This window comes from Hemitrygon akajei, chromosome 8 (assembly GCF_048418815.1).
Source record: "Hemitrygon akajei chromosome 8, sHemAka1.3, whole genome shotgun sequence".
Lineage (NCBI taxonomy): Eukaryota > Metazoa > Chordata > Chondrichthyes > Myliobatiformes > Dasyatidae > Hemitrygon > Hemitrygon akajei.
In genome coordinates this window covers 82,588,679-82,660,304 of record NC_133131.1, presented here as the reverse complement: position 1 = coordinate 82,660,304, position 71,626 = coordinate 82,588,679, and positions in this window count along the sequence as shown.

Sequence of the window (71,626 nt, the reverse complement as noted above, 5' to 3'; positions counted from 1 at the left end):
TCCAGCACCGAGCGTGAGGGTCCTGAATTCCAGGGTGTAATCCAGCACCGAGCGTGAGGGTCATGAATTCCAGCGTGTAACCCAGCACCGAGCGTGAGGGTCCTGAATTTCAGGGTGTAATCCAGCACCGAGAGTTAGTGCACTGAATTCCAAGGTCCAATCCTGTACCGAGCGTGAGGGTCATGAATTCCAGGGTGTAATCCAGCACCGAGCGTGAAGGTCATGAATAACATGGTGTAATCCAGCACAGAGCGAGAAGGTCATGAATTCCAGGGTGTAATCCAGCACCGAGCGTGAGGGAACTGAATTCCAAGGTCCAATCCTGCACCGAGCGTGAGGGTTATGAATTCCAGTGTGTAATCCAGCACCGAGCATGAGGGTCATGAATTCCAGGAAGTAATCCAGCACCGAGCCTGAGGGTCATGAATTCCAGGGTGTAATCCAGCACCGAGCTTGAGGGTCCTGAATTCCAGGGTGTAATCCAGCACTGAGCGTGAGGGTCATGAATTCCAGGGTGCAATCCAGCACTGAGCGTGAGGGTCATGAATTCGAGGGTGTAATCCAGCACCGAGCGTGAGTGTCCTGAATTCCAGGGTGTAATCCATCACCGAGCGTGAGGGTCATGAATTCCAGCGTGTAACCCAGTACCGAGCGTGAGGGTCCTGAATTCCAGGGTGTAATCCAGCACAGAGCGAGAGGGTCGTGAATTCCAGGGTGTAATCCAGCACTGAGCGTGAGGGTACTGAATTCCAGGGTGTAATCCAGCACCGAGCGTGAAGGTCATGAATTCCATGGTGTAGTCCAGCACAGAGCGAGAGGGTCATGAATTCCAGGGTGTAATCCAGCACCGAGCGTGAGGGTACTGAATTCCAAGGTCCAATCCTGCACCGAGCGTGAGGGTTATGAATTCCAGGGTGTAATCCAGCACCGAGCATGAGGGTCATGAATTCCAGGAAGTATTCCAGCACCGAGCGTGAGGGTCATGAATTCCAAGGTGTAATTCAGCACCGAGCTTGAGGGTTCTGAATTCCAGGGTGTAATCCAGCACTCAGCGTGAGGGTCATGAATTCCAGGGTGCAATCCAGCACCGAGCGTGAGGGTCCTGAATTCCAGGGTGTAATCCAGCACCAAGAGATAGGGTCATGAATTCCAGCGTGTAACCCGGCACTGAGCGTGAGGGTCCGGAATTTCAGGGTGTAATCCAGCACCGAGCGTGAAGGTCATGAATTCCAGGGTGTAATCCAGCACCGAGCCTGAGGGTACTGAATTCCAAGGTCCAATCCTGCACCGAGCGTGAGGGTCATGAATTCCAGGGTGTAATCCAGCACCGAGCATGAGGGTCATGAATTCCAGGAAGTAATCCAGCACCGAGCGTGAGGGTCATGAATTCCAGGGTGTAATCCAGCACCGAGCTTGAGGGTCCTGAATTCCAGGGGGTAATCCGGCACTCAGCGTGAGGGTCATGAATTCCAGGCTATAATCCAGCACCGAGCGTGAGGGTCCTGAATTCCAGGCTGTAATCCAGCACCTATCGTGAGGGTCCTGAATTCCAGGCTGTAATCCAGCACCGAGCGTGAGGGTCCTGAATTCCATGGTGTAATCCAGCACAGAGTGTGAAGGTCATGAATAACATGGTGTAATCCAGCACAGAGCGAGAGGGTCATGAATTCCAGGGTGTAATCCAGCACCGAGCGTGAGGGAACTGAATTCCAAGGTCCAATCCTGCACCGAGCGTGAGGGTTATGAATTCCAGTGTGTAATCCAGCACCGAGCATGAGGGTCATGAATTCCAGGAAGTAATCCAGCACCGAGCCTGAGGGTCATGAATTCCAGGGTGTAATCCAGCACCGAGCTTGAGGGTCCTGAATTCCAGGGTGTAATCCAGCACTGAGCGTGAGGGTCATGAATTCCAGGGTGCAATCCAGCACTGAGCGTGAGGGTCCTGAATTCCAGGGTGTAATCCAGCACCGAGCGTGAAGGTCATGAATTCCAGGGTGTAATCCAGCACCACCCGTGAGGGTCCTGAATTCCAGGGTGAAATCCAGCACAGAGCGTGAGGGTCATGAATTCCAGGGTGTAATCCAGCACCGAGCGTGAGTGTCCTGAATTCCAGGGTGTAATCCATCACCGAGCGTGAGGGTCATGAATTCCAGCGTGTAACCCAGTACCGAGCGTGAGGGTCCTGAATTCCAGGGTGTAATCCAGCACAGAGCGAGAGGGTCGTGAATTCCAGGGTTTAATCCAGCACCGAGCGTGAGGGTACTGAATTCCAGGGTGTAATCCAGCACCGAGCGTGAAGGTCATGAATTCCATGGTGTAGTCCAGCACAGAGCGAGAGGGTCATGAATTCCAGGGTGTAATCCAGCACCGAGCGTGAGGGTACTGAATTCCAAGGTCCAATCCTGCACCGAGCGTGAGGGTTATGAATTCCAGGGTGTAATCCAGCACCGAGCATGAGGGTCATGAATTCCAGGAAGTATTCCAGCACCGAGCGTGAGGGTCATGAATTCCAGGGTGTAAATCAGCACCGAGCTTGAGGGTTCTGAATTCCAGGGTGTAATCCAGCACTCAGCGTGAGGGTCATGAATTCCAGGGTGCAATCCAGCACCGAGCGTGAGGGTCCTGAATTCCAGGGTGTAATCCAGCACCAAGAGATAGGGTCATGAATTCCAGCGTGTAACCCGGCACTGAGCGTGAGGGTCCTGAATTTCAGGGTGTAATCCAGCACCGAGCGTGAAGGTCATGAATTCCAGGGTGTAATCCAGCACCGAGCCTGAGGGTACTGAATTCCAAGGTCCAATCCTGCACCGAGCGTGAGGGTCATGAATTCCAGGGTGTAATCCAGCACCGAGCATGAGGGTCATGAATTCCAGGAAGTAATCCAGCACCGAGCCTGAGGGTCATGAATTCCAGGGTGTAATCCAGCACCGAGCTTGAGGGTCCTGAATTCCAGGGTGTAATCCAGCACTGAGCGTGAGGGTCATGAATTCCAGGGTGCAATCCAGCACTGAGCGTGAGGGTCCTGAATTCCAGGGTGTAATCCAGCACCGAGCTTGAGGGTCCTGAATTCCAGGGGGTAATCCGGCACACAGCGTGAGGGTCATGAATTCCAGGCTATAATCCAGCACCGAGCGTGAGGGTCCTGAATTCCAGGCTGTAATCCAGCACCTATCGTGAGGGTCCTGAATTCCAGGCTGTAATCCAGCACCGAGCGTGAGGGTCCTGAATTCCATGGTGTAATCCAGCACAGAGTGTGAAGGTCCTGAATTCCAGGGTGTAATCCAGCACCGAGTGTGAGGGTCCTGAATTTGAGGGTGTAATCCAGCAAAGAGCGTGAGGGGCCTGAATTCCAGGGTGTAATCCAGCACAGAGCGTGATGGTCCTGAATTCCACGGTGTTATCCAGCACAGAGCGTGATGGTCCTGAATTCCAGGGTGTAATCCAGCACCGAGCGTGAGGGTCCTGAATTCCAGGGTGTAATCCAGCACAGAGCGTGAGGGTACCGAACTCCAGTGTGTTCTCCAGCACCGAGCGTGAGGGTCCTGAATTCCAGGGTGTAAAACAGAACCGAGCGTGAGGGTCCTGAATTCCTGGGGGTAATCCAGCACCACGTGTGAGGGTCCTGTATTCCAGTGTGTAATCCAGCACAGAGCGTGAGGGTCATGAATTCCAGGGTGTAATCCAGCACCGAGCGTGAGGGTCATGAATTCCAGGGTGTAATCCAGCACCGAGCGTGAGTGTCCTGAATTCCAGGGTGTAATCCAGCACCGAGCATGACGGTCATGAATTCCAGCGTGTAACCCAGCACCGAGCGTGAGGGTCCTGAATTTCAGGGTGTAATCCAGCACCGAGTGTTAGTACACTGAATTCCAAGGACCAATCCTGCACCGAGCGTCAGGGTCATGAATTCCAGGGTGTAATCCAGCACCGTGCGTGAAGGTCATGAATTCCATGGTGTAATCCAGCACAGAGCGAGAGGGTCATGAATTCCAGGGTGTAATCCAGCACCGAGCGTGAGGGTACTGATTTCCATGGTCCAATCCGGCACCGAGCGTGAGGGTTATGAATTCCAGGGTGTAATCCAGCACCGAGCATGAGGGTCATGAATTCCAGGAAGTAATCCAGCACCGAGCGTGAGGGTCATGAATTCCAGGGTGCAATCCAGCACTGAGCGTGAGGGTCCTGAATTCCAGGGTGTAATCCAGCACCGAGCGTGAAGGTCATGAATTCCAGGGTGTAATCCAGCACCACCCGTGAGGGTCCTGAATTCCAGGGTGTAATCCAGCACCGAGCGTGAGGGTCATGAATTCCAGCGTGTAATCCAGCACCGAGCGTGAAGGTCATGAATTCCATGGTGTAATCCAGCACACAGCGAAAGGGTCATGAATTCCAGGGTGTAATCCAGCACCGAGCGTGAGTGAACTGTATTCCAAGGTCCAATCCTGCACCGAGCGTGAGGGTTATGAATTCCAGTGTGTAATCCTGCACCGAGCATGAGGGTCATGAATTCCAGGAAGTAATCCAGCACCGAGCCTGAGGGTCATGAATTGCTGGGTGTAATCCAGCACCACGTGTGAGCGTCCTGTATTCCAGTGTGTAATCCAGCACAGAGTGTGAGGGTCATGAATTCCAGGGTGTATTCCAGCACCGAGCGTGAGGGTCATGAATTCCAGGGTGTAATCCAGCACCGAGCGTGAGGGTCCTGAATTCCAGGGTGTAATCCAGCACCGAGCGTGAGGGTCATGAATTCCAGCGTGTAACCCAGCACCGAGCGTGAAGGTCCTGAATTTCAGGGTGTAATCCAGCACCGAGAGTTAGTGCACTGAATTCCAAGGTCCAATCCTGCACCGAGCGTGAGGGTCATGAATTCCAGGGTGTAATCCAGCACCGAGCGTGAAGGTCATGAATAACATGGTGTAATCCAGCACAGAGCGAGAGGGTCATGAATTCCAGGGTGTAATCCAGCACCGAGCGTGAGGGAACTGAATTCCAAGGTCCAATCCTGCACCGAGCGTGAGGGTTATGAATTCCAGTGTGTAATCCAGCACCGAGCATGAGGGTCATGAATTCCAGGAAGTAATCCAGCACCGAGCTTGAGGGTCCTGAATTCCAGGGTGTAATCCAGCACTGAGCATGAGGGTCATGAATTCCAGGGTGCAATCCAGCACTGAGCATGAGGGTCCTGAATTCCAGGGTGTAATCCAGCACCGAGCGTGACGGTCATGAATTCCAGGGTGTAATCCAGCACCACCCGTGAGGGTCCTGAATTCCAGGGTGAAATCCAGCACAGAGCGTGAGGGTCTTGAATTCCAGGGTGTAATCCAGCACCGAGCGTGAGGGTCCTGAATTCCAGGGTGTAATCCATCACCGAGCGTGAGGGTCATGAATTCCAGCGTGTAACCCAGTACCGAGCGTGAGGGCCCTGAATTCCAGGGAGTAATCCAGCACAGAGCGAGAGGGTCGTGAATTCCAGGGTGTAATACAGCACCGAGCGTGAGGGTACTGAATTCCAGGGTGTAATCCAGCACCGAGCGTGAAGGTCATGAATTCCATGGGGTAGTCCAGCACAGAGCGAGAGGGTCATGAATTCCAGGGTGTAATCCAGCACCGAGTGTTAGTGCACTGAATTCCAAGGTCCAATCCTGCACCGAGCATGAGGGTCATGAATTCCAGGGTGTAATCCAGCACCAAACGTGAAGGTCATGAATTCAATGGTGTAATCCAGCACAGAGCGAGAGGGTCATGAATTCCAGGGTGTAATCCAGCACCGAGCGTGAGGGTCCTGAATTCCTGGGTGTAATCCAGCACCACGTGTGAGGGTCCTGTATTCCAGTGTGTAATCCAGCACAAAGCGTCAGGGTCATGAATTCCAGGGTGTACTCCAGCACCGAGCGTGAGGGTCATGAATTCCAGGGTGTAATCCAGCACCGAGCGTGAGGGTCCTGAATTCCAGGCTGTAATCCAGCACCGAGCGTGAGGGTCATGAATTCCAGCGTGTAACCCAGCACCGAGCGTGAGGGTCCTGAATTTCAGGGTGTAATCCAGCACCGAGTGTTAGTGCACTGAATTCCAAGGTCCAATCCTGCACCGAGAGTGAGGGTCATGAATTCCAGGGTGTAATCCAGCACCGAGCGTGAGGGTCCTGAATTGCTGGGTGTAATCCAGCACCACGTGTGAGGGTCCTGTATTCCAGTATGTAATCCAGCACAGAGTGTGAGGGTCATGAATTCCAGGGTGTATTCCAGCACCGAGCGTGAGGGTCATGAATTCCAGGGTGTAATCCAGCACCGAGCGTGAGGGTCCTGAATTTCAGGGTGTAATCCAGCACCGAGAGTTAGTGCACTGAATTCCAAGGTCCAATCCTGCACCGAGCGTGAGGGTCATGAATTCCAGGGTGTAATCCAGCACCGAGCGTGAAGGTCATGAATAACATGGTGTAATCCAGCACAGAGCGAGAGGGTCATGAATTCCAGGGTGTAATCCAGCACCGAGCGTGAGGGAACTGAATTCCAAGGTCCAATCCTGCACCGAGCGTGAGGGTTATGAATTCCAGTGTGTAATCCAGCACCGAGCATGAGGGTCATGAATTCCAGGAAGTAATCCAGCACCGAGCCTGAGGGTCATGAATTCCAGGGTGTAATCCAGCACCGAGCTTGAGGGTCCTGAATTCCAGGGTGTAATCCAGCACCGAGCGTGAGGGTCCTGAATTCCAGGCTGTAATCCAGCACCGAGCGTGAGGGTCATGAATTCCAGCGTGTAACCCAGCACCGAGCGTGAGGGTCCTGAATTTCAGGGTGTAATCCAGCACCGAGTGTTAGTGCACTGAATTCCAAGGTCCAATCCTGCACCGAGAGTGAGGGTCATGAATTCCAGGGTGTAATCCAGCACCGAGCGTGAGGGTCCTGAATTGCTGGGTGTAATCCAGCACCACGTGTGAGCGTCCTGTATTCCAGTGTGTAATCCAGCACAGAGTGTGAGGGTCATGAATTCCAGGGTGTATTCCAGCACCGAGCGTGAGGGTCATGAATTCCAGGGTGTAATCCAGCAGCGAGCGTGAGGGTCCTGAATTCCAGGGTGTAATCCAGCACCGAGCGTGAGGGTCATGAATTCCAGCGTGTAACCCAGCACCGAGCGTGAAGGTCCTGAATTTCAGGGTGTAATCCAGCACCGAGAGTTAGTGCACTGAATTCCAAGGTCCAATCCTGCACCGAGCGTGAGGGTCATGAATTCCAGGGTGTAATCCAGCACCGAGCGTGAAGGTCATGAATAACATTGTGTAATCCAGCACAGAGCGAGAGGGTCATGAATTCCAGGGTGTAATCCAGCACCGAGCGTGAGGGAACTGAATTCCAAGGTCCAATCCTGCACCGAGCGTGAGGGTTATGAATTCCAGTGTGTAATCCAGCACCGAGCATGAGGGTCATGAATTCCAGGAAGTAATCCAGCACCGAGCTTGAGGGTCCTGAATTCCAGGGTGTAATCCAGCACTGAGCATGAGGGTCATGAATTCCAGGGTGCAATCCAGCACTGAGCGTGAGGGTCCTGAATTCCAGGGTGTAATCCAGCACCGAGCGTGACGGTCATGAATTCCAGGGTGTAATCCAGCACCACCCGTGAGGGTCCTGAATTCCAGGGTGAAATCCAGCACAGAGCGTGAGGGTCATGAATTCCAGGGTGTAATCCAGCACCGAGCGTGAGGGTCCTGAATTCCAGGGTGTAATCCATCACCGAGCGTGAGGGTCATGAATTCCAGCGTGTAACCCAGTACCGAGCGTGAGGGCCCTGAATTCCAGGGAGTAATCCAGCACAGAGCGAGAGGGTCGTGAATTCCAGGGTGTAATCCAGCACCGAGCGTGAGGGTACTGAATTCCAGGGTGTAATCCAGCACCGAGCGTGAAGGTCATGAATTCCATGGGGTAGTCCAGCACAGAGCGAGAGGGTCATGAATTCCAGGGTGTAATCCAGCACCGAGTGTTAGTGCACTGAATTCCAAGGTCCAATCCTGCACCGAGCATGAGGGTCATGAATTCCAGGGTGTAATCCAGCACCGAGCGTGAAGTTCATGAATTCAATGGTGTAATCCAGCACCGAGCGTGAGGGTCCTGAATTCCTGGGTGTAATCCAGCACCACGTGTGAGGGTCCTGTATTCCAGTGTGTAATCCAGCACAAAGCGTCAGGGTCATGAATTCCAGGGTGTACTCCAGCACCGAGCGTGAGGGTCATGAATTCCAGGGTGTAATCCAGCACCGAGCGTGAGGGTCCTGAATTCCAGGCTGTAATCCAGCACCGAGCGTGAGGGTCATGAATTCCAGCGTGTAACCCAGCACCGAGCGTGAGGGTCCTGAATTTCAGGGTGTAATCCAGCACCGAGTGTTAGTGCACTGAATTCCAAGGTCCAATCCTGCACCGAGAGTGAGGGTCATTTATTCCAGGGTGTAATCCAGCACCGAGCGTGAGGGTCCTGAATTGCTGGGTGTAATCCAGCACAGAGTGTGAGGGTCATGAATTCCAGGGTGTATTCCAGCACCGAGCGTGAGGGTCATGAATTCCAGGGTGTAATCCAGCACCGAGCGTGAGGGTCCTGAATTCCAGGGTGTAATCCAGCACCGAGCGTGAGGGTCATGAATTCCAGCGTGTAACCCAGCACCGAGCGTGAGGGTCCTGAATTTCAGGGTGTAATCCAGCACCGAGAGTTAGTGCACTGAATTCCAAGGTCCAATCCTGCACCGAGCGTGAGGGTCATGAATTCCAGGGTGTAATCCAGCACCGAGCGTGAAGGTCATGAATAACATGGTGTAATCCAGCACAGAGCGAGAAGGTCATGAATTCCAGGGTGTAATCCAGCACCGAGCGTGAGGGAACTGAATTCCAAGGTCCAATCCTGCACCGAGCGTGAGGGTTATGAATTCCAGTGTGTAATCCAGCACCGAGCATGAGGGTCATGAATTCCAGGAAGTAATCCAGCACCGAGCCTGAGGGTCATGAATTCCAGGGTGTAATCCAGCACCGAGCTTGAGGGTCCTGAATTCCAGGGTGTAATCCAGCACTGAGCGTGAGGGTCATGAATTCCAGGGTGCAATCCAGCACTGAGCGTGAGGGTCCTGAATTCCAGGGTGTAATCCAGCACCGAGCGTGAAGGTAATGAATTCGAGGGTGTAATCCAGCACCACCCGTGAGGGTCCTGAATTCCAGGGTGAAATCCAGCACAGAGCGTGAGGGTCATGAATTCGAGGGTGTAATCCAGCACCGAGCGTGAGTGTCCTGAATTCCAGGGTGTAATCCATCACCGAGCGTGAGGGTCATGAATTCCAGCGTGTAACCCAGTACCGAGCGTGAGGGTCCTGAATTCCAGGGTGTAATCCAGCACAGAGCGAGAGGGTCGTGAATTCCAGGGTGTAATCCAGCACCGAGCGTGAGGGTACTGAATTCCAGGGTGTAATCCAGCACCGAGCGTGAAGGTCATGAATTCCATGGTGTAGTCCAGCACAGAGCGAGAGGGTCATGAATTCCAGGGTGTAATCCAGCACCGAGCGTGAGGGTACTGAATTCCAAGGTCCAATCCTGCACCGAGCGTGAGGGTTATGAATTCCAGGGTGTAATCCAGCACCGAGCATGAGGGTCATGAATTCCAGGAAGTATTCCAGCACCGAGCGTGAGGGTCATGAATTCCAGGGTGTAATTCAGCACCGAGCTTGAGGGTTCTGAATTCCAGGGTGTAATCCAGCACTCAGCGTGAGGGTCATGAATTCCAGGGTGCAATCCAGCACCGAGCGTGAGGGTCCTGAATTCCAGGGTGTAATCCAGCACCAAGAGATAGGGTCATGAATTCCAGCGTGTAACCCGGCACTGAGCGTGAGGGTCCTGAATTTCAGGGTGTAATCCAGCACCGAGCGTGAAGGTCATGAATTCCAGGGTGTAATCCAGCACCGAGCCTGAGGGTACTGAATTCCAAGGTCCAATCCTGCACCGAGCGTGAGGGTCATGAATTCCCGGGTGTAATCCAGCACCGAGCATGAGGGTCATGAATTCCAGGAAGTAATCCAGCACCGAGCGTGAGGGTCATGAATTCCAGGGTGTAATCCAGCACCGAGCTTGAGGGTCCTGAATTCCAGGGGGTAATCCGGCACTCAGCGTGAGGGTCATGAATTCCAGGCTATAATCCAGCACCGAGCGTGAGGGTCCTGAATTCCAGGCTGTAATCCAGCACCTATCGTGAGGGTCCTGAATTCCAGGCTTTAATCCAGCACCGAGCGTGAGGGTCCTGAATTCCATGGTGTAATCCAGCACAGAGTGTGAAGGTCCTGAATTCCAGGGTGTAATCCAGCACCGAGTGTGAGGGTCCTGAATTTGAGGGTGTAATCCAGCAAAGAGCGTGAGGGGCCTGAATTCCAGGGTGTAATCCAGCACAGAGCGTGAGGGTCCTGAATTCCACGGTGTTATCCAGCACAGAGCGTGATGGTCCTGAATTCCAGGGTGTAATCCAGCACCGAGCGTGAGGGTCCTGAATTCCAGGGTGTAATCCAGCACAGAGCGTGAGGGTACCGAACTCCAGTGTGTTCTCCAGCACCGAGCGTGAGGGTCCTGAATTCCAGGGTGTAAAACAGAACCGAGCGTGAGGGTCCTGAATTCCTGGGGGTAATCCAGCACCACGTGTGAGGGTCCTGTATTCCAGTGTGTAATCCAGCACAGAGCGTGAGGGTCATGAATTCCAGGGTGTAATCCAGCACCGAGCGTGAGGGTCATGAATTCCAGGGTGTAATCCAGCACCGAGCGTGAGTGTCCTGAATTCCAGGGTGTAATCCAGCACCGAGCATGACGGTCATGAATTCCAGCGTGTAACCCAGCACCGAGCGTGAGGGTCCTGAATTTCAGGGTGTAATCCAGCACCGAGTGTTAGTACACTGAATTCCAAGGACCAATCCTGCACCGAGCGTCAGGGTCATGAATTCCAGGGTGTAATCCAGCACCGTGCGTGAAGGTCATGAATTCCATGGTGTAATCCAGCACAGAGCGAGAGGGTCATGAATTCCAGGGTGTAATCCAGCACCGAGCGTGAGGGTACTGATTTCCATGGTCCAATCCTGCACCGAGCGTGAGGGTTATGAATTCCAGGGTGTAATCCAGCACCGAGCATGAGGGTCATGAATTCCAGGAAGTAATCCAGCACCGAGCGTGAGGGTCATGAATTCCAGGGTGTAATCCAGCACCGAGCTTGAGGGTACTGAATTCCAGGGTGTAATCCAGCACTGAGCGTGAGGGTCATGAATTCCAGGGTGCAATCCAGCACTGAGCGTGAGGGTCCTGAATTCCAGGGTGTAATCCAGCACCGAGCGTGAAGGTCATGAATTCCAGGGTGTAATCCAGCACCACCCGTGAGGGTCCTGAATTCCAGGGTGTAATCCAGCACCGAGCGTGAGGGTCATGAATTCCAGCGTGTAATCCAGCACCGAGCGTGAAGGTCATGAATTCCATGGTGTAATCCAGCACAGAGCGAAAGGGTCATGAATTCCAGGGTGTAATCCAGCACCGAGCGTGAGTGAACTGTATTCCAAGGTATAATCCTGCACCGAGCGTGAGGGTTATGAATTCCAGTGTGTAATCCTGCACCGAGCATGAGGGTCATGAATTCCAGGAAGTAATCCAGCACCGAGCCTGAGGGTCATGAATTCCAGGGTGTAATCCAGCACCGAGCTTGAGGGTCCTGAATTCCAGGGTGTAATCCAGCACTGAGCGTGAGGGTCATGAATTCCAGGGTGTAATCCAGCACCGAGTGTTAGTGCACTGAATTCCAAGGTCCAATCCTGCACCGAGCATGAGGGTCATGAATTCCAGGGTGTAATCCATCACCGAGTGTGAGGGTCCTGAATTTCAGGGTGTAATCCAGCACCGAGTGTTAGTGCACTGAATTCCAAGGTCCAATCCTGCACCGAGAGTGAGGGTCATGAATTCCAGGGTGTAATCCAGCACCGAGCGTGAGGGTCCTGAATTGCTGGGTGTAATCCAGCACCACGTGTGAGGGTCCTGTATTCCAGTGTGTAATCCAGCACAGAGTGTGAGGGTCATGAATTCCAGGGTGTATTCCAGCACCGAGCGTGAGGGTCATGAATTCCAGGGTGTAATCCAGCACCGAGCGTGAGGTTCCTGAATTCCAGGGTGTAATCCAGCACCGAGCGTGAGGGTCATGAATTTCAGCGTGTAACCCAGCACTGAGCGTGAGGGTCCTGAATTTCAGGGTGTAATCCAGCACCGAGAGTTAGTGCACTGAATTCCAAGGTCCAATCCTGCACCGAGCGTGAGGGTCATGAATTCCAGGGTGTAATCCAGCACCGAGCGTGAAGGTCATGAATAACATGGTGTAATCCAGCACAGAGCGAGAGGGTCATGAATTCCAGGGTGTAATCCAGCACCGAGCGTGAGGGAACTGAATTCCAAGGTCCAATCCTGCACCGAGCGTGAGGGTTATGAATTCCAGTGTGTAATCCAGCACCGAGCATGAGGGTCATGAATTCCAGGAAGTAATCCAGCACCGAGCCTGAGGGTCATGAATTCCAGGGTGTAATCCAGCACCGAGCTTGCGGGTCCTGAATTCCAGGGTGTAATCCAGCACTGAGCGTGAGGGTCATGAATTCCAGGGTGCAATCCAGCACTGAGCGTGAGGGTCCTGAATTCCAGGGTGTAATCCAGCACCGAGCGTGAGGGTACTGATTTCCATGGTCCAATCCTGCACCGAGCGTGAGGGTTATGAATTCCAGGGTGTAATCCAGCACCGAGCATGAGGGTCATGAATTCCAGGAAGTAATCCAGCACCGAGCGTGAGGGTCATGAATTCCAGGGTGTAATCCAGCACCGAGCTTGAGGGTACTGAATTCCAGGGTGTAATCCAGCACTGAGCGTGAGGGTCATGAATTCCAGGGTGCAATCCAGCACTGAGCGTGAGGGTCCTGAATTCCAGGGTGTAATCCAGCACCGAGCGTGAAGGTCATGAATTCCAGGGTGTAATCCAGCACCACCCGTGAGGGTCCTGAATTCCAGGGTGTAATCCAGCACCGAGCGTGAGGGTCATGAATTCCAGCGTGTAATCCAGCACCGAGCGTGAAGGTCATGAATTCCATGGTGTAATCCAGCACAGAGCGAAAGGGTCATGAATTCCAGGGTGTAATCCAGCACCGAGCGTGAGTGAACTGTATTCCAAGGTATAATCCTGCACCGAGCGTGAGGGTTATGAATTCCAGTGTGTAATCCTGCACCGAGCATGAGGGTCATGAATTCCAGGAAGTAATCCAGCACCGAGCCTGAGGGTCATGAATTCCAGGGTGTAATCCAGCACCGAGCTTGAGGGTCCTGAATTCCAGGGTGTAATCCAGCACTGAGCGTGAGGGTCATGAATTCCAGGGTGTAATCCAGCACCGAGTGTTAGTGCACTGAATTCCAAGGTCCAATCCTGCACCGAGCATGAGGGTCATGAATTCCAGGGTGTAATCCATCACCGAGTGTGAGGGTCCTGAATTTCAGGGTGTAATCCAGCACCGAGTGTTAGTGCACTGAATTCCAAGGTCCAATCCTGCACCGAGAGTGAGGGTCATGAATTCCAGGGTGTAATCCAGCACCGAGCGTGAGGGTCCTGAATTGCTGGGTGTAATCCAGCACCACGTGTGAGGGTCCTGTATTCCAGTGTGTAATCCAGCACAGAGTGTGAGGGTCATGAATTCCAGGGTGTATTCCAGCACCGAGCGTGAGGGTCATGAATTCCAGGGTGTAATCCAGCACCGAGCGTGAGGTTCCTGAATTCCAGGGTGTAATCCAGCACCGAGCGTGAGGGTCATGAATTTCAGCGTGTAACCCAGCACTGAGCGTGAGGGTCCTGAATTTCAGGGTGTAATCCAGCACCGAGAGTTAGTGCACTGAATTCCAAGGTCCAATCCTGCACCGAGCGTGAGGGTCATGAATTCCAGGGTGTAATCCAGCACCGAGCGTGAAGGTCATGAATAACATGGTGTAATCCAGCACAGAGCGAGAGGGTCATGAATTCCAGGGTGTAATCCAGCACCGAGCGTGAGGGAACTGAATTCCAAGGTCCAATCCTGCACCGAGCGTGAGGGTTATGAATTCCAGTGTGTAATCCAGCACCGAGCATGAGGGTCATGAATTCCAGGAAGTAATCCAGCACCGAGCCTGAGGGTCATGAATTCCAGGGTGTAATCCAGCACCGAGCTTGCGGGTCCTGAATTCCAGGGTGTAATCCAGCACTGAGCGTGAGGGTCATGAATTCCAGGGTGCAATCCAGCACTGAGCGTGAGGGTCCTGAATTCCAGGGTGTAATCCAGCACCGAGCGTGAAGGTCATGAATTCCAGGGTGTAATCCAGCACCACCCGTGAGGGTCCTGAATTCCAGGGTGAAATCCAGCACAGAGCGTGAGGGTCATGAATTCCAGGGTGTAATCCAGCACCGAGCGTGAGTCTCCTGAATTCCAGGGTGTAATCCATCACCGAGCGTGAGGGTCATGAATTCCAGCGTGTAACCCAGTACCGAGCGTGAGGGTCCTGAATTCCAGGGTGTAATCCAGCACAGAGCGAGAGGGTCGTGAATTCCAGGGTTTAATCCAGCACCGAGCGTGAGGGTACTGAATTCCAGGGTGTAATCCAGCACCGAGCGTGAAGGTCATGAATTCCATGGTGTAGTCCAGCACAGAGCGAGAGGGTCATGAATTCCAGGGTGTAATCCAGCACCGAGCGTGAGGGTACTGAATTCCAAGGTCCAATCCTGCACCGAGCGTGAGGGTTATGAATTCCAGGGTGTAATCCAGCACCGAGCATGAGGGTCATGAATTCCAGGAAGTATTCCAGCACCGAGCGTGAGGGTCATGAATTCCAGGGTGTAATTCAGCACCGAGCTTGAGGGTTCTGAATTCCAGGGTGTAATCCAGCACTCAGCGTGAGGGTCATGAATTCCAGGGTGCAATCCAGCACCGAGCGTGAGGGTCCTGAATTCCAGGGTGTAATCCAGCACCAAGAGATAGGGTCATGAATTCCAGCGTGTAACCCGGCACTGAGCGTGAGGGTCCTGAATTTCAGGGTGTAATCCAGCACCGAGCGTGAAGGTCATGAATTCCAGGGTGTAATCCAGCACCGAGCCTGAGGGTACTGAATTCCAAGGTCCAATCCTGCACCGAGCATGAGGGTCATGAATTCCAGGGTGTAATCCAGCACCGAGCATGAGGGTCATGAATTCCAGGAAGTAATCCAGCACCGAGCCTGAGGGTCATGAATTCCAGGGTGTAATCCAGCACCGAGCTTGAGGGTCCTGAATTCCAGGGTGTAATCCAGCACTGAGCGTGAGGGTCATGAATTCCAGGGTGCAATCCAGCACTGAGCGTGAGGGTCCTGAATTCCAGGGTGTAATCCAGCACCGAGCTTGAGGGTCCTGAATTCCAGGGGGTAATCCGGCACACAGCGTGAGGGTCATGAATTCCAGGCTATAATCCAGCACCGAGCGTGAGGGTCCTGAATTCCAGGCTGTAATCCAGCACCTATCGTGAGGGTCCTGAATTCCAGGCTGTAATCCAGCACCGAGCGTGAGGGTCCTGAATTCCATGGTGTAATCCAGCACAGAGTGTGAAGGTCCTGAATTCCAGGGTGTAATCCAGCACCGAGTGTGAGGGTCCTGAATTTGAGGGTGTAATCCAGCAAAGAGCGTGAGGGGCCTGAATTCCAGGGTGTAATCCAGCACAGAGCGTGATGGTCCTGAATTCCACGGTGTTATCCAGCACAGAGCGTGATGGTCCTGAATTCCAGGGTGTAATCCAGCACCGAGCGTGAGGGTCCTGAATTCCAGGGTGTAATCCAGCACAGAGCGTGAGGGTACCGAACTCCAGTGTGTTCTCCAGCACCGAGCGTGAGGGTCCTGAATTCCAGGGTGTAAAACAGAACCGAGCGTGAGGGTCCTGAATTCCTGGGGGTAATCCAGCACCACGTGTGAGGGTCCTGTATTCCAGTGTGTAATCCAGCACAGAGCGTGAGGGTCATGAATTCCAGGGTGTAATCCAGCACCGAGCGTGAGGGTCATGAATTCCAGGGTGTAATCCAGCACCGAGCGTGAGTGTCCTGAATTCCAGGGTGTAATCCAGCACCGAGCATGACGGTCATGAATTCCAGCGTGTAACCCAGCACCGAGCGTGAGGGTCCTGAATTTCAGGGTGTAATCCAGCACCGAGTGTTAGTACACTGAATTCCAAGGACCAATCCTGCACCGAGCGTCAGGGTCATGAATTCCAGGGTGTAATCCAGCACCGTGCGTGAAGGTCATGAATTCCATGGTGTAATCCAGCACAGAGCGAGAGGGTCATGAATTCCAGGGTGTAATCCAGCACCGAGCGTGAGGGTACTGATTTCCATGGTCCAATCCTGCACCGAGCGTGAGGGTTATGAATTCCAGGGTGTAATCCAGCACCGAGCATGAGGGTCATGAATTCCAGGAAGTAATCCAGCACCGAGCGTGAGGGTCATGAATTCCAGGGTGCAATCCAGCACTGAGCGTGAGGGTCCTGAATTCCAGGGTGTAATCCAGCACCGAGCGTGAAGGTCATGAATTCCAGGGTGTAATCCAGCACCACCCGTGAGGGTCCTGAATTCCAGGGTGTAATCCAGCACCGAGCGTGAGGGTCATGAATTCCAGCGTGTAATCCAGCACCGAGCGTGAAGGTCATGAATTCCATGGTGTAATCCAGCACAGAGCGAAAGGGTCATGAATTCCAGGGTGTAATCCAGCACCGAGCGTGAGTGAACTGTATTCCAAGGTCCAATCCTGCACCGAGCGTGAGGGTTATGAATTCCAGTGTGTAATCCTGCACCGAGCATGAGGGTCATGAATTCCAGGAAGTAATCCAGCACCGAGCCTGAGGGTCATGAATTCCAGGGTGTAATCCAGCACCGAGCTTGAGGGTCCTGAATTCCAGGGTGTAATCCAGCACTGAGCGTGAGGGTCATGAATTCCAGGGTGTAATCCAGCACCGAGTGTTAGTGCACTGAATTCCAAGGTCCAATCCTGCACCGAGCATGAGGGTCATGAATTCCAGGGTGTAATCCAGCACCGAGCGTGAAGGTCATGAATTCAATGGTGTAATCCAGCACAGAGCGAGAGGGTCATGAATTCCAGGGTGTAATCCAGCACCGAGCGTGAGGGTCCGGAATTCCTGGGTGTAATCCAGCACCACGTGTGAGGGTCCTGTATTCCAGTGTGTAATCCAGCACAGAGCGTGAGGGTCATGAATTCCAGGGTGTACTCCAGCACCGAGCGTGAGGGTCATGAATTCCAGGTTGTTATCCAGCACCGAGCGTGAGGGTCCTGAATTCCAGGCTGTAATCCAGCACCGAGCGTGAGGGTCCTGAATTCCATGGTGTAATCCAGCACAGAGTGTGAAGGTCCTGAATTCCAGGGTGTAATCCAGCACCGAGTGTGAGGGTCCTGAATTTGAGGGTGTAATCCAGCAAAGAGCGTGAGGGGCCTGAATTCCAGGGTGTAATCCAGCACAGAGCGTGAGGGTCCTGAATTCCACGGTGTTATCCAGCACAGAGCGTGATGGTCCTGAATTCCAGGGTGTAATCCAGCACCGAGCGTGAGGGTCCTGAATTCCAGGGTGTAATCCAGCACAGAGCGTGAGGGTACCGAACTCCAGTGTGTTCTCCAGCACCGAGCGTGAGGGTCCTGAATTCCAGGGTGTAAAACAGAACCGAGCGTGAGGGTCCTGAATTCCTGGGGGTAATCCAGCACCACGTGTGAGGGTCCTGTATTCCAGTGTGTAATCCAGCACAGAGCGTGAGGGTCATGAATTCCAGGGTGTAATCCAGCACCGAGCGTGAGGGTCATGAATTCCAGGGTGTAATCCAGCACCGAGCGTGAGTGTCCTGAATTCCAGGGTGTAATCCAGCACCGAGCATGACGGTCATGAATTCCAGCGTGTAACCCAGCACCGAGCGTGAGGGTCCTGAATTTCAGGGTGTAATCCAGCACCGAGTGTTAGTACACTGAACTCCAAGGACCAATCCTGCACCGAGCGTCAGGGTCATGAATTCCAGGGTGTAATCCAGCACCGAGCGTGAAGGTCATGAATTCCATGGTGTAATCCAGCACAGAGCGAGAGGGTCATGAATTCCAGGGTGTAATCCAGCACCGAGCGTGAGGGTACTGATTTCCATGGTCCAATCCTGCACCGAGCGTGAGGGTTATGAATTCCAGGGTGTAATCCAGCACCGAGCATGAGGGTCATGAATTCCAGGAAGTAATCCAGCACCGAGCGTGAGGGTCATGAATTCCAGGGTGTAATCCAGCACCGAGCTTGAGGGTACTGAATTCCAGGGTGTAATCCAGCACTGAGCGTGAGGGTCATGAATTCCAGGGTGCAATCCAGCACTGAGCGTGAGGGTCCTGAATTCCAGGGTGTAATCCAGCACCGAGCGTGAAGGTCATGAATTCCAGGGTGTAATCCAGCACCACCCGTGAGGGTCCTGAATTCCAGGGTGTAATCCAGCACCGAGCGTGAGGGTCATGAATTCCAGCGTGTAATCCAGCACCGAGCGTGAAGGTCATGAATTCCATGGTGTAATCCAGCACAGAGCGAAAGGGTCATGAATTCCAGGGTGTAATCCAGCACCGAGCGTGAGTGAACTGTATTCCAAGGTCCAATCCTGCACCGAGCGTGAGGGTTATGAATTCCAGTGTGTAATCCTGCACCGAGCATGAGGGTCCTGAATTCCATGGTGTAATCCAGCACAGAGTGTGAAGGTCCTGAATTCCAGGGTGTAATCCAGCACCGAGTGTGAGGGTCCTGAATTTGAGGGTGTAATCCAGCAAAGAGCGTGAGGGGCCTGAATTCCAGGGTGTAATCCAGCACAGAGCGTGATGGTCCTGAATTCCACGGTGTTATCCAGCACAGAGCGTGATGGTCCTGAATTCCAGGGTGTAATCCAGCACCGAGCGTGAGGGTCCTGAATTCCAGGGTGTAATCCAGCACCGAGTGTTAGTACACTGAATTCCAAGGACCAATCCTGCACCGAGCGTCAGGGTCATGAATTCCAGGGTGTAATCCAGCACCGTGCGTGAAGGTCATGAATTCCATGGTGTAATCCAGCACAGAGCGAGAGGGTCATGAATTCCAGGGTGTAATCCAGCACCGAGCGTGAGGGTACTGATTTCCATGGTCCAATCCTGCACCGAGCGTGAGGGTTATGAATTCCAGGGTGTAATCCAGCACCGAGCATGAGGGTCATGAATTCCAGGAAGTAATCCAGCACCGAGCGTGAGGGTCATGAATTCCAGGGTGTAATCCAGCACCGAGCTTGAGGGTACTGAATTCCAGGGTGTAATCCAGCACTGAGCATGACGGTCATGAATTCCAGCGTGTAACCCAGCACCGAGCGTGAGGGTCCTGAATTTCAGGGTGTAATCCAGCACCGAGTGTTAGTACACTGAATTCCAAGGACCAATCCTGCACCGAGCGTCAGGGTCATGAATTCCAGGGTGTAATCCAGCACCGAGCGTGAAGGTCATGAATTCCATGGTGTAATCCAGCACAGAGCGAGAGGGTCATGAATTCCAGGGATGTAATCCAGCACCGAGCGTGAGGGTACTGATTTCCATGGTCCAATCCTGCACCGAGCGTGAGGGTTATGAATTCCAGGGTGTAATCCAGCACCGAGCATGAGGGTCATGAATTCCAGGAAGTAATCCAGCACCGAGCGTGAGGGTCATGAATTCCAGGGTGTAATCCAGCACCGAGCTTGAGGGTACTGAATTCCAGGGTGTAATCCAGCACTGAGCATGAGGGTCATGAATTCCAGGGTGCAATCCAGCACCGAGCGTGAGGGTCCTGAATTCCAGGGTGTAATCCAGCACCGAGCGTGAAGGTCATGAATTCCAGGGTGTAATCCAGCACCACCCGTGAGGGTCCTGAATTCCAGGGTGTAATCCAGCACCGAGCGTGAGGGTCATGAATTCCAGCGTGTAATCCAGCACCGAGCGTGAAGGTCATGAATTCCATGGTGTAATCCAGCACAGAGCGAAAGGGTAATGAATTCCAGGAAGTAATCCAGCACCGAGCCTGAGGGTCATGAATTCCAGGGTGTAATCCAGCACCGAGCTTGAGGGTCCTGAATTCCAGGGTGTAATCCAGCACTGAGCGTGAGGGTCATGAATTCCAGGGTGTAATCCAGCACCGAGTGTTAGTGCACTGAATTCCAAGGTCCAATCCTGCACCGAGCATGAGGGTCATGAATTCCAGGGTGTAATCCAGCACCGAGCGTGAAGGTCATGAATTCAATGGTGAAATCCAGCACAGAGCGAGAGGGTCATGAATTCCAGGGTGTAATCCAGCACCGAGCGTGAGGGTCCGGAATTCCTGGGTGTAATCCAGCACCACGTGTGAGGGTCCTGTATTCCAGTGTGTAATCCAGCACAGAGCGTGAGGGTCATGAATTCCAGGGTGTACTACAGCACCGAGCGTGAGGGTCATGAATTCCAGGGTGTAATCCAGCACCGAGCGTGAGGGTCCTGAATTCCAGGCTGTAATCCAGCACCGAGCGTGAGGGTCCTGAATTCCATGGTGTAATCCAGCACAGAGTGTGAAGGTCCTGAATTCCAGGGTGTAATCCAGCACCGAGTGTGAGGGTCCTGAATTTGAGGGTGTAATCCAGCAAAGAGCGTGAGGGGCCTGAATTCCAGGGTGTAATCCAGCACAGAGCGTGAGGGTCCTGAATTCCACGGTGTTATCCAGCACAGAGCGTGATGGTCCTGAATTCCAGGGTGTAATCCAGCACCGAGCGTGAGGGTCCTGAATTCCAGGGTGTAATCCAGCACAGAGCGTGAGGGTACCGAACTCCAGTGTGTTCTGCAGCACCGAGCGTGAGGGTCCTGAATTCCAGGGTGTAAAACAGAACCGAGCGTGAGGGTCCTGAATTCCTGGGGGTAATCCAGCACCACGTGTGAGGGTCCTGTATTCCAGTGTGTAATCCAGCACAGAGCGTGAGGGTCATGAATTCCAGGGTGTAATCCAGCACCGAGCGTGAGGGTCATGAATTCCAGGGTGTAATCCAGCACCGAGCGTGAGTGTCCTGAATTCCAGGGTGTAATCCAGCACCGAGCATGACGGTCATGAATTCCAGCGTGTAACCCAGCACCGAGCGTGAGGGTCCTGAATTTCAGGGTGTAATCCAGCACCGAGTGTTAGTTCACTGAATTCCAAGGACCAATCCTGCACCGAGCGTCAGGGTCATGAATTCCAGGGTGTAATCCAGCACCGAGCGTGAAGGTCATGAATTCCATGGTGTAATCCAGCATAGAGCGAGAGGGTCATGAATTCCAGGGTGTAATCCAGCACCGAGCGTGAGGGTACTGATTTCCATGGTCCAATCCTGCACCGAGCTTGAGGGTACTGAATTCCAGGGTGTAATCCAGCACTGAGCGTGAGGGTCATGAATTCCAGGGTGCAATCCAGCACTGAGCGTGAGGGTCCTGAATTCCAGGGTGTAATCCAGCACCGAGCGTGAAGGTCATGAATTCCAGGGTGTAATCCAGCACCACCCGTGAGGGTCCTGAATTCCAGGGTGTAATCCAGCACCGAGCGTGAGGGTCATGAATTCCAGCGTGTAATCCAGCACAGAGCGAAAGGGTAATGAATTCCAGGGTGTAATCCAGCACCGAGCGTGAGTGAACTGTATTCCAAGGTCCAATCCTGCACCGAGCGTGAGGGTTATGAATTCCAGTGTGTAATCCTGCACCGAGCATGAGGGTCCTGAATTCCATGGTGTAATCCAGCACAGAGTGTGAAGGTCCTGAATTCCAGGGTGTAATCCAGCACCGAGTGTGAGGGTCCTGAATTTGAGGGTGTAATCCAGCAAAGAGCGTGAGGGGCCTGAATTCCAGGGTGTAATCCAGCACAGAGCGTGATGGTCCTGAATTCCACGGTGTTATCCAGCACAGAGCGTGATGGTCCTGAATTCCAGGGTGTAATCCAGCACCGAGCGTGAGGGTCCTGAATTCCAGGGTGTAATCCAGCACAGAGCGTGAGGGTACCGAACTCCAGTGTGTCCTCCAGCACCGAGCGTGAGGGTCCTGAATTCCAGGGTGTAAAACAGAACCGAGCGTGAGGGTCCTGAATTCCTGGGGGTAATCCAGCACCACGTGTGAGGGTCTTGTATTCCAGTGTGTAATCCAGCACAGAGCGTGAGGGTCATGAATTCCAGGGTTTAATCCAGCACCGAGCGTGAGGGTCATGAATTCCAGGGTGTAATCCAGCACCGAGCGTGAGTGTCCTGAATTCCAGGGTGTAATCCAGCACCGAGCATGACGGTCATGAATTCCAGCGTGTAACCCAGCACCGAGCGTGAGGGTCCTGAATTTCAGGGTGTAATCCAGCACCGAGTGTTAGTACACTGAATTCCAAGGACCAATCCTGCACCGAGCGTCAGGGTCATGAATTCCAGGGTGTAATCCAGCACCGTGCGTGAAGGTCATGAATTCCATGGTGTAATCCAGCACAGAGCGAGAGGGTCATGAATTCCAGGGTGTAATCCAGCACTGAGCGTGAGGGTACTGATTTCCATGGTCCAATCCTGCACCGAGCGTGAGGGTTATGAATTCCAGGGTGTAATCCAGCACCGAGCATGAGGGTCATGAATTCCAGGAAGTAATCCAGCACCGAGCGTGAGGGTCATGAATTCCAGGGTGTAATCCAGCACCGAGCTTGAGGGTACTGAATTCCAGGGTGTAATCCAGCACTGAGCGTGAGGGTCATGAATTCCAGGGTGCAATCCAGCACTGAGCGTGAGGGTCCTGAATTCCAGGGTGTAATCCAGCACCGAGCGTGAAGGTCATGAATTCCAGGGTGTAATCCAGCACCACCCGTGAGGGTCCTGAATTCCAGGGTGTAATCCAGCACCGAGCGTGAAGGTCATGAATTCCAGGGTGTAATCCAGCACCACCCGTGAGGGTCCTGAATTCCAGGGTGTAATCCAGCACCGAGCGTGAGGGTCATGAATTCCAGCGTGTAATCCAGCACCGAGCGTGAAGGTCATGAATTCCATGGTGTAATCCAGCACAGAGCGAAAGGGTCATGAATTCCAGGGTGTAATCCAGCACCGAGCGTGAGTGAACTGTATTCCAAGGTCCAATCCTGCACCGAGCGTGAGGGTTATGAATTCCAGTGTGTAATCCTGCACCGAGCATGAGGGTCCTGAATTCCATGGTGTAATCCAGCACAGAGTGTGAAGGTCCTGAATTCCAGGGTGTAATCCAGCACCGAGTGTGAGGGTCCTGAATTTGAGGGTGTAATCCAGCAAAGAGCGTGAGGGGCCTGAATTCCAGGGTGTAATCCAGCACAGAGCGTGATGGTCCTGAATTCCACGGTGTTATCCAGCACAGAGCGTGATGGTCCTGAATTCCAGGGTGTAATCCAGCACCGAGCGTGAGGGTCCTGAATTCCAGGGTGTAATCCAGCACCGAGTGTTAGTACACTGAATTCCAAGGACCAATCCTGCACCGAGCGTCAGGGTCATGAATTCCAGGGTGTAATCCAGCACCGTGCGTGAAGGTCATGAATTCCATGGTGTAATCCAGCACAGAGCGAGAGGGTCATGAATTCCAGGGTGTAATCCAGCACCGAGCGTGAGGGTACTGATTTCCATGGTCCAATCCTGCACCGAGCGTGAGGGTTATGAATTCCAGGGTGTAATCCAGCACCGAGCATGAGGGTCATGAATTCCAGGAAGTAATCCAGCACCGAGCGTGAGGGTCATGAATTCCAGGGTGTAATCCAGCACCGAGCTTGAGGGTACTGAATTCCAGGGTGTAATCCAGCACTGAGCATGACGGTCATGAATTCCAGCGTGTAACCCAGCACCGAGCGTGAGGGTCCTGAATTTCAGGGTGTAATCCAGCACCGAGTGTTAGTACACTGAATTCCAAGGACCAATCCTGCACCGAGCGTCAGGGTCATGAATTCCAGGGTGTAATCCAGCACCGAGCGTGAAGGTCATGAATTCCATGGTGTAATCCAGCACAGAGCGAGAGGGTCATGAATTCCAGGGATGTAATCCAGCACCGAGCGTGAGGGTACTGATTTCCATGGTCCAATCCTGCACCGAGCGTGAGGGTTATGAATTCCAGGGTGTAATCCAGCACCGAGCATGAGGGTCATGAATTCCAGGAAGTAATCCAGCACCGAGCGTGAGGGTCATGAATTCCAGGGTGTAATCCAGCACCGAGCTTGAGGGTACTGAATTCCAGGGTGTAATCCAGCACTGAGCATGAGGGTCATGAATTCCAGGGTGCAATCCAGCACCGAGCGTGAGGGTCCTGAATTCCAGGGTGTAATCCAGCACCGAGCGTGAAGGTCATGAATTCCAGGGTGTAATCCAGCACCACCCGTGAGGGTCCTGAATTCCAGGGTGTAATCCAGCACCGAGCGTGAGGGTCATGAATTCCAGCGTGTAATCCAGCACCGAGCGTGAAGGTCATGAATTCCATGGTGTAATCCAGCACAGAGCGAAAGGGTAATGAATTCCAGGAAGTAATCCAGCACCGAGCCTGAGGGTCATGAATTCCAGGGTGTAATCCAGCACCGAGCTTGAGGGTCCTGAATTCCAGGGTGTAATCCAGCACTGAGCGTGAGGGTCATGAATTCCAGGGTGTAATCCAGCACCGAGTGTTAGTGCACTGAATTCCAAGGTCCAATCCTGCACCGAGCATGAGGGTCATGAATTCCAGGGTGTAATCCAGCACCGAGCGTGAAGGTCATGAATTCAATGGTGAAATCCAGCACAGAGCGAGAGGGTCATGAATTCCAGGGTGTAATCCAGCACCGAGCGTGAGGGTCCGGAATTCCTGGGTGTAATCCAGCACCACGTGTGAGGGTCCTGTATTCCAGTGTGTAATCCAGCACAGAGCGTGAGGGTCATGAATTCCAGGGTGTACTACAGCACCGAGCGTGAGGGTCATGAATTCCAGGGTGTAATCCAGCACCGAGCGTGAGGGTCCTGAATTCCAGGCTGTAATCCAGCACCGAGCGTGAGGGTCCTGAATTCCATGGTGTAATCCAGCACAGAGTGTGAAGGTCCTGAATTCCAGGGTGTAATCCAGCACCGAGTGTGAGGGTCCTGAATTTGAGGGTGTAATCCAGCAAAGAGCGTGAGGGGCCTGAATTCCAGGGTGTAATCCAGCACAGAGCGTGAGGGTCCTGAATTCCACGGTGTTATCCAGCACAGAGCGTGATGGTCCTGAATTCCAGGGTGTAATCCAGCACCGAGCGTGAGGGTCCTGAATTCCAGGGTGTAATCCAGCACAGAGCGTGAGGGTACCGAACTCCAGTGTGTTCTGCAGCACCGAGCGTGAGGGTCCTGAATTCCAGGGTGTAAAACAGAACCGAGCGTGAGGGTCCTGAATTCCTGGGGGTAATCCAGCACCACGTGTGAGGGTCCTGTATTCCAGTGTGTAATCCAGCACAGAGCGTGAGGGTCATGAATTCCAGGGTGTAATCCAGCACCGAGCGTGAGGGTCATGAATTCCAGGGTGTAATCCAGCACCGAGCGTGAGTGTCCTGAATTCCAGGGTGTAATCCAGCACCGAGCATGACGGTCATGAATTCCAGCGTGTAACCCAGCACCGAGCGTGAGGGTCCTGAATTTCAGGGTGTAATCCAGCACCGAGTGTTAGTTCACTGAATTCCAAGGACCAATCCTGCACCGAGCGTCAGGGTCATGAATTCCAGGGTGTAATCCAGCACCGAGCGTGAAGGTCATGAATTCCATGGTGTAATCCAGCATAGAGCGAGAGGGTCATGAATTCCAGGGTGTAATCCAGCACCGAGCGTGAGGGTACTGATTTCCATGGTCCAATCCTGCACCGAGCTTGAGGGTACTGAATTCCAGGGTGTAATCCAGCACTGAGCGTGAGGGTCATGAATTCCAGGGTGCAATCCAGCACTGAGCGTGAGGGTCCTGAATTCCAGGGTGTAATCCAGCACCGAGCGTGAAGGTCATGAATTCCAGGGTGTAATCCAGCACCACCCGTGAGGGTCCTGAATTCCAGGGTGTAATCCAGCACCGAGCGTGAGGGTCATGAATTCCAGCGTGTAATCCAGCACAGAGCGAAAGGGTAATGAATTCCAGGGTGTAATCCAGCACCGAGCGTGAGTGAACTGTATTCCAAGGTCCAATCCTGCACCGAGCGTGAGGGTTATGAATTCCAGTGTGTAATCCTGCACCGAGCATGAGGGTCCTGAATTCCATGGTGTAATCCAGCACAGAGTGTGAAGGTCCTGAATTCCAGGGTGTAATCCAGCACCGAGTGTGAGGGTCCTGAATTTGAGGGTGTAATCCAGCAAAGAGCGTGAGGGGCCTGAATTCCAGGGTGTAATCCAGCACAGAGCGTGATGGTCCTGAATTCCACGGTGTTATCCAGCACAGAGCGTGATGGTCCTGAATTCCAGGGTGTAATCCAGCACCGAGCGTGAGGGTCCTGAATTCCAGGGTGTAATCCAGCACAGAGCGTGAGGGTACCGAACTCCAGTGTGTCCTCCAGCACCGAGCGTGAGGGTCCTGAATTCCAGGGTGTAAAACAGAACCGAGCGTGAGGGTCCTGAATTCCTGGGGGTAATCCAGCACCACGTGTGAGGGTCTTGTATTCCAGTGTGTAATCCAGCACAGAGCGTGAGGGTCATGAATTCCAGGGTTTAATCCAGCACCGAGCGTGAGGGTCATGAATTCCAGGGTGTAATCCAGCACCGAGCGTGAGTGTCCTGAATTCCAGGGTGTAATCCAGCACCGAGCATGACGGTCATGAATTCCAGCGTGTAACCCAGCACCGAGCGTGAGGGTCCTGAATTTCAGGGTGTAATCCAGCACCGAGTGTTAGTACACTGAATTCCAAGGACCAATCCTGCACCGAGCGTCAGGGTCATGAATTCCAGGGTGTAATCCAGCACCGTGCGTGAAGGTCATGAATTCCATGGTGTAATCCAGCACAGAGCGAGAGGGTCATGAATTCCAGGGTGTAATCCAGCACTGAGCGTGAGGGTACTGATTTCCATGGTCCAATCCTGCACCGAGCGTGAGGGTTATGAATTCCAGGGTGTAATCCAGCACCGAGCATGAGGGTCATGAATTCCAGGAAGTAATCCAGCACCGAGCGTGAGGGTCATGAATTCCAGGGTGTAATCCAGCACCGAGCTTGAGGGTACTGAATTCCAGGGTGTAATCCAGCACTGAGCGTGAGGGTCATGAATTCCAGGGTGCAATCCAGCACTGAGCGTGAGGGTCCTGAATTCCAGGGTGTAATCCAGCACCGAGCGTGAAGGTCATGAATTCCAGGGTGTAATCCAGCACCACCCGTGAGGGTCCTGAATTCCAGGGTGTAATCCAGCACCGAGCGTGAGGGTCATGAATTCCAGCGTGTAATCCAGCACCGAGCGTGAAGGTCATGAATTCCATGGTGTAATCCAGCACAGAGCGAAAGGGTCATGAATTCCAGGGTGTAATCCAGCACCGAGCGTGAGTGAACTGTATTCCAAGGTCCAATCCTGCACCGAGCGTGAGGGTTATGAATTCCAGTGTGTAATCCTGCACCGAGCATGAGGGTCATGAATTCCAGGAAGTAATCCAGCACCGAGCCTGAGGGTCATGAATTCCAGGGTGTAATCCAGCACCGAGCTTGAGGGTCCTGAATTCCAGGGTGTAATCCAGCACTGAGCGTGAGGGTCATGAATTCCAGGGTGTAATCCAGCACCGAGTGTTAGTGCACTGAATTCCAAGGTCCAATCCTGCACCGAGCATGAGGGTCATGAATTCCAGGGTGTAATCCAGCACCGAGCGTGAAGGTCATGAATTCAATGGTGAAATCCAGCAAAGAGCGAGAGGGTCATGAATTCCAGGGTGTAATCCAGCACCGAGCGTGAGGGTCCGGAATTCCTGGGTGTAATCCAGCACCACGTGTGAGGGTCCTGTATTCCAGTGTGTAATCCAGCACAGAGCGTGAGGGTCATGAATTCCAGGGTGTACTCCAGCACCGAGCGTGAGGGTCATGAATTCCAGGGTGTAATCCAGCACCGAGCGTGAGGGTCCTGAATTCCAGGCTGTAATCCACCACCGAGCGTGAGGGTCCTGAATTCCATGGTGTAATCCAGCACAGAGTGTGAAGGTCCTGAATTCCAGGGTGTAATCCAGCACCGAGTGTGAGGGTCCTGAATTTGAGGGTGTAATCCAGCAAAGAGCGTGAGGGGCCTGAATTCCAGGGTGTAATCCAGCACAGAGCGTGAGGGTCCTGAATTCCACGGTGTTATCCAGCACAGAGCGTGATGGTCCTGAATTCCAGGGTGTAATCCAGCACCGAGCGTGAGGGTCCTGAATTCCAGGGTGTAATCCAGCACAGAGCGTGAGGGTACCGAACTCCAGTGTGTTCTGCAGCACCGAGCGTGAGGGTCATGAATTCCAGGGTGTAAAACAGAACCGAGCGTGAGGGTCCTGAATTCCTGGGGGTAATCCAGCACCACGTGTGAGGGTCCTGTATTCCAGTGTGTAATCCAGCACAGAGCGTGAGGGTCATGAATTCCAGGGTGTAATCCAGCACCGAGCGTGAGGGTCATGAATTCCAGGGTGTAATCCAGCACCGAGCGTGAGTGTCCTGAATTCCAGGGTGTAATCCAGCACCGAGCATGACGGTCATGAATTCCAGCGTGTAACCCAGCACCGAGCGTGAGGGTCCTGAATTTCAGGGTGTAATCCAGCACCGAGTGTTAGTACACTGAATTCCAAGGACCAATCCTGCACCGAGCGTCAGGGTCATGAATTCCAGGGTGTAATCCAGCACCGAGCGTGAAGGTCATGAATTCCATGGTGTAATCCAGCACAGAGCGAGAGGGTCATGAATTCCAGGGTGTAATCCAGCACCGAGCGTGAGGGTACTGATTTCCATGGTCCAATCCTGCACCGAGCGTGAGGGTTATGAATTCCAGGGTGTAATCCAGCACCGAGCATGAGGGTCATGAATTCCAGGAAGTAATCCAGCACCGAGCGTGAGGGTCATGAATTCCAGGGTGTAATCCAGCACCGAGCTTGAGGGTACTGAATTCCAGGGTGTAATCCAGCACTGAGCGTGAGGGTCATGAATTCCAGGGTGCAATCCAGCACTGAGCGTGAGGGTCCTGAATTCCAGGGTGTAATCCAGCACCGAGCGTGAAGGTCATGAATTCCAGGGTGTAATCCAGCACCACCCGTGAGGGTCCTGAATTCCAGGGTGTAATCCAGCACCGAGCGTGAGGGTCATGAATTCCAGCGTGTAATCCAGCACCGAGCGTGAAGGTCATGAATTCCATGGTGTAATCCAGCACAGAGCGAAAGGGTAATGAATTCCAGGGTGTAATCCAGCACCGAGCGTGAGTGAACTGTATTCCAAGGTCCAATCCTGCACCGAGCGTGAGGGTTATGAATTCCAGTGTGTAATCCTGCACCGAGCATGAGGGTCCTGAATTCCATGGTGTAATCCAGCACAGAGTGTGAAGGTCCTGAATTCCAGGGTGTAATCCAGCACCGAGTGTGAGGGTCCTGAATTTGAGGGTGTAATCCAGCAAAGAGCGTGAGGGGCCTGAATTCCAGGGTGTAATCCAGCACCGAGCGTGAGGGTCATGAATTCCAGGGTGTAATCCAGCACCGAGCGTGAGTGTCCTGAATTCCAGGGTGTAATCCAGCACCGAGCATGACGGTCATGAATTCCAGCGTGTAACCCAGCACCGAGCGTGAGGGTCCTGAATTTCAGGGTGTAATCCAGCACCGAGTGTTAGTACACTGAATTCCAAGGACCAATCCTGCACCGAGCGTCAGGGTCATGAATTCCAGGGTGTAATCCAGCACCGTGCGTGAAGGTCATGAATTCCATGGTGTAATCCAGCACAGAGCGAGAGGGTCATGAATTCCAGGGTGTAATCCAGCACCGAGCGTGAGGGTACTGATTTCCATGGTCCAATCCTGCACCGAGCGTGAGGGTTATGAATTCCAGGGTGTAATCCAGCACCGAGCATGAGGGTCATGAATTCCAGGAAGTAATCCAGCACCGAGCGTGAGGGTCATGAATTCCAGGGTGTAATCCAGCACCGAGCTTGAGGGTACTGAATTCCAGGGTGTAATCCAGCACTGAGCGTGAGGGTCATGAATTCCAGGGTGCAATCCAGCACTGAGCGTGAGGGTCCTGAATTCCAGGGTGTAATCCAGCACCGAGCGTGAAGGTCATGAATTCCAGGGTGTAATCCAGCACCACCCGTGAGGGTCCTGAATTCCAGGGTGTAATCCAGCACCGAGCGTGAGGGTCATGAATTCCAGCGTGTAATCCAGCACCGAGCGTGAAGGTCATGAATTCCATGGTGTAATCCAGCACAGAGCGAAAGGGTCATGAATTCCAGGGTGTAATCCAGCACCGAGCGTGAGTGAACTGTATTCCAAGGTCCAATCCTGCACCGAGCGTGAGGGTTATGAATTCCAGTGTGTAATCCTGCACCGAGCATGAGGGTCATGAATTCCAGGAAGTAATCCAGCACCGAGCCTGAGGGTCATGAATTCCAGGGTGTAATCCAGCACCGAGCTTGAGGGTCCTGAATTCCAGGGTGTAATCCAGCACTGAGCGTGAGGGTCATGAATTCCAGGGTGTAATCCAGCACCGAGTGTTAGTGCACTGAATTCCAAGGTCCAATCCTGCACCGAGCATGAGGGTCATGAATTCCAGGGTGTAATCCAGCACCGAGCGTGAAGGTCATGAATTCAATGGTGAAATCCAGCAAAGAGCGAGAGGGTCATGAATTCCAGGGTGTAATCCAGCACCGAGCGTGAGGGTCCGGAATTCCTGGGTGTAATCCAGCACCACGTGTGAGGGTCCTGTATTCCAGTGTGTAATCCAGCACAGAGCGTGAGGGTCATGAATTCCAGGGTGTACTCCAGCACCGAGCGTGAGGGTCATGAATTCCAGGGTGTAATCCAGCACCGAGCGTGAGGGTCCTGAATTCCAGGCTGTAATCCACCACCGAGCGTGAGGGTCCTGAATTCCATGGTGTAATCCAGCACAGAGTGTGAAGGTCCTGAATTCCAGGGTGTAATCCAGCACCGAGTGTGAGGGTCCTGAATTTGAGGGTGTAATCCAGCAAAGAGCGTGAGGGGCCTGAATTCCAGGGTGTAATCCAGCACAGAGCGTGAGGGTCCTGAATTCCACGGTGTTATCCAGCACAGAGCGTGATGGTCCTGAATTCCAGGGTGTAATCCAGCACCGAGCGTGAGGGTCCTGAATTCCAGGGTGTAATCCAGCACAGAGCGTGAGGGTACCGAACTCCAGTGTGTTCTGCAGCACCGAGCGTGAGGGTCATGAATTCCAGGGTGTAAAACAGAACCGAGCGTGAGGGTCCTGAATTCCTGGGGGTAATCCAGCACCACGTGTGAGGGTCCTGTATTCCAGTGTGTAATCCAGCACAGAGCGTGAGGGTCATGAATTCCAGGGTGTAATCCAGCACCGAGCGTGAGGGTCATGAATTCCAGGGTGTAATCCAGCACCGAGCGTGAGTGTCCTGAATTCCAGGGTGTAATCCAGCACCGAGCATGACGGTCATGAATTCCAGCGTGTAACCCAGCACCGAGCGTGAGGGTCCTGAATTTCAGGGTGTAATCCAGCACCGAGTGTTAGTACACTGAATTCCAAGGACCAATCCTGCACCGAGCGTCAGGGTCATGAATTCCAGGGTGTAATCCAGCACCGAGCGTGAAGGTCATGAATTCCATGGTGTAATCCAGCACAGAGCGAGAGGGTCATGAATTCCAGGGTGTAATCCAGCACCGAGCGTGAGGGTACTGATTTCCATGGTCCAATCCTGCACCGAGCGTGAGGGTTATGAATTCCAGGGTGTAATCCAGCACCGAGCATGAGGGTCATGAATTCCAGGAAGTAATCCAGCACCGAGCGTGAGGGTCATGAATTCCAGGGTGTAATCCAGCACCGAGCTTGAGGGTACTGAATTCCAGGGTGTAATCCAGCACTGAGCGTGAGGGTCATGAATTCCAGGGTGCAATCCAGCACTGAGCGTGAGGGTCCTGAATTCCAGGGTGTAATCCAGCACCGAGCGTGAAGGTCATGAATTCCAGGGTGTAATCCAGCACCACCCGTGAGGGTCCTGAATTCCAGGGTGTAATCCAGCACCGAGCGTGAGGGTCATGAATTCCAGCGTGTAATCCAGCACCGAGCGTGAAGGTCATGAATTCCATGGTGTAATCCAGCACAGAGCGAAAGGGTAATGAATTCCAGGGTGTAATCCAGCACCGAGCGTGAGTGAACTGTATTCCAAGGTCCAATCCTGCACCGAGCGTGAGGGTTATGAATTCCAGTGTGTAATCCTGCACCGAGCATGAGGGTCCTGAATTCCATGGTGTAATCCAGCACAGAGTGTGAAGGTCCTGAATTCCAGGGTGTAATCCAGCACCGAGTGTGAGGGTCCTGAATTTGAGGGTGTAATCCAGCAAAGAGCGTGAGGGGCCTGAATTCCAGGGTGTAATCCAGCACAGAGCGTGATGGTCCTGAATTCCACGGTGTTATCCAGCACAGAGCGTGATGGTCCTGAATTCCAGGGTGTAATCCAGCACCGAGCGTGAGGGTCCTGAATTCCAGGGTGTAATCCAGCACAGAGCGTGAGGGTACCGAACTCCAGTGTGTTCTCCAGCACCGAGCGTGAGGGTCCTGAATTCCAGGGTGTAAAACAGAACCGAGCGTGAGGGTCCTGAATTCCTGGGGGTAATCCAGCACCACGTGTGAGGGTCCTGTATTCCAGTGTGTAATCCAGCACAGAGCGTGAGGGTCATGAATTCCAGGGTGTAATCCCGCACCGAGCGTGAGGGTCATGAATTCCAGGGTGTAATCCAGCACCGAGCGTGAGTGTCCTGAATTCCAGGGTGTAATCCAGCACCGAGCATGACGGTCATGAATTCCAGCGTGTAACCCAGCACCGAGCGCGAGGGTCCTGAATTTCAGGGTGTAATCCAGCACCGAGTGTTAGTACACTGAATTCCAAGGACCAATCCTGCACCGAGCGTCAGGGTCATGAATTCCAGGGTGTAATCCAGCACCGTGCGTGAAGGTCATGAATTCCATGGTGTAATCCAGCACAGAGCGAGAGGGTCATGAATTCCAGGGTGTAATCCAGCACCGAGCGTGAGGGTACTGATTTCCATGGTCCAATCCTGCACCGAGCGTGAGGGTTATGAATTCCAGGGTGTAATCCAGCACCGAGCATGAGGGTCATGAATTCCAGGAAGTAATCCAGCACCGAGCGTGAGGGTCATGAATTCCAGGGTGTAATCCAGCACCGAGCTTGAGGGTACTGAATTCCAGGGTGTAATCCAGCACTGAGCGTGAGGGTCATGAATTCCAGGGTGCAATCCAGCACTGAGCGTAAGGGTCCTGAATTCCAGGGTGTAATCCAGCACCGAGCGTGAAGGTCATGAATTCCAGGGTGTAATCCAGCACCACCCGTGAGGGTCCTGAATTCCAGGGTGTAATCCAGCACCGAGCGTGAGGGTCATGAATTCCAGCGTGTAATCCAGCACCGAGCGTGAAGGTCATGAATTCCATGGTGTAATCCAGCACAGAGCGAAAGGGTCATGAATTCCAGGGTGTAATCCAGCACCGAGCGTGAGTGAACTGTATTCCAAGGTCCAATCCTGCACCGAGCGTGAGGGTTATGAATTCCAGTGTGTAATCCTGCACCGAGCATGAGGGTCATGAATTCCAGGAAGTAATCCAGCACCGAGCCTGAGGGTCATGAATTCCAGGGTGTACTCCAGCACCGAGCTTGAGGGTCCTGAATTCCAGGGTGTAATCCAGCACTGAGCGTGAGGGTCATGAATTCCAGGGTGTAATCCAGCACCGAGTGTTAGTGCACTGAATTCCAAGGTCCAATCCTGCACCGAGCATGAGGGTCATGAATTCCAGGGTGTAATCCAGCACAGAGCGAGAGGGTCATGAATTCCAGGGTGTAATCCAGCACCGAGCGTGAGGGTCCGGAATTCCTGGGTGTAATCCAGCACCACGTGTGAGGGTCCTGTATTCCAGTGTGTAATCCAGCACAGAGCGTGAGGGTCATGAATTCCAGGGTGTACTCCAGCACCGAGCGTGAGGGTCCTGAATTCCATGGTGTAATCCAGCACAGAGTGTGAAGGTCCTGAATTCCAGGGTGTAATCCAGCACCGAGTGTGAGGGTCCTGAATTTGAGGGTGTAATCCAGCAAAGAGCGTGAGGGGCCTGAATTCCAGGGTGTAATCCAGCACAGAGCGTGAGGGTCCTGAATTCCACGGTGTTATCCAGCACAGAGCGTGATGGTCCTGAATTCCAGGATGTAATCCAGCACCGAGCGTGAGGGTCCTGAATTCCAGGGTGTAATCCAGCACAGAGCGTGAGGGTACCGAACTCCAGTGTGTTCTCCAGCACCGAGCGTGAGGGTCCTGAATTCCAGGGTGTAAAACAGAACCGAGCGTGAGGGTCCTGAATTCCTGGGGGTAATCCAGCACCACGTGTGAGGGTCCTGTATTCCAGTGTGTAATCCAGCACAGAGCGTGAGGGTCATGAATTCCAGGGTGTAATCCAGCACCGAGCGTGAGGGTCATGAATTCCAGGGTGTAATCCAGCACCGAGCGTGAGTGTCCTGAATTCCAGGGTGTAATCCAGCACCGAGCATGACGGTCATGAATTCCAGCGTGTAACCCAGCACCGAGCGTGAGGGTCCTGAATTTCAGGGTGTAATCCAGCACCGAGTGTTAGTACACTGAACTCCAAGGACCAATCCTGCACCGAGCGTCAGGGTCATGAATTCCAGGGTGTAATCCAGCACCGAGCGTGAAGGTCATGAATTCCATGGTGTAATCCAGCACAGAGCGAGAGGGTCATGAATTCCAGGGTGTAATCCAGCACCGAGCGTGAGGGTACTGATTTCCATGGTCCAATCCTGCACCGAGCGTGAGGGTTATGAATTCCAGGGTGTAATCCAGCACCGAGCATGAGGGTCATGAATTCCAGGAAGTAATCCAGCACCGAGCGTGAGGGTCATGAATTCCAGGGTGTAATCCAGCACCGAGCTTGAGGGTACTGAATTCCAGGGTGTAATCCAGCACTGAGCGTGAGGGTCATGAATTCCAGGGTGCAATCCAGCACTGAGCGTGAGGGTCCTGAATTCCAGGGTGTAATCCAGCACCGAGCGTGAAGGTCATGAATTCCAGGGTGTAATCCCGCACCACCCGTGAGGGTCCTGAATTCCAGGGTGTAATCCAGCACCGAGCGTGAGGGTCATGAATTCCAGCGTGTAATCCAGCACCGAGCGTGAAGGTCATGAATTCCATGGTGTAATCCAGCACAGAGCGAAAGGGTCATGAATTCCAGGGTGTAATCCAGCACCGAGCGTGAGTGAACTGTATTCCAAGGTCCAATCCTGCACCGAGCGTGAGGGTTATGAATTCCAGTGTGTAATCCTGCACCGAGCATGAGGGTCCTGAATTCCATGGTGTAATCCAGCACAGAGTGTGAAGGTCCTGAATTCCAGGGTGTAATCCAGCACCGAGTGTGAGGGTCCTGAATTTGAGGGTGTAATCCAGCAAAGAGCGTGAGGGGCCTGAATTCCAGGGTGTAATCCAGCACAGAGCGTGATGGTCCTGAATTCCACGGTGTTATCCAGCACAGAGCGTGATGGTCCTGAATTCCAGGGTGTAATCCAGCACCGAGCGTGAGGGTCCTGAATTCCAGGGTGTAATCCAGCACAGAGCGTGAGGGTACCGAACTCCAGTGTGTTCTCCAGCACCGAGCGTGAGGGTCCTGAATTCCAGGGTGCAATCCAGCACTGAGCGTGAGGGTCCTGAATTCCAGGGTGTAATCCAGCACCGAGCGTGAAGGTCATGAATTCCAGGGTGTAATCCAGCACCACCCGTGAGGGTCCTGAATTCCAGGGTGTAATCCAGCACCGAGCGTGAGGGTCATGAATTCCAGCGTGTAATCCAGCACCGAGCGTGAAGGTCATGAATTCCATGGTGTAATCCAGCACAGAGCGAAAGGGTAATGAATTCCAGGGTGTAATCCAGCACCGAGCGTGAGTGAACTGTATTCCAAGGTCCAATCCTGCACCGAGCGTGAGGGTTATGAATTCCAGTGTGTAATCCTGCACCGAGCATGAGGGTCCTGAATTCCATGGTGTAATCCAGCACAGAGTGTGAAGGTCCTGAATTCCAGGGTGTAATCCAGCACCGAGTGTGAGGGTCCTGAATTTGAGGGTGTAATCCAGCAAAGAGCGTGAGGGGCCTGAATTCCAGGGTGTAATCCAGCACAGAGCGTGATGGTCCTGAATTCCACGGTGTTATCCAGCACAGAGCGTGATGGTCCTGAATTCCAGGGTGTAATCCAGCACCGAGCGTGAGGGTCCTGAATTCCAGGGTGTAATCCAGCACAGAGCGTGAGGGTACCGAACTCCAGTGTGTTCTCCAGCACCGAGCGTGAGGGTCCTGAATTCCAGGGTGTAAAACAGAACCGAGCGTGAGGGTCCTGAATTCCTGGGGGTAATCCAGCACCACGTGTGAGGGTCCTGTATTCCAGTGTGTAATCCAGCACAGAGCGTGAGGGTCATGAATTCCAGGGTGTAATCCCGCACCGAGCGTGAGGGTCATGAATTCCAGGGTGTAATCCAGCACCGAGCGTGAGTGTCCTGAATTCCAGGGTGTAATCCAGCACCGAGCATGACGGTCATGAATTCCAGCGTGTAACCCAGCACCGAGCGTGAGGGTCCTGAATTTCAGGGTGTAATCCAGCACCGAGTTTTAGTACACTGAATTCCAAGGACCAATCCTGCACCGAGCGTCAGGGTCATGAATTCCAGGGTGTAATCCAGCACCGTGCGTGAAGGTCATGAATTCCATGGTGTAATCCAGCACAGAGCGAGAGGGTCATGAATTCCAGGGTGTAATCCAGCACCGAGCGTGAGGGTACTGATTTCCATGGTCCAATCCTGCACCGAGCGTGAGGGTTATGAATTCCAGGGTGTAATCCAGCACCGAGCATGAGGGTCATGAATTCCAGGAAGTAATCCAGCACCGAGCGTGAGGGTCATGAATTCCAGGGTGTAATCCAGCACCGAGCTTGAGGGTACTGAATTCCAGGGTGTAATCCAGCACTGAGCGTGAGGGTCATGAATTCCAGGGTGCAATCCAGCACTGAGCGTAAGGGTCCTGAATTCCAGGGTGTAATCCAGCACCGAGCGTGAAGGTCATGAATTCCAGGGTGTAATCCAGCACCACCCGTGAGGGTCCTGAATTCCAGGGTGTAATCCAGCACCGAGCGTGAGGGTCATGAATTCCAGCGTGTAATCCAGCACCGAGCGTGAAGGTCATGAATTCCATGGTGTAATCCAGCACAGAGCGAAAGGGTCATGAATTCCAGGGTGTAATCCAGCACCGAGCGTGAGTGAACTGTATTCCAAGGTCCAATCCTGCACCGAGCGTGAGGGTTATGAATTCCAGTGTGTAATCCTGCACCGAGCATGAGGGTCATGAATTCCAGGAAGTAATCCAGCACCGAGCCTGAGGGTCATGAATTCCAGGGTGTAATCCAGCACCGAGCTTGAGGGTCCTGAATTCCAGGGTGTAATCCAGCACTGAGCGTGAGGGTCATGAATTCCAGGGTGTAATCCAGCACCGAGTGTTAGTGCACTGAATTCCAAGGTCCAATGCTGCACCGAGCATGAGGGTCATGAATTCCAGGGTGTAATCCAGCACAGAGCGAGAGGGTCATGAATTCCAGGGTGTAATCCAGCACCGAGCGTGAGGGTCCGGAATTCCTGGGTGTAATCCAGCACCACGTGTGAGGGTCCTGTATTCCAGTGTGTAATCCAGCACAGAGCGTGAGGGTCATGAATTCCAGGGTGTACTCCAGCACCGAGCGTGAGGGTCATGAATTCCAGGGTGTAATCCAGCACCGAGCGTGAGGGTCCTGAATTCCAGGCTGTAATCCAGCACCGAGCGTGAGGGTCCTGAATTCCATGGTGTAATCCAGCACAGAGTGTGAAGGTCCTGAATTCCAGGGTGTAATCCAGCACCGAGTGTGAGGGTCCTGAATTTGAGGGTGTAATCCAGCAAAGAGCGTGAGGGGCCTGAATTCCAGGGTGTAATCCAGCACAGAGCGTGAGGGTCCTGAATTCCACGGTGTTATCCAGCACAGAGCGTGATGGTCCTGAATTCCAGGGTGTAATCCAGCACCGAGCGTGAGGGTCCTGAATTCCAGGGTGTAATCCAGCACAGAGCGTGAGGGTACCGAACTCCAGTGTGTTCTCCAGCACCGAGCGTGAGGGTCCTGAATTCCAGGGTGTAAAACAGAACCGAGCGTGAGGGTCCTGAATTCCTGGGGGTAATCCAGCACCACGTGTGAGGGTCCTGTATTCCAGTGTGTAATCCAGCACAGAGCGTGAGGGTCAAGAATTCCAGGGTGTAATCCAGCACCGAGCGTGAGGGTCATGAATTCCAGGGTGTAATCCAGCACCGAGCGTGAGTGTCCTGAATTCCAGGGTGTAATCCAGCACCGAGCATGACGGTCATGAATTCCAGCGTGTAACCCAGCACCGAGCGTGAGGGTCCTGAATTTCAGGGTGTAATCCAGCACCGAGTGTTAGTACACTGAACTCCAAGGACCAATCCTGCACCGAGCGTCAGGGTCATGAATTCCAGGGTGTAATCCAGCACCGAGCGTGAAGGTCATGAATTCCATGGTGTAATCCAGCACAGAGCGAGAGGGTCATGAATTCCAGGGTGTAATCCAGCACCGAGCGTGAGGGTACTGATTTCCATGGTCCAATCCTGCACCGAGCGTGAGGGTTATGAATTCCAGGGTGTAATCCAGCACCGAGCATGAGGGTCATGAATTCCAGGAAGTAATCCAGCACCGAGCGTGAGGGTCATGAATTCCAGGGTGTAATCCAGCACCGAGCTTGAGGGTACTGAATTCCAGGGTGTAATCCAGCACTGAGCGTGAGGGTCATGAATTCCAGGGTGCAATCCAGCACTGAGCGTGAGGGTCCTGAATTCCAGGGTGTAATCCAGCACCGAGCGTGAAGGTCATGAATTCCAGGGTGTAATCCCGCACCACCCGTGAGGGTCCTGAATTCCAGGGTGTAATCCAGCACCGAGCGTGAGGGTCATGAATTCCAGCGTGTAATCCAGCACCGAGCGTGAAGGTCATGAATTCCATGGTGTAATCCAGCACAGAGCGAAAGGGTCATGAATTCCAGGGTGTAATCCAGCACCGAGCGTGAGTGAACTGTATTCCAAGGTCCAATCCTGCACCGAGCGTGAGGGTTATGAATTCCAGTGTGTAATCCTGCACCGAGCATGAGGGTCCTGAATTCCATGGTGTAATCCAGCACAGAGTGTGAAGGTCCTGAATTCCAGGGTGTAATCCAGCACCGAGTGTGAGGGTCCTGAATTTGAGGGTGTAATCCAGCAAAGAGCGTGAGGGGCCTGAATTCCAGGGTGTAATCCAGCACAGAGCGTGATGGTCCTGAATTCCACGGTGTTATCCAGCACAGAGCGTGATGGTCCTGAATTCCAGGGTGTAATCCAGCACCGAGCGTGAGGGTCCTGAATTCCAGGGTGTAATCCAGCACAGAGCGTGAGGGTACCGAACTCCAGTGTGTTCTCCAGCACCGAGCGTGAGGGTCCTGAATTCCAGGGTGTAAAACAGAACCGAGCGTGAGGGTCCTGAATTCCTGGGGGTAATCCAGCACCACGTGTGAGGGTCCTGTATTCCAGTGTGTAATCCAGCACAGAGCGTGAGGGTCATGAATTCCAGGGTGTAATCCAGCACCGAGCGTGAGGGTCATGAATTCCAGGGTGTAATCCAGCACCGAGCGTGAGTGTCCTGAATTCCAGGGTGTAATCCAGCACCGAGCATGACGGTCATGAATTCCAGCGTGTAACCCAGCACCGAGCGTGAGGGTCCTGAATTTCAGGGTGTAATCCAGCACCGAGTGTTAGTACACTGAATTCCAAGGACCAATCCTGCACCGAGCGTCAGGGTCATGAATTCCAGGGTGTAATCCAGCACCGTGCGTGAAGGTCATGAATTCCATGGTGTAATCCAGCACAGAGCGAGAGGGTCATGAATTCCAGGGTGTAATCCAGCACCGAGCGTGAGGGTACTGATTTCCATGGTCCAATCCTGCACCGAGCGTGAGGGTTATGAATTCCAGGGTGTAATCCAGCACCGAGCATGAGGGTCATGAATTCCAGGAAGTAATCCAGCACCGAGCGTGAGGGTCATGAATTCCAGGGTGTAATCCAGCACCGAGCTTGAGGGTACTGAATTCCAGGGTGTAATCCAGCACTGAGCGTGAGGGTCATGAATTCCAGGGTGCAATCCAGCACTGAGCGTGAGGGTCCTGAATTCCAGGGTGTAATCCAGCACCGAGCGTGAAGGTCATGAATTCCAGGGTGTAATCCAGCACCACCCGTGAGGGTCCTGAATTCCAGGGTGTAATCCAGCACCGAGCGTGAGGGTCATGAATTCCAGCGTGTAATCCAGCACCGAGCGTGAAGGTCATGAATTCCATGGTGTAATCCAGCACAGAGCGAAAGGGTCATGAATTCCAGGGTGTAATCCAGCACCGAGCGTGAGTGAACTGTATTCCAAGGTCCAATCCTGCACCGAGCGTGAGGGTTATGAATTCCAGTGTGTAATCCTGCACCGAGCATGAGGGTCATGAATTCCAGGAAGTAATCCAGCACCGAGCCTGAGGGTCATGAATTCCAGGGTGTAATCCAGCACCGAGCTTGAGGGTCCTGAATTCCAGGGTGTAATCCAGCACTGAGCGTGAGGGTCATGAATTCCAGGGTGTAATCCAGCACCGAGTGTTAGTGCACTGAATTCCAAGGTCCAATCCTGCACCGAGCATGAGGGTCATGAATTCCAGGGTGTAATCCAGCACCGAGCGTGAAGGTCATGAATTCAATGGTGAAATCCAGCAAAGAGCGAGAGGGTCATGAATTCCAGGGTGTAATCCAGCACCGAGCGTGAGGGTCCGGAATTCCTGGGTGTAATCCAGCACCACGTGTGAGGGTCCTGTATTCCAGTGTGTAATCCAGCACAGAGCGTGAGGGTCATGAATTCCAGGGTGTACTCCAGCACCGAGCTTGAGGGTCATGAATTCCAGGGTGTAATCCAGCACCGAGCGTGAGGGTCCTGAATTCCAGGCTGTAATCCAGCACCGAGCGTGAGGGTCCTGAATTCCATGGTGTAATCCAGCACAGAGTGTGAAGGTCCTGAATTCCAGGGTGTAATCCAGCACCGAGTGTGAGGGTCCTGAATTTGAGGGTGTAATCCAGCAAAGAGCGTGAGGGGCCTGAATTCCAGGGTGTAATCCAGCACAGAGCGTGAGGGTCCTGAATTCCACGGTGTTATCCAGCACAGAGCGTGATGGTCCTGAATTCCAGGGTGTAATCCAGCACCGAGCGTGAGGGTCCTGAATTCCAGGGTGTAATCCAGCACAGAGCGTGAGGGTACCGAACTCCAGTGTGTTCTGCAGCACCGAGCGTGAGGGTCATGAATTCCAGGGTGTAAAACAGAACCGAGCGTGAGGGTCCTGAATTCCTGGGGGTAATCCAGCACCACGTGTGAGGGTCCTGTATTCCAGTGTGTAATCCAGCACAGAGCGTGAGGGTCATGAATTCCAGGGTGTAATCCAGCACCGAGCGTGAGGGTCATGAATTCCAGGGTGTAATCCAGCACCGAGCGTGAGTGTCCTGAATTCCAGGGTGTAATCCAGCACCGAGCATGACGGTCATGAATTCCAGCGTGTAACCCAGCACCGAGCGTGAGGGTCCTGAATTTCAGGGTGTAATCCAGCACCGAGTGTTAGTACACTGAATTCCAAGGACCAATCCTGCACCGAGCGTCAGGGTCATGAATTCCAGGGTGTAATCCAGCACCGAGCGTGAAGGTCATGAATTCCATGGTGTAATCCAGCACAGAGCGAGAGGGTCATGAATTCCAGGGTGTAATCCAGCACCGAGCGTGAGGGTACTGATTTCCATGGTCCAATCCTGCACCGAGCGTGAGGGTTATGAATTCCAGGGTGTAATCCAGCACCGAGCATGAGGGTCATGAATTCCAGGAAGTAATCCAGCACCGAGCGTGAGGGTCATGAATTCCAGGGTGTAATCCAGCACCGAGCTTGAGGGTACTGAATTCCAGGGTGTAATCCAGCACTGAGCGTGAGGGTCATGAATTCCAGGGTGCAATCCAGCACTGAGCGTGAGGGTCCTGAATTCCAGGGTGTAATCCAGCACCGAGCGTGAAGGTCATGAATTCCAGGGTGTAATCCAGCACCACCCGTGAGGGTCCTGAATTCCAGGGTGTAATCCAGCACCGAGCGTGAGGGTCATGAATTCCAGCGTGTAATCCAGCACCGAGCGTGAAGGTAATGAATTCCATGGTGTAATCCAGCACAGAGCGAAAGGGTAATGAATTCCAGGGTGTAATCCAGCACCGAGCGTGAGTGAACTGTATTCCAAGGTCCAATCCTGCACCGAGCGTGAGGGTTATGAATTCCAGTGTGTAATCCTGCACCGAGCATGAGGGTCCTGAATTCCATGGTGTAATCCAGCACAGAGTGTGAAGGTCCTGAATTCCAGGGTGTAATCCAGCACCGAGTGTGAGGGTCCTGAATTTGAGGGTGTAATCCAGCAAAGAGCGTGAGGGGCCTGAATTCCAGGGTGTAATCCAGCACAGAGCGTGATGGTCCTGAATTCCACGGTGTTATCCAGCACAGAGCGTGATGGTCCTGAATTCCAGGGTGTAATCCAGCACCGAGCGTGAGGGTCCTGAATTCCAGGGTGTAATCCAGCACAGAGCGTGAGGGTACCGAACTCCAGTGTGTTCTCCAGCACCGAGCGTGAGGGTCCTGAATTCCAGGGTGTAAAACAGAACCGAGCGTGAGGGTCCTGAATTCCTGGGGGTAATCCAGCACCACGTGTGAGGGTCCTGTATTCCAGTGTGTAATCCAGCACAGAGCGTGAGGGTCATGAATTCCAGGGTGTAATCCCGCACCGAGCGTGAGGGTCATGAATTCCAGGGTGTAATCCAGCACCGAGCGTGAGTGTCCTGAATTCCAGGGTGTAATCCAGCACCGAGCATGACGGTCATGAATTCCAGCGTGTAACCCAGCACCGAGCGTGAGGGTCCTGAATTTCAGGGTGTAATCCAGCACCGAGTGTTAGTACACTGAATTCCAAGGTCCAATCCTGCACCGAGCGTCAGGGTCATGAATTCCAGGGTGTAATCCAGCACCGTGCGTGAAGGTCATGAATTCCATGGTGTAATCCAGCACAGAGCGAGAGGGTCATGAATTCCAGGGTGTAATCCAGCACCGAGCGTGAGGGTACTGATTTCCATGGTCCAATCCTGCACCGAGCGTGAGGGTTATGAATTCCAGGGTGTAATCCAGCACCGAGCATGAGGGTCATGAATTCCAGGAAGTAATCCAGCACCGAGCGTGAGGGTCATGAATTCCAGGGTGTAATCCAGCACCGAGCTTGAGGGTACTGAATTCCAGGGTGTAATCCAGCACTGAGCGTGAGGGTCATGAATTCCAGGGTGCAATCCAGCACTGAGCGTAAGGGTCCTGAATTCCAGGGTGTAATCCAGCACCGAGCGTGAAGGTCATGAATTCCAGGGTGTAATCCAGCACCACCCGTGAGGGTCCTGAATTCCAGGGTGTAATCCAGCACCGAGCGTGAGGGTCATGAATTCCAGCGTGTAATCCAGCACCGAGCGTGAAGGTCATGAATTCCATGGTGTAATCCAGCACAGAGCGAAAGGGTCATGAATTCCAGGGTGTAATCCAGCACCGAGCGTGAGTGAACTGTATTCCAAGGTCCAATCCTGCACCGAGCGTGAGGGTTATGAATTCCAGTGTGTAATCCTGCACCGAGCATGAGGGTCATGAATTCCAGGAAGTAATCCAGCACCGAGCCTGAGGGTCATGAATTCCAGGGTGTAATCCAGCACCGAGCTTGAGGGTCCTGAATTCCAGGGTGTAATCCAGCACTGAGCGTGAGGGTCATGAATTCCAGGGTGTAATCCAGCACCGAGTGTTAGTGCACTGAATTCCAAGGTCCAATCCTGCACCGAGCATGAGGGTCATGAATTCCAGGGTGTAATCCAGCACAGAGCGAGAGGGTCATGAATTCCAGGGTGTAATCCAGCACCGAGCGTGAGGGTCCGGAATTCCTGGGTGTAATCCAGCACCACGTGTGAGGGTCCTGTATTCCAGTGTGTAATCCAGCACAGAGCGTGAGGGTCATGAATTCCAGGGTGTACTCCAGCACCGAGCGTGAGGGTCATGAATTCCAGGGTGTAATCCAGCACCGAGCGTGAGGGTCCTGAATTCCAGGCTGTAATCCAGCACCGAGCGTGAGGGTCCTGAATTCCATGGTGTAATCCAGCACAGAGTGTGAAGGTCCTGAATTCCAGGGTGTAATCCAGCACCGAGTGTGAGGGTCCTGAATTTGAGGGTGTAATCCAGCAAAGAGCGTGAGGGGCCTGAATTCCAGGGTGTAATCCAGCACAGAGCGTGAGGGTCCTGAATTCCACGGTGTTATCCAGCACAGAGCGTGATGGTCCTGAATTCCAGGGTGTAATCCAGCACCGAGCGTGAGGGTCCTGAATTCCAGGGTGTAATCCAGCACAGAGCGTGAGGGTACCGAACTCCAGTGTGTTCTCCAGCACCGAGCGTGAGGGTCCTGAATTCCAGGGTGTAAAACAGAACCGAGCGTGAGGGTCCTGAATTCCTGGGGGTAATCCAGCACCACGTGTGAGGGTCCTGTATTCCAGTGTGTAATCCAGCACAGAGCGTGAGGGTCATGAATTCCAGGGTGTAATCCAGCACCGAGCGTGAGGGTCATGAATTCCAGTGTGTAATCCAGCACCGAGCGTGAGTGTCCTGAATTCCAGGGTGTAATCCAGCACCGAGCGTGAGGGTCCTGAATTTCAGGGTGTAATCCAGCACCGAGTGTTAGTACACTGAATTCCAAGGACCAATCCTGCACCGAGCGTCAGGGTCATGAATTCCAGGGTGTAATCCAGCACCGAGCGTGAAGGTCATGAATTCCATGGTGTAATCCAGCACAGAGCGAGAGGGTCATGAATTCCAGGGTGTAATCCAGCACCGAGCGTGAGGGTACTGATTTCCATGGTCCAATCCTGCACCGAGCGTGAGGGTTATGAATTCCAGGGTGTAATCCAGCACCGAGCATGAGGGTCATGAATTCCAGGAAGTAATCCAGCACCGAGCGTGAGGGTCATGAATTCCAGGGTGTAATCCAGCACCGAGCTTGAGGGTACTGAATTCCAGGGTGTAATCCAGCACTGAGCGTGAGGGTCATGAATTCCAGGGTGCAATCCAGCACTGAGCGTGAGGGTCCTGAATTCCAGGGTGTAATCCAGCACCGAGCGTGAAGGTCATGAATTCCAGGGTGTAATCCAGCACCACCCGTGAGGGTCCTGAATTCCAGGGTGTAATCCAGCACCGAGCGTGAGGGTCATGAATTCCAGCGTGTAATCCAGCACCGAGCGTGAAGGTCATGAATTCCATGGTGTAATCCAGCACAGAGCGAAAGGGTCATGAATTCCAGGGTGTAATCCAGCACCGAGCGTGAGTGAACTGTATTCCAAGGTCCAATCCTGCACCGAGCGTGAGGGTTATGAATTCCAGTGTGTAATCCTGCACCGAGCATGAGGGTCATGAATTCCAGGAAGTAATCCAGCACCGAGCCTGAGGGTCATGAATTCCAGGGTGTAATCCAGCACCGAGCTTGAGGGTCCTGAATTCCAGGGTGTAATCCAGCACTGAGCGTGAGGGTCATGAATTCCAGGGTGTAATCCAGCACCGAGTGTTAGTCCACTGAATTCCAAGGTCCAATCCTGCACCGAGCATGAGGGTCATGAATTCCAGGGTGTAATCCAGCACCGAGCGTGAAGGTAATGAATTCAATGGTGTAATCCAGCACAGAGCGAGAGGGTCATGAATTCCAGGGTGTAATCCAGCACCGAGCGTGAGGGTCCTGAATTCCTGGGTGTAATCCAGCACCACGTGTGAGGGTCCTGTATTCCAGTGTGTAATCCAGCACAGAGCGTGAGGGTCATGAATTCCAGGGTGTACTCCAGCACCGAGCGTGAGGGTCATGAATTCCAGGGTGTAATCCAGCACCGTGCGTGAGGGTCCTGAATTCCAGGCTGTAATCCAGCACCGAGCGTGAGGGTCATGAATTCCAGCGTGTAACCCAGCACCGAGCGTGAGGGTCCTGAATTTCAGGGTGTAATCCAGCACCGAGTGTTAGTGCACTGAATTCCAAGGTCCAATCCTGCACCGAGAGTGAGGGTCATGAATTCCAGGGTGTAATCCAGCACCGAGCGTGAGGGTCCTGAATTGCTGGGTGTAATCCAGCACCACATGTGAGGGTCCTGTATTCCAGTGTGTAATCCAGCACAGAGTGTGAGGGTCATGAATTCCAGGGTGTATTCCAGCACCGAGCGTGAGGGTCATGAATTCCAGGTTGTAATCCAGCACCGAGCGTGAGGGTCCTGAATTCCAGGGTGTAATCCAGCACCGAGCGTGAGGGTCATGAATTCCAGCGTGTAACCCAGCACCGAGAGTGAGGGTCCTGAATTTCAGGGTGTAATCCAGCACCGAGAGTTAGTGCACTGAATTCCAAGGTCCAATCCTGCACCGAGCGTGAGGGTCATGAATTCCAGGGTGTAATCCAGCACCGAGCGTGAAGGTCATGAATAACATGGTGTAATCCAGCACAGAGCGAGAGGGTCATGAATTACAGGGTGTAATCCAGCACCGAGCGTGAGGGAACTGAATTCCAAGGTCCAATCCTGCACCGAGCGTGAGGGTTATGAATTCCAGTGTGTAATCCAGCACCGAGCATGAGGGTCATGAATTCCAGGAAGTAATCCAGCACCGAGCCTGAGGGTCATGAATTCCTGGGTGTAATCCAGCACCGAGCTTGAGGGTCCTGAATTCCAGGGTGTAATCCAGCACTGAGCGTGAGGGTCATGAATTCCAGGGTGCAATCCAGCACTGAGCGTGAGGGTCCTGAATTCCAGGGTGTAATCCAGCACCGAGCGTGACGGTCATGAATTCCAGGGTGTAATCCAGCACCACCCGTGAGGGTCCTGAATTCCAGTGTGAAATCCAGCACAGAGCGTGAGGGTCATGAATTCCAGGGTGTAATCCAGCACCGAGCGTGAGGGTCCTGAATTCCAGGGTGTAATCCATCACCGAGTGTGAGGGTCCTGAATTTCAGGGTGTAATCCAGCACCGAGTGTTAGTGCACTGAATTCCAAGGTCCAATCCTGCACCGAGAGTGAGGGTCATGAATTCCAGGGTGTAATCCAGCACCGAGCGTGAGGGTCCTGAATTGCTGGGTGTAATCCAGCACCACATGTGAGGGTCCTGTATTCCAGTGTGTAATCCAGCACAGAGTGTGAGGGTCATGAATTCCAGGGTGTATTCCAGCACCGAGCGTGAGGGTCCTGAATTCCAGGGTGTAATCCAGCACTGAGCGTGAGGGTCATGAATTCCAGGGTGTAATCCAGCACCGAGTGTTAGTGCACTGAATTCCAAGGTCCAATCCTGCACCGAGCATGAGGGTCATGAATTCCAGGGTGTAATCCAGCACCGAGCGTGAAGGTCATGAATTCAATGGTGTAATCCAGCACAGAGCGAGAGGGTCATGAATTCCAGGGTGTAATCCAGCACCGAGCGTGAGGGTCCTGAATTCCTGGGTGTAATCCAGCACCACGTGTGAGGGTCATGAATTCCAGCGTGTAACCCAGCACCGAGCGTGAGGGTCCTGAATTTCAGGGTGTAATCCAGCACCGAGAGATAGTGCACTGAATTCCAAGGTCCAATCCTGCACCGAGCGTGAGGGTCATGAATTCCAGGGTGTAATCCAGCACCGAGCGTGAAGGTCATGAATAACATGGTGTAACCCAGCACCGAGCGTGAGGGTCCTGAATTTCAGGGTGTAATCCAGCACCGAGTGTTAGTGCACTGAATTCCAAGGTCCAATCCTGCACCGAGAGTGAGGGTCATGAATTCCAGGGTGTAATCCAGCACCGAGCGTGAGGGTCCTGAATTGCTGGGTGTAATCCAGCACCACATGTGAGGGTCCTGTATTCCAGTGTGTAATCCAGCACAGAGTGTGAGGGTCATGAATTCCAGGGTGTATTCCAGCACCGAGCGTGAGGGTCATGAATTCCAGGGTGTAATCCAGCACCGAGCGTGAGGGTCCTGAATTCCAGGGTGTAATCCAGCACCGAGCGTGAGGGTCAAGAATTCCAGCGTGTAACCCAGCACCGAGCGTGAGGGTCCTGAATTTCAGGGTGTAATCCAGCACCGAGAGTTAGTGCACTGAATTCCAAGGTCCAATCCTGCACCGAGCGTGAGGGTAATAAATTCCAGGGTGTAATCCAGCACCGAGCATGAAGGTCATGAATAACATGGTGTAATCCAGCACAGAGCGAGAGGGTCATGAATTCCAGGGTGTAATCCAGCACCGAGCGTGAGGGAACTGAATTCCAAGGTCCAATCCTGCACCGAGCGTGAGGGTTATGAATTCCAGTGTGTAATCCAGCACCGAGCATGAGGATCATGAATTCCAGGAAGTAATCCAGCCCCGAGCCTGAGGGTCATGAATTCCTGGGTGTAATCCAGCACCGAGCTTGAGGGTCCTGAATTCCAGGGTGTAATCCAGCACTGAGCGTGAGGGTCATGAATTCCAGGGTGCAATCCAGCACTGAGCGTGAGGGTCCTGAATTCCAGGGTGTAATCCAGCACCGAGCGTGACGGTCATGAATTCCAGGGTGTAATCCAACACCACCCGTGAGGGTCCTGAATTCCAGGGTGAAATCCAGCACAGAGCGTGAGGGTCATGAATTCCAGGGTGTAATCCAGCACCGAGCGTGAGGGTCCTGAATTCCAGGGTGTAATCCATCACCGAGTTGTGAGGGTCCTGAATTTCAGGGTGTAATCCAGCACCGAGTGTTAGTGCACTGAATTCCAAGGTCCAATCCTGCACCGAGAGTGAGGGTCATGAATTCCAGGGTGTAATCCAGCACCGAGCGTGAGGGTCCTGAATTGCTGGGTGTAATCCAGCACCACATGTGAGGGTCCTGTATTCCAGTGTGTAATCCAGCACAGAGTGTGAGGGTCATGAATTCCAGGGTGTATTCCAGCACCGAGCGTGAGGGTCATGAATTCCAGGGTGTAATCCAGCACTGAGCGTGAGGGTCCTGAATTCCAGGGTGTAATCCAGCACCGAGCGTGAGGGTCATGAATTCCAGCGTGTAACCCAGCACCGAGCGTGTGGGTCCTGAATTTCAGGGTGTAATCCAGCACCGAGAGTTAGTGCACTGAATTCCAAGGTCCAATCCTGCACCGAGCGTGAGGGTCATGAATTCCAGGAAGTATTCCAGCACCGAGCGTGAGGGTCATGAATTCCAGGGTGTAATTCAGCACCGAGCTTGAGGGTTCTGAATTCCAGGGTGTAATCCAGCACTCAGCGTGAGGGTCATGAATTCCAGGGTGCAATCCAGCACCGAGCGTGAAGGTCCTGAATTCCAGGGTGTAATCCAGCACCAAGAGATAGGGTCATGAATTCCAGCGTGTAACCCGGCACTGAGCGTGAGGGTCCTCAATTTCAGGGTGTAATCCAGCACCGAGCGTGAATGTCATGAATTCCAGGGTGTAATCCAGCACCGAACCTGAGGGTACTGAATTCCAAGGTCCAATCCTGCACCGAGCGTGAGGGTTATGAATTCCAGGGTGTAATCCAGCACAGAGCGTGAGGGTCCTGAATTCCACGGTGTTATCCAGCACATAGCGTGATGATCCTGAATTTGAGGGTGTAATCCAGCAAAGAGCGTGAGGGGCCTGAATTCCAGGGTGTAATCCAGCACAGAGCGTGACTGTCCTGAATTCCACGGTGTTATCCAGCACAGAGCGTGATGGTCCTGAATTCCAGGGTGTAATCCAGCACCGAGCGTGAGGGTCCTGAATTCCAGGGTGTAATCCAGCACAGAGCGTGAGGGTACCGAACTCCAGTGTGTTCTCCAGCACCGAGCGTGAGGGTCCTGAATTCCAGGGTGTAAAACAGAACCGAGCGTGAGGGTCCAGAATTCCTGGGGGTAATCCAGCACCACGTGTGAGGGTCCTGTATTCCAGTGTGTAATCCAGCACAGAGCGTGAGGGTCATGAATTCCAGGGTGTAATCCAGCACCGAGCGTGAGGGTCATGAATTCCAGGGTGTAATCCAGCACCGAGCATGAGTGTCCTGAATTCCAGGGTGTAATCCAGCACCGAGTGTTAGTACACTGAATTCCAAGGACCAATCCTGCACCGAGCGTCAGGGTCATGAATTCCAGGGTGTAATCCAGCACCGAGCGTGAAGGTCATGAATTCCATGGTGTAATCCAGCACCGAGCGTGAAGGTCATGAATTCAATGGTGTAATCCAGCACAGAGCGAGAGGGTCATGAATTCCAGGGTGTAATCCAGCACCGAGCGTGAGGGTCCTGAATTCCTGGGTGTAATCCAGCACCACGTGTGAGGGTCCTGTATTCCAGTGTGTAATCCAGCACAGAGCGAGAGGGTCATGAATTCCAGGGTGTAATCCAGCACCGAGCGTGAGGGTCATGAATTCCAGCGTGTAACCCAGCACCGAGCGTGAGGGTCCTGAATTTCAGTGTGTAATCCAGCACCGAGTGTTAGTACACTGAATTCCAAGGACTAATCCAGCACCGAGCGTCAGGGTCATGAATTCCAGGGTGTAATCCAGCACCGAGCTTGAGGGTACTGAATTCCAGGGTGTAATCCAGCACTGAGCGTGAGGGTCATGAATTCCAGGGTGCAATCCAGCACTGAGCGTGAGGGTCCTGAATTCCAGGGTGTAATCCAGCACCGAGCGTGAAGGTCATGAATTCCAGGGTGTAATCCAGCACCACCCGTGAGGGTCCTGAATTCCAGGGTGTAATCCAGCACCGAGCGTGAGGGTCATGAATTCCAGCGTGTAATCCAGCACCGAGCGTGAAGGTCATGAATTCCATGGTGTAATCCAGCACAGAGCGAAAGGGTCATGAATTCCAGGGTGTAATGCAGCACCGAGCGTGAGTGAACTGTATTCCAAGGTCCAATCCTGCACCGAGCGTGAGGGTTATGAATTCCAGTGTGTAATCCTGCACCGAGCATGAGGGTCATGAATTCCAGGAAGTAATCCAGCACCGAGCCTGAGGGTCATGAATTCCAGGGTGTAATCCAGCACCGAGCTTGAGGGTCCTGAATTCCAGGGTGTAATCCAGCACTGAGCGTGAGGGTCATGAATTCCAGGGTGTAATCCAGCACCGAGTGTTAGTGCACTGAATTCCAAGGTCCAATCCTGCACCGAGCATGAGGGTCATGAATTCCAGGGTGTAATCCAGCACCGAGCGTGAAGGTCATGAATTCAATGGTGTAATCCAGCACAGAGCGAGAGGGTCATGAATTCCAGGGTGTAATCCAGCACCGAGAGTGAGGGTCCTGAATTCCTGGGTGTAATCCAGCACCACGTGTGAGGGTCCTGTATTCCAGTGTGTAATCCAGCACAGAGCGTGAGGGTCATGAATTCCAGGGTGTACTCCAGCACCGAGCGTGAGGGTCATGAATTCCAGGGTGTAATCCAGCACCGAGCGTGAGGGTCCTGAATTCCAGGCTGTAATCCAGCACCGAGCGTGAGGGTCATGAATTCCAGCGTGTAACCCAGCACCGAGCGTGAGGGTCCTGAATTTCAGGGTGTAATCCAGCACCGAGTGTTAGTGCACTGAATTCCAAGGTCCAATCCTGCACCGAGAGTGAGGGCCATGAATTCCAGGGTGTAATCCAGCACCGAGCGTGAGGGTCCTGAATTGCTGGGTGTAATCCAGCACCACATGTGAGGGTCCTGTATTCCAGTGTGTAATCCAGCACAGAGTGTGAGGGTCATGAATTCCAGGGTGTATTCCAGCACCGAGCGTGAGGGTCATGAATTCCAGGTTGTAATCCAGCACCGAGCGTGAGGGTCCGGAATTCCAGGGTGTAATCCAGCACCGAGCGTGAGGGTCATGAATTCCAGCGTGTAACCCAGCACCGAGCGTGAGGGTCCTGAATTTCAGGGTGTAATCCAGCACCGAGAGTTAGTGCACTGAATTCCAAGGTCCAATCCTGCACCGAGCGTGAGGGTCATGAATTCCAGGGTGTAATCCAGCACCGAGCGTGAAGGTCATGAATAACATGGTGTAATCCAGCACAGAGCGAGAGGGTCATGAATTCCAGGGTGTAATCCAGCACCGAGCGTGAGGGAACTGAATTCCAAGGTCCAATCCTGCACTGAGCGTGAGGGTTATGAATTCCAGTGTGTAATCCAGCACCGAGCATGAGGGTCATGAATTCCAGGAAGTAATCCAGCACCGAGCCTGAGGGTCATGAATTCCTGGGTGTAATCCAGCACCGAGCTTGAGGGTCCTGAATTCCAGGGTGTAATCCAGCACTGAGCGTGAGGGTCATGAATTCCAGGGTGCAATCCAGCACTGAGCGTGAGGGTCCTGAATTCCAGGGTGTAATCCAGCACCGAGCGTGACGGTCATGAATTCCAGGGTGTAATCCAGCACCACCCGTGAGGGTCCTGAATTCCAGTGTGAAATCCAGCACAGAGCGTGAGGGTCATGAATTCCAGGGTGTAATCCAGCACCGAGCGTGAGGGTCCTGAATTCCAGGGTGTAATCCATCACCGAGTGTGAGGGTCCTGAATTTCAGGGTGTAATCCAGCACCGAGTGTTAGTGCACTGAATTCCAAGGTCCAATCCTGCACCGAGAGTGAGGGTCATGAATTCCAGGGTGTAATCCAGCACCGAGCGTGAGGGTCCTGAATTGCTGGGTGTAATCCAGCACCACATGTGAGGGTCCTGTATTCCAGTGTGTAATCCAGCACAGAGTGTGAGGGTCATGAATTCCAGGGTGTATTCCAGCACCGAGCGTGAGGGTCATGAATTCCAGGGTGTAATCCAGCACTGAGCGTGAGGGTCCTGAATTCCAGGGTGTAATCCAGCACCGAGCGTGAGGGTCATGAATTCCAGCGTGTAACCCAGCACCGAGCGTGAGGGTCCTGAATTTCAGGGTGTAATCCAGCACCGAGAGTTAGTGCACTGAATTCCAAGGTCCAATCCTGCACCGAGCGTGAGGGTCATGAATTCCAGGGTGTAATCCAGCACCGAGCGTGAAGGTCATGAATAACATGGTGTAATCCAGCACAGAGCGAGAGGTTCATGAATTCCAGGGTGTAATCCAGCACCGAGCGTGAGGGAACTGAATTCCAAGGTCCAATCCTGCACCGAGCGTGAGGGTTATGAATTCCAGTGTGTAATCCAGCACCGAGCATAAGGGTCATGAATTCCAGGAAGTAATCCAGCACCGAGCCTGAGGGTAATGAATTCCAGGGTGTAATCCAGCACCGAGCTTGAGGGTCCTGAATTCCAGGGTGTAATCCAGCACTGAGCGTGAGGGTCATGAATTCCAGGGTGCAATCCAGCACTGAGCGTGAGGGTCCTGAATTCCAGGGTGTAATCCAGCACCGAGCGTGAAGGTCATGAATTCCAGGGTGTAATCCAGCACCACCCGTGAGGGTCCTGAATTCCAGGGTGAAATCCAGCACAGAGCGTGAGGGTCCTGAATTCCAGGGTGTAATCCATCACCGAGCATGAGGGTCATGAATTCCAGGAAGTAATCCAGCACCGAGCGTGAGGGTCATGAATTCCAGGGTGTAATCCAGCACCGAGCTTGAGGGGACTGAATTCCAGGGTGTAATCCAGCACTGAGCGTGAGGGTTATGAATTCCAGGGTGCAATCCAGCACTGAGCGTGAGGGTCCTGAATTCCAGGGTGTAATCCAGCACCGAGCGTGAAGGTCATGAATTCCAGGGTGTAATCCAGCACCACCCGTGAGGGTCCTGAATTCCAGGGTGTAATCCAGCACCGAGCGTGAGGGTCATGAATTCCAGCGTGTAATCCAGCACCGAGCGTGAAGGTCATGAATTCCATGGTGTAATCCAGCACAGAGCGAAAGGGTCATGAATTCCAGGGTGTAATCCAGCACCGAGCGTGAGTGAACTGTATTCCAAGGTCCAATCCTGCACCGAGCGTGAGGGTTATGAATTCCAGTGTGTAATCCTGCACCGAGCATGAGGGTCATGAATTCCAGGAAGTAATCCAGCACCGAGCCTGAGGGTCATGAATTCCAGGGTGTAATCCAGCACCGAGCTTGAGGGTCCTGAATTCCAGGGTGTAATCCAGCACTGAGCGTGAGCGTCATGAATTCCAGGGTGTAATCCAGCACCGAGTGTTAGTGCACTGAATTCCAAGGTCCAATCCTGCACCGAGCATGAGGGTCATGAATTCCAGGGTGTAATCCAGCACCGAGCGTGAAGGTCATGAATTCAATGGTGTAATCCAGCACAGAGCGAGAGGGTCATGAATTCCAGGGTGTAATCCAGCACCGAGCGTGAGGGTCCTGAATTCCTGGGTGTAATCCAGCACCACGTGTGAGGGTCATGAATTCCAGCGTGTATCCCAGCACCGAGCGTGAGGGTCCTGAATTTCAGGGTGTAATCCAGCACCGAGAGTTAGTGCACTGAATTCCAAAGTCCAATCCTGCACCGAGCGTGAGGGTCATGAATTCCAGGGTGTAATCCAGCACCGAGCGTGAAGGTCATGAATAACATGGTGTAACCCAGCACCGAGCGTGAGGGTCCTGAATTTCAGGGTGTAATCCAGCACCGAGTGTTAGTGCACTGAATTCCAAGGTCCAATCCTGCACCGAGAGTGAGGGTCATGAATTCCAGGGTGTAATCCAGCACCGAGCGTGAGGGTCCTGAATTGCTGGGTGTAATCCAGCACCACATGTGAGGGTCCTGTATTCCAGTGTGTAATCCAGCACCGAGCGTGAAGGTCATGAATTCCATGGTGTAATCCAGCACCGAGCGTGAAGGTCATGAATTCAATGGTGTAATCCAGCACAGAGCGAGAGGGTCATGAATTCCAGGGTGTAATCCAGCACCGAGCGTGAGGGTCCTGAATTCCTGGGTGTAATCCAGCACCACGTGTGAGGGTCCTGTATTCCAGTGTGTAATCCAGCACAGAGCGAGAGGGTCATGAATTCCAGGGTGTAATCCAGCACCGAGCGTGAGGGTCATGAATTCCAGCGTGTAACCCAGCACCGAGCGTGAGGGTCCTGAATTTCAGTGTGTAATCCAGCACCGAGTGTTAGTACACTGAATTCCAAGGACTAATCCAGCACCGAGCGTCAGGGTCATGAATTCCAGGGTGTAATCCAGCACCGAGCTTGAGGGTACTGAATTCCAGGGTGTAATCCAGCACTGAGCGTGAGGGTCATGAATTCCAGGGTGCAATCCAGCACTGAGCGTGAGGGTCCTGAATTCCAGGGTGTAATCCAGCACCGAGCGTGAAGGTCATGAATTCCAGGGTGTAATCCAGCACCACCCGTGAGGGTCCTGAATTCCAGGGTGTAATCCAGCACCGAGCGTGAGGGTCATGAATTCCAGCGTGTAATCCAGCACCGAGCGTGAAGGTCATGAATTCCATGGTGTAATCCAGCACAGAGCGAAAGGGTCATGAATTCCAGGGTGTAATGCAGCACCGAGCGTGAGTGAACTGTATTCCAAGGTCCAATCCTGCACCGAGCGTGAGGGTTATGAATTCCAGTGTGTAATCCTGCACCGAGCATGAGGGTCATGAATTCCAGGAAGTAATCCAGCACCGAGCCTGAGGGTCATGAATTCCAGGGTGTAATCCAGCACCGAGCTTGAGGGTCCTGAATTCCAGGGTGTAATCCAGCACTGAGCGTGAGGGTCATGAATTCCAGGGTGTAATCCAGCACCGAGTGTTAGTGCACTGAATTCCAAGGTCCAATCCTGCACCGAGCATGAGGGTCATGAATTCCAGGGTGTAATCCAGCACCGAGCGTGAAGGTCATGAATTCAATGGTGTAATCCAGCACAGAGCGAGAGGGTCATGAATTCCAGGGTGTAATCCAGCACCGAGAGTGAGGGTCCTGAATTCCTGGGTGTAATCCAGCACCACGTGTGAGGGTCCTGTATTCCAGTGTGTAATCCAGCACAGAGCGTGAGGGTCATGAATTCCAGGGTGTACTCCAGCACCGAGCGTGAGGGTCATGAATTCCAGGGTGTAATCCAGCACCGAGCGTGAGGGTCCTGAATTCCAGGCTGTAATCCAGCACCGAGCGTGAGGGTCATGAATTCCAGCGTGTAACCCAGCACCGAGCGTGAGGGTCCTGAATTTCAGGGTGTAATCCAGCACCGAGTGTTAGTGCACTGAATTCCAAGGTCCAATCCTGCACCGAGAGTGAGGGCCATGAATTCCAGGGTGTAATCCAGCACCGAGCGTGAGGGTCCTGAATTGCTGGGTGTAATCCAGCACCACATGTGAGGGTCCTGTATTCCAGTGTGTAATCCAGCACAGAGTGTGAGGGTCATGAATTCCAGGGTGTATTCCAGCACCGAGCGTGAGGGTCATGAATTCCAGGTTGTAATCCAGCACCGAGCGTGAGGGTCCGGAATTCCAGGGTGTAATCCAGCACCGAGCGTGAGGGTCATGAATTCCAGCGTGTAACCCAGCACCGAGCGTGAGGGTCCTGAATTTCAGGGTGTAATCCAGCACCGAGAGTTAGTGCACTGAATTCCAAGGTCCAATCCTGCACCGAGCGTGAGGGTCATGAATTCCAGGGTGTAATCCAGCACCGAGCGTGAAGGTCATGAATAACATGGTGTAATCCAGCACAGAGCGAGAGGGTCATGAATTCCAGGGTGTAATCCAGCACCGAGCGTGAGGGAACTGAATTCCAAGGTCCAATCCTGCACTGAGCGTGAGGGTTATGAATTCCAGTGTGTAATCCAGCACCGAGCATGAGGGTCATGAATTCCAGGAAGTAATCCAGCACCGAGCCTGAGGGTCATGAATTCCTGGGTGTAATCCAGCACCGAGCTTGAGGGTCCTGAATTCCAGGGTGTAATCCAGCACTGAGCGTGAGGGTCATGAATTCCAGGGTGCAATCCAGCACTGAGCGTGAGGGTCCTGAATTCCAGGGTGTAATCCAGCACCGAGCGTGACGGTCATGAATTCCAGGGTGTAATCCAGCACCACCCGTGAGGGTCCTGAATTCCAGTGTGAAATCCAGCACAGAGCGTGAGGGTCATGAATTCCAGGGTGTAATCCAGCACCGAGCGTGAGGGTCCTGAATTCCAGGGTGTAATCCATCACCGAGTGTGAGGGTCCTGAATTTCAGGGTGTAATCCAGCACCGAGTGTTAGTGCACTGAATTCCAAGGTCCAATCCTGCACCGAGAGTGAGGGTCATGAATTCCAGGGTGTAATCCAGCACCGAGCGTGAGGGTCCTGAATTGCTGGGTGTAATCCAGCACCACATGTGAGGGTCCTGTATTCCAGTGTGTAATCCAGCACAGAGTGTGAGGGTCATGAATTCCAGGGTGTATTCCAGCACCGAGCGTGAGGGTCATGAATTCCAGGGTGTAATCCAGCACTGAGCGTGAGGGTCCTGAATTCCAGGGTGTAATCCAGCACCGAGCGTGAGGGTCATGAATTCCAGCGTGTAACCCAGCACCGAGCGTGAGGGTCCTGAATTTCAGGGTGTAATCCAGCACCGAGAGTTAGTGCACTGAATTCCAAGGTCCAATCCTGCACCGAGCGTGAGGGTCATGAATTCCAGGGTGTAATCCAGCACCGAGCGTGAAGGTCATGAATAACATGGTGTAATCCAGCACAGAGCGAGAGGTTCATGAATTCCAGGGTGTAATCCAGCACCGAGCGTGAGGGAACTGAATTCCAAGGTCCAATCCTGCACCGAGCGTGAGGGTTATGAATTCCAGTGTGTAATCCAGCACCGAGCATAAGGGTCATGAATTCCAGGAAGTAATCCAGCACCGAGCCTGAGGGTAATGAATTCCAGGGTGTAATCCAGCACCGAGCTTGAGGGTCCTGAATTCCAGGGTGTAATCCAGCACTGAGCGTGAGGGTCATGAATTCCAGGGTGCAATCCAGCACTGAGCGTGAGGGTCCTGAATTCCAGGGTGTAATCCAGCACCGAGCGTGAAGGTCATGAATTCCAGGGTGTAATCCAGCACCACCCGTGAGGGTCCTGAATTCCAGGGTGAAATCCAGCACAGAGCGTGAGGGTCCTGAATTCCAGGGTGTAATCCATCACCGAGCATGAGGGTCATGAATTCCAGGAAGTAATCCAGCACCGAGCGTGAGGGTCATGAATTCCAGGGTGTAATCCAGCACCGAGCTTGAGGGGACTGAATTCCAGGGTGTAATCCAGCACTGAGCGTGAGGGTTATGAATTCCAGGGTGCAATCCAGCACTGAGCTTGAGGGTCCTGAATTCCAGGGTGTAATCCAGCACCGAGCGTGAAGGTCATGAATTCCAGGGTGTAATCCAGCACCACCCGTGAGGGTCCTGAATTCCAGGGTGTAATCCAGCACCGAGCGTGAGGGTCATGAATTCCAGCGTGTAATCCAGCACCGAGCGTGAAGGTCATGAATTCCATGGTGTAATCCAGCACAGAGCGAAAGGGTCATGAATTCCAGGGTGTAATCCAGCACCGAGCGTGAGTGAACTGTATTCCAAGGTCCAATCCTGCACCGAGCGTGAGGGTTATGAATTCCAGTGTGTAATCCTGCACCGAGCATGAGGGTCATGAATTCCAGGAAGTAATCCAGCACCGAGCCTGAGGGTCATGAATTCCAGGGTGTAATCCAGCACCGAGCTTGAGGGTCCTGAATTCCAGGGTGTAATCCAGCACTGAGCGTGAGCGTCATGAATTCCAGGGTGTAATCCAGCACCGAGTGTTAGTGCACTGAATTCCAAGGTCCAATCCTGCACCGAGCATGAGGGTCATGAATTCCAGGGTGTAATCCAGCACCGAGCGTGAAGGTCATGAATTCAATGGTGTAATCCAGCACAGAGCGAGAGGGTCATGAATTCCAGGGTGTAATCCAGCACCGAGCGTGAGGGTCCTGAATTCCTGGGTGTAATCCAGCACCACGTGTGAGGGTCATGAATTCCAGCGTGTATCCCAGCACCGAGCGTGAGGGTCCTGAATTTCAGGGTGTAATCCAGCACCGAGAGTTAGTGCACTGAATTCCAAAGTCCAATCCTGCACCGAGCGTGAGGGTCATGAATTCCAGGGTGTAATCCAGCACCGAGCGTGAAGGTCATGAATAACATGGTGTAACCCAGCACCGAGCGTGAGGGTCCTGAATTTCAGGGTGTAATCCAGCACCGAGTGTTAGTGCACTGAATTCCAAGGTCCAATCCTGCACCGAGAGTGAGGGTCATGAATTCCAGGGTGTAATCCAGCACCGAGCGTGAGGGTCCTGAATTGCTGGGTGTAATCCAGCACCACATGTGAGGGTCCTGTATTCCAGTGTGTAATCCAGCACAGAGTGTGAGGGTCATGAATTCCAGGGTGTATTCCAGCACCGAGCGTGAGGGTCATGAATTCCAGGGTGTAATCCAGCACCGAGCGTGAGGGTCCTGAATTCCAGGGTGTAATCCAGCACCGAGCGTGAGGGTCAAGAATTCCAGCGTGTAACCCAGCACCGAGCGTGAGGGTCCTGAATTTCAGGGTGTAATCCAGCACCGAGAGTTAGTGCACTGAATTCCAAGGTCCAATCCTGCACCGAGCGTGAGGGTCATGAATTCCAGGGTGTAATCCAGCACCGAGCGTGAAGGTCATGAATAACATGGTGTAATCCAGCACAGAGCGAGAGGGTCATGAATTCCAGGGTGTAATCCAGCACCGAGCGTGAGGGAACTGAATTCCAAGGTCCAATCCTGCACCGAGCGTGAGGGTTATGAATTCCAGTGTGTAATCCAGCACCGAGCATGAGGGTCATGAATTCCAGGAAGTAATCCAGCACCGAGCCTGAGGGTCATGAATTCCTGGGTGTAATCCAGCACCGAGCTTGAGGGTCCTGAATTCCAGGGTGTAATCCAGCACTGAGCGTGAGGGTCATGAATTCCAGGGTGCAATCCAGCACTGAGCGTGAGGGTCCTGAATTCCAGGGTGTAATCCAGCACCGAGCGTGACGGTCATGAATTCCAGGGTGTAATCCAGCACCACCCGTGAGGGTCCTGAATTCCAGTGTGAAATCCAGCACAGAGCGTGAGGGTCATGAATTCCAGGGTGTAATCCAGCACCGAGCGTGAGGGTCCTGAATTCCAGGGTGTAATCCATCACCGAGTGTGAGGGTCCTGAATTTCAGGGTGTAATCCAGCACCGAGTGTTAGTGCACTGAATTCCAAGGTCCAATCCTGCACCGAGAGTGAGGGTCATGAATTCCAGGGTGTAATCCAGCACCGAGCGTGAGGGTCCTGAATTGCTGGGTGTAATCCAGCACCACATGTGAGGGTCCTGTATTCCAGTGTGTAATCCAGCACAGAGTGTGAGGGTCATGAATTCCAGGGTGTATTCCAGCACCGAGCGTGAGGGTCATGAATTCCAGGGTGTAATCCAGCACTGAGCGTGAGGGTCCTGAATTCCAGGGTGTAATCCAGCACCGAGCGTGAGGGTCATGAATTCCAGCGTGTAACCCAGCACCGAGCGTGAGGGTCCTGAATTTCAGGGTGTAATCCAGCACCGAGAGTTAGTGCACTGAATTCCAAGGTCCAATCCTGCACCGAGCGTGAGGGTCATGAATTCCAGGGTGTAATCCAGCACCGAGCGTGAAGGTCATGAATAACATGGTGTAATCCAGCACAGAGCGAGAGGTTCATGAATTCCAGGGTGTAATCCAGCACCGAGCGTGAGGGAACTGAATTCCAAGGTCCAATCCTGCACCGAGCGTGAGGGTTATGAATTCCAGTGTGTAATCCAGCACCGAGCATAAGGGTCATGAATTCCAGGAAGTAATCCAGCACCGAGCCTGAGGGTAATGAATTCCAGGGTGTAATCCAGCACCGAGCTTGAGGGTCCTGAATTCCAGGGTGTAATCCAGCACTGAGCGTGAGGGTCATGAATTCCAGGGTGCAATCCAGCACTGAGCGTGAGGGTCCTGAATTCCAGGGTGTAATCCAGCACCGAGCGTGAAGGTCATGAATTCCAGGGTGTAATCCAGCACCACCCGTGAGGGTCCTGAATTCCAGGGTGAAATCCAGCACAGAGCGTGAGGGTCCTGAATTCCAGGGTGTAATCCATCACCGAGCATGAGGGTCATGAATTCCAGGAAGTAATCCAGCACCGAGCGTGAGGGTCATGAATTCCAGGGTGTAATCCAGCACCGAGCTTGAGGGGACTGAATTCCAGGGTGTAATCCAGCACTGAGCGTGAGGGTCATGAATTCCAGGGTGCAATCCAGCACTGAGCGTGAGGGTCCTGAATTCCAGGGTGTAATCCAGCACCGAGCGTGAAGGTCATGAATTCCAGGGTGTAATCCAGCACCACCCGTGAGGGTCCTGAATTCCAGGGTGTAATCCAGCACCGAGCGTGAGGGTCATGAATTCCAGCGTGTAATCCAGCACCGAGCGTGAAGGTCATGAATTCCATGGTGTAATCCAGCACAGAGCGAAAGGGTCATGAATTCCAGGGTGTAATCCAGCACCGAGCGTGAGTGAACTGTATTCCAAGGTCCAATCCTGCACCGAGCGTGAGGGTTATGAATTCCAGTGTGTAATCCTGCACCGAGCATGAGGGTCATGAATTCCAGGAAGTAATCCAGCACCGAGCCTGAGGGTCATGAATTCCAGGGTGTAATCCAGCACCGAGCTTGAGGGTCCTGAATTCCAGGGTGTAATCCAGCACTGAGCGTGAGGGTCATGAATTCCAGGGTGTAATCCAGCACCGAGTGTTAGTGCACTGAATTCCAAGGTCCAATCCTGCACCGAACATGAGGGTCATGAATTCCAGGGTGTAATCCAGCACCGAGCGTGAAGGTCATGAATTCAATGGTGTAATCCAGCACAGAGCGAGAGGGTCATGAATTCCAGGGTGTAATCCAGCACCGAGCGTGAGGGTCCTGAATTCCTGGGTGTAATCCAGCACCACGTGTGAGGGTCATGAATTCCAGCGTGTATCCCAGCACCGAGCGTGAGGGTCCTGAATTTCAGGGTGTAATCCAGCACCGAGAGTTAGTGCACTGAATTCCAAGGTCCAATCCTGCACCGAGCGTGAGGGTCATGAATTCCAGGGTGTAATCCAGCACCGAGCGTGAAGGTCATGAATAACATGGTGTAACCCAGCACCGAGCGTGAGGGTCCTGAATTTCAGGGTGTAATCCAGCACCGAGTGTTAGTGCACTGAATTCCAAGGTCCAATCCTGCACCGAGAGTGAGGGTCATGAATTACAGGGTGTAATCCAGCACCGAGCGTGAGGGTCCTGAATTGCTGGGTGTAATCCAGCACCACATGTGAGGGTCCTGTATTCCAGTGTGTAATCCAGCACAGAGTGTGAGGGTCATGAATTCCAGGGTGTATTCCAGCACCGAGCGTGAGGGTCATGAATTCCAGGGTGTAATCCAGCACCGAGCGTGAGGGTCCTGAATTCCAGGGTGTAATCCAGCACCGAGCGTGAGGGTCAAGAATTCCAGCGTGTAACCCAGCACCGAGCGTGAGGGTCCTGAATTTCAGGGTGTAATCCAGCACCGAGAGTTAGTGCACTGAATTCCAAGGTCCAATCCTGCACCGAGCGTGAGGGTCATGAATTCCAGGGTGTAATCCAGCACCGAGCGTGAAGGTCATGAATAACATGGTGTAATCCAGCACAGAGCGAGAGGGTCATGAATTCCAGGGTGTAATCCAGCACCGAGCGTGAGGGAACTGAATTCCAAGGTCCAATCCTGCACCGAGCGTGAGGGTTATGAATTCCAGTGTGTAATCCAGCACCGAGCATGAGGGTCATGAATTCCAGGAAGTAATCCAGCACCGAGCCTGAGGGTCATGAATTCCTGGGTGTAATCCAGCACCGAGCTTGAGGGTCCTGAATTCCAGGGTGTAATCCAGCACTGAGCGTGAGGGTCATGAATTCCAGGGTGCAATCCAGCACTGAGCGTGAGGGTCCTGAATTCCAGGGTGTAATCCAGCACCGAGCGTGACGGTCATGAATTCCAGGGTGTAATCCAGCACCACCCGTGAGGGTCCTGAATTCCAGTGTGAAATCCAGCACAGAGCGTGAGGGTCATGAATTCCAGGGTGTAATCCAGCACCGAGCGTGAGGGTCCTGAATTCCAGGGTGTAATCCATCACCGAGTGTGAGGGTCCTGAATTTCAGGGTGTAATCCAGCACCGAGTGTTAGTGCACTGAATTCCAAGGTCCAATCCTGCACCGAGAGTGAGGGTCATGAATTCCAGGGTGTAATCCAGCACCGAGCGTGAGGGTCCTGAATTGCTGGGTGTAATCCAGCACCACATGTGAGGGTCCTGTATTCCAGTGTGTAATCCAGCACAGAGTGTGAGGGTCATGAATTCCAGGGTGTATTCCAGCACCGAGCGTGAGGGTCATGAATTCCAGGGTGTAATCCAGCACTGAGCGTGAGGGTCCTGAATTCCAGGGTGTAATCCAGCACCGAGCGTGAGGGTCATGAATTCCAGCGTGTAACCCAGCACCGAGCGTGAGGGTCCTGAATTTCAGGGTGTAATCCAGCACCGAGAGTTAGTGCACTGAATTCCAAGGTCCAATCCTGCACCGAGCGTGAGGGTCATGAATTCCAGGGTGTAATCCAGCACCAAGCGTGAAGGTCATGAATAACATGGTGTAATCCAGCACAGAGCGAGAGGTTCATGAATTCCAGGGTGTAATCCAGCACCGAGCGTGAGGGAACTGAATTCCAAGGTCCAATCCTGCACCGAGCGTGAGGGTTATGAATTCCAGTGTGTAATCCAGCACCGAGCATAAGGGTCATGAATTCCAGGAAGTAATCCAGCACCGAGCCTGAGGGTAATGAATTCCAGGGTGTAATCCAGCACCGAGCTTGAGGGTCCTGAATTCCAGGGTGTAATCCAGCACTGAGCGTGAGGGTCATGAATTCCAGGGTGCAATCCAGCACTGAGCGTGAGGGTCCTGAATTCCAGGGTGTAATCCAGCACCGAGCGTAAAGGTCATGAATTCCAGGGTGTAATCCAGCACCACCCGTGAGGGTCCTGAATTCCAGGGTGAAATCCAGCACAGAGCGTGAGGGTCCTGAATTCCAAGGTGTAATCCATCACCGAGCATGAGGGTCATGAATTCCAGGAAGTAATCCAGCACCGAGCGTGAGGGTCATGAATTCCAGGGTGTAATCCAGCACCGAGCTTGAGGGGACTGAATTCCAGGGTGTAATCCAGCACTGAGCGTGAGGGTCATGAATTCCAGGGTGCAATCCAGCACTGAGCGTGAGGGTCCTGAATTCCAGGGTGTAATCCAGCACCGAGCGTGAAGGTCATGAATTCCAGGGTGTAATCCAGCACCACCCGTGAGGGTCCTGAATTCCAGGGTGTAATCCAGCACCGAGCGTGAGGGTCATGAATTCCAGCGTGTAATCCAGCACCGAGCGTGAAGGTCATGAATTCCATGGTGTAATCCAGCACAGAGCGAAAGGGTCATGAATTCCAGGGTGTAATCCAGCACCGAGCGTGAGTGAACTGTATTCCAAGGTCCAATCCTGCACCGAGCGTGAGGGTTATGAATTCCAGTGTGTAATCCTGCACCGAGCATGAGGGTCATGAATTCCAGGAAGTAATCCAGCACCGAGCCTGAGGGTCATGAATTCCAGGGTGTAATCCAGCACCGAGCTTGAGGGTCCTGAATTCCAGGGTGTAATCCAGCACTGAGCGTGAGGGTCATGAATTCCAGGGTGTAATCCAGCACCGAGTGTTAGTGCACTGAATTCCAAGGTCCAATCCTGCACCGAGCATGAGGGTCATGAATTCCAGGGTGTAATCCAGCACCGAGCGTGAAGGTCATGAATTCAATGGTGTAATCCAGCACAGAGCGAGAGGGTCATGAATTCCAGGGTGTAATCCAGCACCGAGCGTGAGGGTCCTGAATTCCTGGGTGTAATCCAGCACCACGTGTGAGGGTCATGAATTCCAGCGTGTATCCCAGCACCGAGCGTGAGGGTCCTGAATTTCAGGGTGTAATCCAGCACCGAGAGTTAGTGCACTGAATTCCAAGGTCCAATCCTGCACCGAGCGTGAGGGTCATGAATTCCAGGGTGTAATCCAGCACCGAGCGTGAAGGTCATGAATAACATGGTGTAACCCAGCACCGAGCGTGAGGGTCCTGAATTTCAGGGTGTAATCCAGCACCGAGTGTTAGTGCACTGAATTCCAAGGTCCAATCCTGCACCGAGAGTGAGGGTCATGAATTCCAGGGTGTAATCCAGCACCGAGCGTGAGGGTCCTGAATTGCTGGGTGTAATCCAGCACCACATGTGAGGGTCCTGTATTCCAGTGTGTAATCCAGCACAGAGTGTGAGGGTCATGAATTCCAGGGTGTATTCCAGCACCGAGCGTGAGGGTCATGAATTCCAGGGTGTAATCCAGCACCGAGCGTGAGGGTCCTGAATTCCAGGGTGTAATCCAGCACCGAGCGTGAGGGTCAAGAATTCCAGCGTGTAACCCAGCACCGAGCGTGAGGGTCCTGAATTTCAGGGTGTAATCCAGCACCGAGAGTTAGTGCACTGAATTCCAAGGTCCAATCCTGCACCGAGCGTGAGGGTAATAAATTCCAGGGTGTAATCCAGCACCGAGCATGAAGGTCATGAATAACATGGTGTAATCCAGCACAGAGCGAGAGGGTCATGAATTCCAGGGTGTAATCCAGCACCGAGCGTGAGGGTCCTGAATTCCTGGGTGTAATCCAGCACCACGTGTGAGGGTCCGGTATTCCAGTGTGTAATCCAGCACAGAGCGAGAGGGTCATGAATTCCAGGGTGTAATCCAGCACCGAGCGTGAGGGTCCTGAATTCCTGGGTGTAATCCAGCACCACGTGTGAGGGTCCTGTATTCCAGTGTGTAATCCAGCACAGAGCGTGAGGGTCATGAATTCCAGGGTGTACTCCAGCACCGAGCGTGAGGGTCATGAATTCCAGGGTGTAATCCAGCACCGAGCATGAGGGTCATGAATTCCAGGAAGTAATCCAGCACCGAGCCTGAGGGTCATGAATTCCTGGGTGTAATCCAGCACCGAGCTTGAGGGTCCTGAATTCCAGGATGTAATCCAGCACTGAGCGTGAGGGTCATGAATTCCAGGGTGCAATCCAGCACTGAGCGTGAGGGTCCTGAATTCCAGGGTGTAATCCAGCACCGAGCGTGACGGTCATGAATTCCAGGGTGTAATCCAGCACCACCCGTGAGGGTCCTGAATTCCAGGGTGAAATCCAGCACAGAGCGTGAGGGTCATGAATTCCAGGGTGTAATCCAGCACCGAGCGTGAGGGTCCTGAATTCCAGGGTGTAATCCATCACCGAGTGTGAGGGTCCTGAATTTAAGGGTGTAATCCAGCACCGAGTGTTAGTGCACTGAATTCCAAGGTCCAATCCTGCACCGAGAGTGAGGGTCATGAATTCCAGGGTGTAATCCAGCACCGAGCGTGAGGGTCCTGAATTGCTGGGTGTAATCCAGCACCACATGTGAGGGTCCTGTATTCCAGTGTGTAATCCAGCACAGAGTGTGAGGGTCATGAATTCCAGGGTGTATTCCAGCACCGAGCGTGAGGGTCATGAATTCCAGGGTGTAATCCAGCACTGAGCGTGAGGGTCCTGAATTCCAGGGTGTAATCCAGCACCGAGCGTGAGGGTCATGAATTCCAGCGTGTAACCCAGCACCGAGGTGAGGGTCCTGAATTTCTGGGTGTAATCCAGCACCGAGAGTTAGTGCACTGAATTCCAAGGTCCAATCCTGCACCGAGCGTGAGGGTCATGAATTCCAGGAAGTATTCCAGCACCGAGCGTGAGGGTCATGAATTCCAGGGTGTAATTCAGCACCGAGCTTGAGGGTTCTGAATTCCAGGGTGTAATCCAGCACTCAGCGTGAGGGTCATGAATTCCAGGGTGCAATCCAGCACCGAGCGTGAAGGTCCTGAATTCCAGGGTGTAATCCAGCACCAAGAGATAGGGTCATGAATTCCAGCGTGTAACCCGGCACTGAGCGTGAGGGTCCTGAATTCCAGGGTGTAATCCAGCACCGAGCGTGAGGGTCATGAATTCCAGCGTGTAATCCAGCACCGAGCGTGAAGGTCATGAATTCCATGGTGTAATCCAGCACAGAGCGAAAGGGTCATGAATTCCAGGGTGTAATCCAGCACCGAGCGTGAGTGAACTGTATTCCAAGGTCCAATCCTGCACCGAGCGTGAGGGTTATGAATTCCAGTGTGTAATCCTGCACCGAGCATGAGGGTCATGAATTCCAGGAAGTAATCCAGCACCGAGCCTGAGGGTCATGAATTCCAGGGTGTAATCCAGCACCGAGCTTGAGGGTCCTGAATTCCAAGGTCCAATCCTGCACCGAGCATGAGGGTCATGAATTCCAGGGTGTAATCCAGCACCGAGCGTGAAGGTCATGAATTCAATGGTGTAATCCAGCACAGAGCGAGAGGGTCATGAATTCCAGGGTGTAATCCAGCACCGAGCGTGAGGGTCCTGAATTCCTGGGTGTAATCCAGCACCACGTGTGAGGGTCATGAATTCCAGCGTGTATCCCAGCACCGAGCGTGAGGGTCCTGAATTTCAGGGTGTAATCCAGCACCGAGAGTTAGTGCACTGAATTCCAAGGTCCAATCCTGCACCGAGCGTGAGGGTCATGAATTCCAGGGTGTAATCCAGCACCGAGCGTGAAGGTCATGAATAACATGGTGTAACCCAGCACCGAGCGTGAGGGTCCTGAATTTCAGGGTGTAATCCAGCACCGAGTGTTAGTGCACTGAATTCCAAGGTCCAATCCTGCACCGAGAGTGAGGGTCATGAATTCCAGGGTGTAATCCAGCACCGAGCGTGAGGGTCCTGAATTGCTGGGTGTAATCCAGCACCACATGTGAGGGTCCTGTATTCCAGTGTGTAATCCAGCACAGAGTGTGAGGGTCATGAATTCCAGGGTGTATTCCAGCACCGAGCGTGAGGGTCATGAATTCCAGGGTGTAATCCAGCACCGAGCGTGAGGGTCCTGAATTGCTGGGTGTAATCCAGCACCACATGTGAGGGTCCTGTATTCCAGTGTGTAATCCAGCACAGAGTGTGAGGGTCATGAATTCCAGGGTGTATTCCAGCACCGAGCGTGAGGGTCATGAATTCCAGGGTGTAATCCAGCACTGAGCGTGAGGGTCCTGAATTCCAGGGTGTAATCCAGCACCGAGCGTGAGGGTCATGAATTCCAGCGTGTAACCCAGCACCGAGCGTGAGGGTCCTGAATTTCAGGGTGTAATCCAGCACCGAGAGTTAGTGCACTGAATTCCAAGGTCCAATCCTGCACCGAGCGTGAGGGTCATGAATTCCAGGAAGTATTCCAGCACCGAGCGTGAGGGTCATGCATTCCAGGGTGTAATTCAGCACCGAGCTTGAGGGTTCTGAATTCCAGGGTGTAATCCAGCACTCAGCGTGAGGGTCATGAATTCCAGGGTGCAATCCAGCACCGAGCGTGAAGGTCCTGAATTCCAGGGTGTAATCCAGCACCAAGAGATAGGGTCATGAATTCCAGCGTGTAACCCGGCACTGAGCGTGAGGGTCCTCAATTTCAGGGTGTAATCCAGCACCGAGCGTGAATGTCATGAATTCCAGGGTGTAATCCAGCACCGAACCTGAGGGTACTGAATTCCAAGGTCCAATCCTGCACCGAGCGTGAGGGTTATGAATTCCAGGGTGTAATCCAGCACAGAGCGTGAGGGTCCTGAATTCCACGGTGTTATCCAGCACATAGCGTGATGATCCTGAATTTGAGGGTGTAATCCAGCAAAGAGCGTGAGGGGCCTGAATTCCAGGGTGTAATCCAGCACAGAGCGTGAGTGTCCTGAATTCCACGGTGTTATCCAGCACAGAGCGTGATGGTCCTGAATTCCAGGGTGTAATCCAGCACCGAGCGTGAGGGTCCTGAATTCCAGGGTGTAATCCAGCACAGAGCGTGAGGGTACCGAACTCCAGTGTGTTCTCCCGCACCGAGCGTGAGGGTCCTGAATTCCAGGGTGTAAAACAGAACCGAGCGTGAGGGTCCTGAATTCCTGGGGGTAATCCAGCACCACGTGTGAGGGTCCTGTATTCCAGTGTGTAATCCAGCACCGAGCGTGAGTGTCCTGAATTCCAGGGTGTAATCCAGCACCGAGTGTTAGTACACTGAATTCCAAGGACCAATCCTGCACCGAGCGTCAGGGTCATGAATTCCAGGGTGTAATCCAGCACAGAGCGTGAAGGTCATGAATTCCATGGTGTAATCCAGCACCGAGCGTGAAGGTCATGAATTCAATGGTGTAATCCAGCACAGAGCGAGAGGGTCATGAATTCCAGGGTGTAATCCAGCACCGAGCGTGAGGGTCCTGAATTCCTGGGTGTAATCCAGCACCACGTGTGAGGGTCCTGTATTCCAGTGTGTAATCCAGCACAGAGCGAGAGGGTCATGAATTCCAGGGTGTAATCCAGCACCGAGCGTGAGGGTCATGAATTCCAGCGTGTAACCCAGCACCGAGCGTGAGGGTCCTGAATTTCAGTGTGTAATCCAGCACCGAGTGTTAGTACACTGAATTCCAAGGACCAATCCTGCACCGAGCATCAGGGTCATGAATTCCAGGGTGTAATCCAGCACCGAGCGTGAAGGTCATGAATTCCATGGTGTAATCCAGCACCGAGCGTGAAGGTCATGAATTCAATGGTGTAATCCAGCACAGAGCGAGAGGGTCATGAATTCCAGGGTGTAATCCAGCACCGAGCGTGAGGGTCCTGAATTCCTGGGTGTAATCCAGCACCACGTGTGAGGGTCCTGTATTCCAGTGTGTAATCCAGCACAGAGTGTGAGGGTCATGAATTCCAGGGTGTATTCCAGCACCGAGCGTGAGGGTCATGAATTCCAGGGTGTAATCCAGCACCGAGCGTGAGGGTCCTGAATTCCAGGGTGTAATCCAGCACCGAGCGTGAGGGTCATGATTTCCAGCGTGTAACCCAGCACCGAGCGTGAGGGTCCTGAATTTCAGGGTGTAATCCAGCACCGAGAGTTAGTGCACTGAATTCCAAGGTCCAATCCTGCACCGAGCGTGAGGGTCATGAATTCCAGGGTGTAATCCAGCACCGAGCGTGAAGGTCATGAATAACATGGTGTAACCCAGCACCGAGCGTGAGGGTCCTGAATTTCAGGGTGTAATCCAGCACCGAGTGTTAGTGCACTGAATTCCAAGGTCCAATCCTGCACCGAGAGTGAGGGTCATGAATTCCAGGGTGTAATCCAGCACCGAGCGTGAGGGTCCTGAATTGCTGGGTGTAATCCAGCACCACATGTGAGGGTCCTGTATTCCAGTGTGTAATCCAGCACAGAGTGTGAGGGTCATGAATTCCAGGGTGTATTCCAGCACCGAGCGTGAGGGTCATGAATTCCAGGGTGTAATCCAGCACCGAGCGTGAGGGTCCTGAATTCCAGGGTGTAATCCAGCACCGAGCGTGAGGGTCATGAATTCCAGCGTGTAACCCAGCACCGAGCGTGAGGGTCCTGAATTTCAGGGTGTAATCCAGCACCGAGATTTAGTGCACTGAATTCCAAGGTCCAATCCTGCACCGAGCGTGAGGGTCATAAATTCCAGGGTGTAATCCAGCACCGAGCATGAAGGTCATGAATAACATGGTGTAATCCAGCACAGAGCGAGAGGGTCATGAATTCCAGGGTGTAATCCAGCACCGAGCGTGAGGGAACTGAATTCCAAGGTCCAATCCTGCACCGAGCGTGAGGGTTATGAATTCCAGTGTGTAATCCAGCACCGAGCATGAGGGTCATGAAATCCAGGAAGTAATCCAACACCAAGCCTGAGGGTCATGAATTCCTGGGTGTAATCCAGCACCGAGCTTGAGGGTCCTGAATTCCAGGGTGTAATCCAGCACTGAGCGTGAGGGTCATGAATTCCAGGGTGCAATCCAGCACTGAGCGTGAGGGTCCTGAATTCCAGGGTGTAATCCAGCACCGAGCGTGACGGTCATGAATTCCAGGGTGTAATCCAGCACCACCCGTGAGGGTCCTGAATTCCAGTGTGAAATCCAGCACAGAGCGTGAGGGTCATGAATTCCTTTCTTTTCAAATCTTTTTATTAGTTTTTTGAAAAAAAAACAGAAGAAAAATATTGTTACAAGACATTTGAGAGTACATAATAGATTGATAAACATTCAAATATATATTGATCCATACATAGAATCTCTCAAACTCATATAATAATATAAATGATTAAGAAAAACCCCCCCCAAAACAAAAAAAAAAAAACAA